The sequence below is a fragment of the Prionailurus bengalensis genome, chromosome A2 (genome assembly GCF_016509475.1).
Source record: "Prionailurus bengalensis isolate Pbe53 chromosome A2, Fcat_Pben_1.1_paternal_pri, whole genome shotgun sequence".
NCBI classification, from domain to species: domain Eukaryota; kingdom Metazoa; phylum Chordata; class Mammalia; order Carnivora; family Felidae; genus Prionailurus; species Prionailurus bengalensis.
Window position 1 is genome coordinate 145964746 of NC_057348.1, and position 71743 is coordinate 146036488.

A 71743-nucleotide genomic window follows, 5' to 3' on the forward strand; every position below is an offset into this window, starting at 1 on the left:
GTCAAATGTTTTTTCTTTCTTTCTTTTTTTTTGCTACCATTCTAAAAAGCAAAATGTATAAGGCAGGATATATACCTATTTATCTCTCATACATAAACTTAGACACATGTAAGTGTATGAGGCAAGGAAAAATCGTGTTTTAGTCTTTACGGAAAAATGAGCTAAAGATTTTATAACACTCCTTTCAAGTTATCTTTCGGGAAACATTTCCATTCAGCCTATGCAGATGAGCTGAAACCCATTTTAATGGCTCAGTTTGGGCCAGTGAAAAGCCGATCGTATTTTTTGCTTAATAAAAATGGATAGGCAAAAAAATGTTAAGTTAGCAAGGGCAGTAAATCTTACAAAATTGGATTACTTAGGCTTCCAGGATAGAATTGCTTAATTTAAGGTTAATCGTGCTTCCTGAGAGCAGGCACCACTTTGGCATTCAATCTCCAAAACCACCAACAATAGTTGACGTACGGATGCCCAATAAATGTTTGTTGAGTGAATGTTCTCTACTTTTACTAATGAGTGAACTTGAGAATTTTATAATCTGTAGAGTGTAGGCTCGTGAGTTATTTTGAATTCCCCGAGTTGTAGTTTAGAAAGTGAGGCTCTGAGCAAGAGTCTTTTTCCTTTTTTTAAATTGTTTTAATGTTTACTATTTATTTATTTTTTTTAATTTTTCTTAACGTTTATTTATTTTTGAGACAGAGAGAGACAGAGCATGAACGGGGGAGGGGCAGAGAGAGAGAGACACGGAATTGGAAGCAGGCTCCAGGCTCTGAGCCATCAGCCCAGAGCCCGACGTGGGGCTCGAGCTCATGGACCGTGAGATCGTGACCTGAGCTGAAGTCGGACCCTTAACTGACTGAGCCACCCAGGTGCCCCTACTATTTATTCTTGAGAGAGAGAGAGCACGAGCGGAGGAGGGGCAGAGAGAGAGAGGGAGACACGGAATCCAAGGCAGGCTCTAGGCTCTGAGCTGGCAGCACAGAGCCCGACACGGGGCTGGAACTCGTGAACCACGAGACATGACCTGAGCCAAAGTCGGACGCTCAACCGACTGAGCTACCCAGGTGCCCCTGAGCAAGAGTCTTAAGAAACCTGGTAAGACAAGGAATGAAGCACCAGAAAATTCCATGAGGGGAGAGACTGCACTGTTTTGTTCAACACGTAATCCCTACTGGTCTGCCAAATACACGGCACAGAGTAGGCACTTAATAAATACTTGTTAAATGGAGACACAGAACTTGTTAATACTTTTTTTTTCTATTTTCAAGTATAGGAAGAGGTTTACATTTTGTTTGCAGATACATAGTTTTACAAATCTGTGGGTAAGAAAAATTTATACATAAAAGCATGAGGCTAAAAGAGAAATAATACTTTTAGAAAATATCGCAGCGTATATGAAAAAGTATTAATATTCTTGAAGGGAAAAGAGTTCTTATAAGTAAAAGAGGTTTAAAAAAAATTTTTTTTAACGTTTATTTATCTTTGAGACAGAGACAGAGCATGAATGGGGGAGGGTCAGAGAGGGAGACACAGAATCTGAAACAGGCTCCAGGCTCTGAGCCATCAGCACAGAGCCCGATGCGGGGCTGGAACTCACGGACTGTGAGATCATGACCTGAGCCGAAGTTGGACGCTTAACCGACTCAGCCCCCCAGGCGCCCCAGTAAAAGGGGTTTTAAATAAAAAAGGACTAAAATTTCCAAAGAAAAATAAGCAATTCCCCAAAGAAGAAACACAAGAGGCCAATAAACGTATGAGAGATACTGATCCTCCGAGTGATTTTTTTGTACATTAAAGAAAGGCAAGTAAATCATTTTTCTTCCATCAGATTGACAAAGAATAAAAAGACTGACAACTCAGTGCTATCAAGGGTATGAAGAAATGGGACCTGTCATGTGCCATTGGTGTGAAGATAGATTTCCACCTTCCTGGGGGGCAGAAGGTGGGGTGCCACAGAAATCAAAATTTCACATGTATTGTTGCCTTAACCCAGAAAGTCCACTTGGAGAAATTTAGTTTATAAAAATATTCAGACAAATTCAAATGCATGTATGTACAAGGCTGTAATAGTAAAAAATGAAATATAAAGGAAAGAGCCTAAACAGATACCAGTCTTGATACCCATGTGACATGCTTAAACGATGGAGTCTCGTGAAGCCATTGCAGCCCGTGTAGACGTGGGGAAATGGGTCACGCAATACTGAAAGAAGCCAGCCACATGATGGAGATGTTCAAAAATAGGATTGTGGTAATGGCTGCACAACTCCGTAAATTTGCTGAACAACACTGAATTGTGTACTTAAAGTGCGTGGATTTTATAGTATATGATTTATACAGTTGCTTAAAGAAAAGTAGTCACAAAGTAGCATGTTGAGTATGAATTTCATTTTTGTTTGAAACACACACACACACACACACAATGCCTGGAAGGATATACTCTCCAATGATAATTGAGGTTGCCTTGGATAGTGGTGATGGTTTTCCTCCTTGTACCTTTTTGGATTTGTTGCAGGAAGCTTTTATAATCAGGAAAAAAAAAAAAAAAAACAAACTAGTTCACACACACCAAATAACCCCGTGGCTAAAGTTATCTAAAATCAACTTAATACCAACATCTAACATCTAAGCGGTCATCTTCATTTGTGCCCAGATTCTTTTTTTTACAATCCGCCTCAACTCATTTCTTCTGCTCTGGCATTCCATTTTACCACCTTGCCCAGAACAATGTATCTTATCACTGGAAAAATTTACACTCCCGATAGAGCTGGAAGCAACCGCGTTTCCACCAAGGGGAGGGTTTTCTCCCGCTCCCAGTTGGGAGCTGTTCCCTAAGCACTCTGCCATAGCTCAGACGAAAATCCCCAAGAGCCCTTTCTGCTCACATTCAGTTCCTGTAGCAATCCGGGGAATTGATTACGCTAATGCCTATTCTCCAGGGCGTTTCAAAAATCTTTATTTTTAAAGGAACTCATTTGACTTTTTTCTGAGACCCTTATATATGGTTCTCCGTGTGGCCTGTGAGCCATCGGAGGTCCGTGAGAATCCTTCGGGTGGTCTCTTGAATTAACCCTCCGATACGCATGTGTAGCTTTCTGGTTTGGGCTTGAGGTTAAAATTGAAATGTCACTGAATACAATCCAGGTATGACCTCACTGGTCCTTCATCCAGTGCATGGCCATTCATCATCTCAGCAAGTGCTTTGCAAGGGCAAGTGGGGCTAGGTGGGTTTGAGGATGCAGAAGGGCTCTCGCTCTAAGGACTCTAAGGACAGAAACATCATTCTGAGAACATACTCGGACCCAGATGCTACTTACAGGAAACTGATATGACCAACCATAACATTCACATTGGCCACACGAAGGAAGAGCTGTGTGAAAAAAGGCACGAGGTGCCCATCAAATCTGAAAAACTGTCAAAGGGTAATGGATTTTCCCCAAAGCTTTCAAGATCTGCATTAATTTGGCAACCCAGATCGCGAGCATCATCTAAGAGCCCCAGAGACCGAGACTGCCAAATGCTTATTGCCAAACGCAAAGAAGAAAATTGAAAGTCTCCTGCTCAACCACGGCAGCGGGTTTCAAAACAGCGCAGTGGAAAACAGCGCTCTGGGAACGGGGGCCGAGGCAGAGGCTTGCGGCTTGCCACGGCTTCCTCCGGGAGGCCCAGGCCTGTGGCCCTGAGCCAATTCACGCACCTTGGGTCCCCGCCTAAATCAGAGACGTCACCGCAAAGCAAAGATCAGACACGAAGTCCTAGCAGTATGGTTTATTAAGTGAACGGTTCAAGTTACGAGAACAAGCCCACTTCTTTTCCAACGGTCTAGGTAAAAGTTTTTAAGTCCCATTCCTTAAGTGAGACCTCATTAGGGTTCACTCAGGAACGAAACCAATCTCAGAAACCCTGGTCATCGGTCATTCGATGCAGACAGTGGATATAGGGAAACACGTATTCCCAGGAGATGTGCCGCCTCTGAATTCCTGTTGCCTTTTGTGCAGACGGGGTGTGTGTGGGGGGGGGGCGGTGGAGGCGGCTTTTGGAGGGGCGGGGGGATCTCTGGTGACGAGGAGGGAAGGGAGGCCGACAGCCAGGGGAAAGTTGCATTTGGGTGCGTAAATTGGAGGCATCGCCGAGGGAGCGCGTGGCCGCACCCACGCAGAGTGAGCACAGAGCCGAGCGGCTGAGCGAGAACTTGATCTGAAGCCCCAATCCTCAGGCTGGCTCCTGGCGTCTCCACCTTTAGCTCAGTGAGTCAGGGCCTCACGATGAGTTGCTTAATTTCCACCTGTTCCTCAGTCTCCTCCCCTGACACCGGGGCACCCATCTCACCGGACCCTCGAGAGAGCTGAGGGGCAGAACGCGTAGGAGGAGTCTGGCCACACTGCCTGACACAGAGGGAGCACTCCACGCGTGTGTGCTGGGGTTATTCTCCCGCGAGCTTCAAGGTGTGAAACAAAAGAGAAAAAGAGCCCACTCTCGGATGGGGACGGTGTGCACCTGTGCGTGATGAATTCTAGAGGCTACTTTGAGCCCGAGGAGACCCTGCAAACAGGCCTGGCAGACTGCAGACGGCCAGGGTAATCACCACACCCCTAACGGCTCCCAGGGTGCCTCCTGCAGTAGGTAATCCAAAAATCTCAGGGTTGTGAACGCCTCTCCTGCAAAAGCAGGATGTATACAGGGAGACAAAAGATAACGAGCTTTCCGGGTTTCCAGAACGGCAGACCAGCACTGAGTGGCAACCACCATGGGCATTGCCTCCCGGATTTCCGTCTTGACAGGTCCGATTGTTCACGGACGCTTACTAAAGGTCACTGTCATATCATTGGCCATTTTCACCCTCTGGGAGCTTATAGTCAAAATAATTTCGGACAGAAGACCTATTTGCATCCTTTAAAAAAAATGCAGTCCATCAGTCAAGAGCACTTAATAAGCGGCCTCTGTCTGTCACACGTTTTTACCAAGTGTCTCAAGATGTTACGCGGGCGGAGAGAATCTGCTTCCGCGTTCACAACAGAGGAGGATCAGCCAGAGGGGGAGACCATAAGGGGATCGCGGCGTGACAAATCTTGCTTTGTAAACACACATAAAACCAGGCACTGAATCCTGTTTTGTCAGAATTCAGTGCGGAAAAATGTCCACCGTTATTTTTTTCATGCTGTAACTGACCTATGGATCAGTTTGAGGGGACCGCGATAACAACTTTATTAAAAATTACTGCCATTTTAGGAGAGTAGAGTATTAATAACCAAATGTATTCTGAATGCTCTGGAAGCACAGTGTGTTTTATTTCCTGGCTTCACAGGAGAAGCGTGTTTGTTAATAAAAAAATTAATTGAACTGCGTATCAGCCTAGCATCATGCCCACGTAATTGAACTGAGGAATTATAATCCATGTTTCTGACATTTCTTGCAAAGAAAGAAAAGTATCATGGGAGTAATACCTTTGAAAGAATTGTGAAGGAAATAAATGCATACGAAAGACACGGGGAACATTTCGCAGGTGGGGAAAGAAAGTTTCTCAGTGATAACCATCAGTCAGGCAAGAAGAATGTTAAACCAGGAGGACAGGAACTCATTACTGCCCCCGCCAAAACGTCGGATAACGTAAAGACGGAATCTATGACCGATATGTAACACGACAGAAATCAAAGCCAACACAAGGAAAATGACCTACATCTTTCTTCCTAGCCTCGGACCCTGATTTCACTGATAGGCCACCAGGGAATTAGGGAAAAGAAGGTTTTTGTTGTGTTCGGTTTTCTTGGTGAGTAGCCTAGAGTCTTAAGAATTTTTGTATAACCTTGGGGCGCCTGGGTGGCGCAGTCGGTGAAGCGTCCGACTTCAGCCAGGTCACGATCTCGCGGTCCGGGAGTTCGAGCCCCGCGTCGGGCTCTGGGCTGATGGCTCGGAGCCCGGAGCCTGTTTCCGATTCTGTGTCTCCCTCCCTCTCCGCCCCTCCCCCGTTCATGCTCTGTCTCTCTCTGTCCCCAAAATAAATAAACGTTGAAAAAAAAAATTAAAAAAAAAAAAAAAAAGAATTTTTGTATAACCTTGATAGCAGCACAGGAAAAATCCCCTCAGCAGCTAACGAACGCTATTTGTTCTCTTAACGATTCTGATTCACACTGAGTCCAATGTGACTGTGCCGATTCCGGTTTTCGACTAAAGGTAAAAAGATGAAATGACTTTTAGGCCATCGGCATCATTCTGTACCTTTCAGTGGATTAGACCCGACATATTTACAGCCCGAGGCGTTCTTTTTGTTTTCAAATGAGTTATATAGCTTTCCTTTTCAATCTTCCCTCCTCCTTTTTTCCTTGCTTCCTCGCTTCTCTCCTTTCTCCTTAAATATACACCCCTATAAAGCACTGAGCGTATCATCTAGACTTTGGCCATCACCGCTGCTGAGGCGAAGCTGAAGTTATACATCAACAAAGCACCCACCATCATGGGGGGGGGGGGTCACAAGTTCCCAGGCCTTGTCACCCTTGACACACTGACAAGGAAGTCCTGCTGTGATGTGTTTAAGGGACAGTCGGCCCCTGCTTGAGCAAGAGCAGAAACCCAGGCCTTCTGTCCAGAGAGCTGCGTTCGGTCCCTTACCCTAATTGGAAGGGCGTCCTGATTTTTTTTACGCGGAGACCGCGTGCCTTCTTGGGAGATGCAGTGAAAAGAGGTATGCTTTCAAATCCCCTCCGTCTCACGTGGCTCCCCCAAATCGTCTCAACAGAGAGTGCGAGAGAAGTGGGCAGATCTCAGCACAGTAATAGCAAACAACAAATTAACAACTATGTACTTTAATCTTCAGCATTCATAATTGCACAGAGTGTCACGGATCACTTAAATAATACATGTCCGTTAATCTAATGAAGAAACCAGTAAAGTAGAACGTTTGGGACGGTCACTTGAGCACGTATAAACTGTCTGCGAGTGACACTTAACACACAACGAGCAGAAACAGAACAGGTCTTTGAGGGGTAGTTATTTAAAATCCTTACCAACAGGCAAAGCACCATGGAGAAACACACATAAATATATTCAACCTGCCAGACGCCTCAGCTAAACGCGCAGCGATTCTAATAGGTTTGGCTACAGCGACTTTCCACATATATACAGTAGGTTCTAAAACACTAGGGGGGTTTGGTGATTGGAATGCAGTGTAGGAACAAAGGGGGCCTAGCGTCACTTTCAGAACAGAATCGAGTGGGGAAATCTAAACTCCTGACCAGTCAACTTTAAAATGGCATAAACAGAACTTTGTTACAGAGAGAGATGGGGTTGTTTTTTTTTTTTTTTCCCTTGAAAATGTATATGTGTCATAAATGGCTGAAAATCTTGTCCATGCTAGGGGAAAGTTGAGGGTGGAAAGTTGGCATTTTTAAAAAATCTATGCTGTAAAGAAAATAAAAAGCCAGAGCATTCTGGCATTAGCAAAAGGCTGAACTAAGTTCTCAGGCAATAAATTTATGGGGAAACATGACAGGCTCCTCATTAAAGCTATGTGTACGTTGGCTGAATTTTATACAAGATTCTTGAATCTTGTGGAAAATTGGGTACGGCTTGACATCTGAACAATGTCCCTGGTTTGTTTGAGTTCTAAAGCATCGGAATATGTTGCACTTTGGAAATCAAGTAGAGAAGAATAAACACACTAAAACAGAACTGGGCTGAATCTTAAAGTTATTTTTCCATATGTCTCCATGAGATATTTATTACCTTTGTTTCTCTTACAAACTACGCACCCCCCCCCCCCCCGCCATGCTAGAAATACTGCGGTGCCTTCTCTTTTTCCAGTTGTTTTTTTTTGTTGTTGTTTTTTTTGGTGGCGAGAAAATAGTCCCGTTAAGGCAAATCTTACCCAGCAGCGGTAACCACCTAAGGATAGGCAATTTTCAGTTGGCTTTTCAGAAGCTGGTTGCCATGACAAAGAGGACAATTTATTCCTTGGTCCCTTATCACAGCTACAGATCACAGACCATAAAAATTAACAAGGCTCTTTCCCTTTTCCTGATGATTTCGGAGTTCCTCATCCTTACCTGAGGTCTTTTGTTCCCCCAATTAAATGGAATGAATGTCAGTCATCTAGCAATTCAATTAATGCTGATTCAAAATTCTGGCCCAAACCAGAATCTATAATCACAACCTCCTAATCACGGCTCAGTCGTGAGAATGAAAAGTAAGCAGGAAATTGCACTAATTACTCAATTAGACTAATACTGTATTTTTAAGCCAGGGCTTAAAGGGGCTGTCGGCTCTGACAAAGGACCTCGGAGTCGTCCTCACCGTGTGTGCCCGCAGTGGCCCGATTGAGGCTGATGTTTTCAAGTGGCCATAATTTCTATCCATCTAAGACGGACGGACCTGAGCTGGGGAATGGAAATTTACAACCGATAAACCAACCATGAATGAGGGGCAGGTCGGGGAGGGCAGGGGGGCTTCACCGGCTCTTAACACAGGCCCGTATAACGGACAGGGCTCTTCTGGAGGAAGCCGGTGGCCCATGTGAAGGTGGCTGAGCACACGTCAGCACAGTGCTGGTTCCAGGAAAACATCTGGTGGGGAGCAGCACTCAGGAAGTGTGAGAGTGGCTCTAGCAAACCTCAAGATTGAGCAATGCTCAAGGTGCCAGCCTCCAAACTCACCACGGAGCCTGCGGCGTGTGCCGGGCAGAGAGCTCCTCAGCCAGTGGGCCCGCCCCTGGGGGTGGCTGAAAGCTGAGAATCATCCACCCCCAGGGACAGCTTCTGGGGCTGCAAAGCCCACCTGGACAACCCCCACGAAGCCAAGAACAGCGAGTGAAAAAGAACTGGCTGGGAAGAACGTACCAGATGTGCCCGAAGAACTTACAAAGCAATGCAGGATATGAACCAATATAAGCTGGACCTAAGTAGAAAGAAAGAAAAAAAAAAGCCCCCAAAATCAGACTCTTTTTTCTTACTCAGGTTCAGAAACTTAAATATTCTGTAAACAATAGGGAAGACACTAGAGCCTGCCATGCCTCTGGTTTTTGTAACACTCCCCCCGAATTGGATGCAGGAAGGGAGGCGGACGCAGAGGAAGGAGGGCCCATCGCACATGGCGTCGTCTTTCCTCTGCAGCAGTTGCTGAAAATGACCAACTTGGGAACTGCTCAGGGGTTCCGAAAGGAGACAAAGTATTTATTTGACTAAGACAGGCAAAGTCTTTACTTCCAGGGTTTGCCTTGCAGGTGGCCACTGCTGAGCGAGCGGGGATTCGGGGGGCCACCAGGGCCCCTGGCGGGCGGGTGCTGACCGCTGCGGGTGCCTGGAACCTTGGAGTCTCTTCCGGAGGCATTAGCTTGGCTCAGCCGGCCTGCAGGAGGCAAGAAAGCAGGGAGCAGAGCTGCAAGAATGACTCCAGGGACGATCTGCCAAGTATACTTTTAAGCTAATGAAGTCGTACGGTATAACCACTTGCAAGCTAATGAAGCCCTATTCAGCATCTACTCTAGGCTAAACCCTACTCTTCATCCTTGGAGGTAGGGAAGGGGCAGGGACGAAAGGAAGCCCAGCGAGCTTTTTTTTTTTCCCCGCCTTCCTCTCCGTTATCCCAACCAACTTAGTCTGGCCTTCATTTCTTCTTGGTAGAGACGGGTCCAGGAGTGATTAGGGGAAAGACAAGAGAAAGTAATGTGCTCAAGGGAAGGCTGGACGTGCTTTCAAGGTGCCCAGAAGCTGCAGAGGGAAACAAAACCTGCGGGAGAGGAAATCTAAGTGCCTCAGCTTAGCCTCTCAACTCAGCCTGAAATACATACCTTATCTGAATGATAAGTCCTTTCTCTCTATTGGCAATGCCTAATTCTCCCCACAACCTGGGATCACCTCCCCTTGCCCCCGCCCCTCCCCGCACGGCACCCGCACACTCCCCATGCCCTGCAAATAACGTAAGAATCTGAATATAAGAGATCAAGCTTTTCATATGACGATATTCCAAGCCGCAAACCTCAAAACGTTCTACACAAAACGTTCTCTACCCAAAACGTTCTCTCTACAGGTCAAAATATCTTACTAGGATGGTCCGTAGGACCCTGCTCCTCTTCCAGGTAATATTCTATCTTTTTCAAGTCTTCTGGGGTAAATCTCCATTTATTCTCAGCTGGTGGAGGCGGCACCTTGGGGCTGGATCGTTTCCGGGCAGAGCCAGAAGGAAGGGGCTGCTGGCAAGATGCTGGCAGGGAACCCGTAATCAGTCCTTCTGGGAATTTCTGAGCTAAGACTTTTAGACCTAGGTGTGGAAGAGCATCAGAAAAAGCGGCATTAACACGGTGAGGCTACGGTGAAACCTGGAAAGCTGGAAAGGAGCCTGCGTGTCTCCTGGTCTTTGGTCTGCTGGCCCAAGCCAACACCAGGACGTGAAATCTTAACTGCTTCGCCATTAAGTAAATTACACGAGAAACATGGTGGTTAGGTGGGATTCTGTGAATTCCCCCAGAAATCCTTCTGCTCCAGTCTTCAGCCTTAAGGCTTGCTTACAGAGCCCTAAAGCAACAGCATTATTTCTGGAATTGAAAACATGTGCCGATGGAGCTAACGGAAGTTTCACATAACTCCTGACCCCTTGCAGCCAGCACGGTTGTCTCTCTTTCCAGAATTCTTAATTCTGCGCGTGGAGAGGAAAAGGGTGACGGGGGAGGGGTTGAAGGACTCTTGAGTCCAACTCTCTGTCTTTTCAGTCCTAAGCAGAATACAGCCCACTCACCTCCGGAAAGCATGAAGAGGTTCTCAAATCCCCGCTCGCACATGGTGGTGGCCGCCTGGCTGGCCAGCCTCTCGTCGTCGTCGTAGAGAATGATGATCTTGCCGTGAGCATTTTTCTAAGAGTCACATGAGTTAAGGTCCCCCCCCACACTGAGCTCAGGCTCCTAGACTCTAAAGAAACCCCCAGGGAACAAAGAACCGTCGAGGCTCCCCTTTCTGAGTTCAGAGAACGTCGGACAACCCCATCACCCCAGCAGTCACTGGATTTTTTTCCTCTCGTGGAAACCACGCAGGCTGGTAGTCTTATCTTTTAGAAACTAGTATTACCACGGTCCAAGACAGCACTAGCTCCCTGCTTGATGCCTTTTGATTCTTGTAGCTTCACAACCTTGAAAAGTTAAGTATTAACAACCTCCATTCCACAGGTGAGGAAACAGAAAAAAACCTGTGTGCCCCACGTGTCTACCGTGGCCGTATTTATAATGGTAAAAAAAAAAAAAAAAAAGGGAACCACCCGAAAGCCCACTAGAGAGGAACAGTTTAGTAAATCATAGTAGAGTATATAAGATCAGATAATGTAGTGCAACCAAAAAGGAGTTGATAAAGAGCATGGGGAAATACACTGTACTACGGCACGAGGAAGAGTCAAAATACTAAATTATATATACAGTATGATTTCTACTCTGGTTTTCAAAAGAATACATAGAGGACAATCTGAAATAAAGTATGCAAAAAACATAATCGGAGTTGTTCAGTGGTGATTATCGGTCTTCCTTTTTCGATCTTCCCGAGTTGAAATTATTTTCTATTTGTGTAATTTTTGTAGGCAAAAAAAAAAAAAAAAGTAAAATTTTAAGAAGGGAAAAACTTAAAACAGAGGGAAAAAAAAATTTCCTTAAGTTTTACTTGGGAAAGCTTTCTGGGGGAAAAAAACAAAAGTCTTAGGACTAACTCTCAATAGATCACAGCCTTTAACCTAATGTGTTTTGGCCCACTGCAGGATGGCTTAGAAACATCTGCCAGGATAGTCAGGATACTCAGCAAGAGCTAAGAACCCAAATTCTAAACTATGCTAAGTAAGCTAATTAATATCAAAGGTCCTTCACAGAGGTTTTTTTCCCTAGGAGCATGATTCATGGCAAGCTCAACTCGTACAGTCCTCAAACCACCCAACTCCATAAAATGCAACAAAGGATACGTATTCAAGAATGTCATTTGAATAAGGGTTCATTGTCCTAGACAGAGTTGCGATGGGGTAACTGTAAGCTGCAGAGAGAAGAAAAAGCTTAGGACGTTTGTTGCTTTCTGTACAATTTTGCCCCAAATTCCTGCCTGGTTTAAACTCTAAGAGTTCAGGGGCGCCTGGGTGGCTCAGTTAGTTAAGCGTCTGACTTCGGCTCAGGCCATGATCTCGCGGTTCGTGGGTTCGAGCCCCGCGTCGGGCTCTGTGCTGCCAGCTCAGAGCCTGGAGCCTGCTTCGGATTCTGTGTCTCCCCCTCTCTCTGCCCCTCCCCTGCTCACGCTCTGTCTCTGTCTCTTTCTCAAAAATAAAGAAACATTTGGGGCGCCTGGGTGGCGCAGTCGGTTAAGCGTCCGACTTCAGCCAGGTCACGATCTCGCGGTCCGTGAGTTCGAGCCCCGCGTCGGGCTCTGGGCTGATGGCTCAGAGCCTGGAGCCTGTTTCTGATTCTGTGTCTCCCTCTCTCTCTGCCCCTCCCCCGTTCATGCTCTGTCTCTCTCTGTCCCAAAATAAATAAATGTTGAAAAAAAAAAATTAAAAAAAAAAAATAAAGAAACATTAAAAAAATTTTTTTTTCAAGTCTAAGAGTTCAAAGAAATACAGTTTCAAAATCAATAAGCCATAAACGTGGACACGTTTCGAGAGAAAAGAAACAGGACACGATGAACAAAACATGAAGCTTCGTGTCATGTCACCGTTTCTGACATTTAGCCCCAGGCCGCGGGGCCATCTGAGAATGTCCCAAGCCTCTCTCAGAGCATCACGGTAGAGCCAACGTACAGGTTCCCATGGTGGATTTGGTTAACACGTCACTTCTGGAATTGCTGACCCTGGGATGTGGCTCAAGCTGGCCTGGACTAAAGAATGGGCTCTGTTCTTGGGACTGAGATGCTAGAACGTCTTACCTCCAACGATGTGGCACTGTTGGTAGGAATCTCTGTCTCGCACATCTAGCAGCAGGAAGGGGCAGTCGGGATAAGGTCGGTCTTTGGTGTTGGGCTCGGCTTTCTTCACCAGCCCTTTGTCTAGATCCAGTTCCCCAACACCACTGATGACACTGCAAGTGAAAAGCAGGTCGTCAGAAACCACTCAGGGGTGAATGGCTTCAAGGTCAAATGCGTTTCTTCAGAATGGCGAGAGTGCTCAATGTCTTTCAGAGGGCGCGTCAAAGAAAAAGGAAAATGCATATGGTGTCTCAGTTCTGTCTCTGAATGCACGACCCTATGGATTCCTATTCTAGGAATCCCCGAGGAAGGGACCCATGTGTCCGTATCACCTTCAGAGAATGCATGTTAGGTCATTAGCATGGCTGAGGGGACAGAGACTGTAGGGCACATGCTGCCTCCAGCAACAAGAGCAGCATTCAGAGAAAAGAAAGAGGCCAACAGTTGATCTGATGGAATGTGAGGAGTGTAAGAAAGCAGAGCGAAAGGGAAAGAATAAGGTTGATAGGACAGGAAACGCGGAGGCCTTCTATGTCCGTCATACGTAATACAAACCAACAGCAACGTTTTAATGCATTCCGTCTACTTATAGGGTGACCTAGCCGATGCGTATTTTGAACCTTAATATCGTCAACAGTTATCTGTACTTATTCCCAGGTTATAGGTCACAGCGTTGAGGTTGAAGAGGCTTCCAGATTTGGTGGCATTCGTACAATGAGACAGAGGAAAAACAAGGATCGAAGTGAGTGAGTTCACCATTTGCCAGTTCTGTTTCTAAGGTCGTAAGATCGGTCGCCGTATTCAGATTGGAGGCGAAATGTAGTAAAAACACGAATCAAAGGAATAAGAGGAGTAGGCGTTATGAGTAAGACGGCAGGTAGTGAAATATCTGTATTGGAATGAAAAGAGGACTCCTTTCCCAGGCAACTGTGAAGGCTTGTGTGCCGGACCACACGCCAGCACGCACTGATGTCCCCTCTCCCGGCACGGCAGATCAAATTCTGCGTCTAAGCCTGCTAAACGCTGTCACTCGATGCCACAGAGCGCATATTTCGTTGAACCAAAGGAGAAGAAAATCTGTCTCCTAGGAAACCGCGTCCTCAACGGAAGTCCCGTTGGTCCATCTCGTAAATGCCATTTTCAAGTTCTTGCGTAAAAGTCGTCACGGAAAAACAACAGCGGTACCGATGATAGCAATTCTTTCTCTGGTAGGCCTGGTTTCTCCACTACAGTTGTTTTCGCCATGGTAGAAGGGATGGTTATGCGCGGAAAATCAGCACCGTCTTATACTCAATGCCTAGTGTTTGTGAGAAAAGGGTTGCATCACAGCAAGAAGGACCCATCACATGCGGTTTGCAAATCGACACCGAGGGCTGCTCCCCTGCTCCTTTGCACCTGTGTAATAGCAGAGTATGGTGTAGGGCACTCTATTTTTCTTCTGATCTCAGACAGGGTAATTATAAGCTGCAGCAGACAGAAAAGGGGGTGGGAGTGGGAATCAAAAGATAGGAGATGTAAAGCTGAGTCCTAATAGCAAACCTGCACACGGGAAGGCTGAGAAGAATGGAATTAAGGAGCGAAAATTAATGCTCTCCTATCAATATATTCTTACCTAAACGCAGCGAGATGCTGTGAAAAGATTCAGGCGATGGCATTTATATCCAGAGAAAATAGAGGGGCTGGGATGAAAATGTGGGACTTGACTACTGCCAGTCTGCTTCTAAGGCGATTATATCACTGCAACTGGTACCCAGGTTAGTATGAAGTAAAATACAGTGAAACCATGAATGTGATTAGCATACCTCTGCAGAGTCGAGCGACTGGAATCCCCGGCTCCCGCGCTGTTTGTGGACTGGACAGGGCTTGGCGACTGCTCCCCGGGGCTCCCCTTCCCGTTGGTCCTGGCACTGACTTCCCCATCGGGCTCCGAAGTCGCAGAATCATTGTCTAAAATTTGCAAATGAACAGGTATATTGGACCTCAGAGTTGATTTCACTTGTCGGGCAGTCCCACTGAAATGAGGTCAAGGCAAGGAAATCCTATCACGGTGATTAAATTGTCCCCTAAGTTCTAACACGTAAGTTCTCAAAACGTAGTCACGGATCCCAGGAGTCCCCAAGACCCTGTCAGGGGGACCTGCGAGGTCTCTTTTACCGGGGTGACATTTGCCCTCAGGGTGCCAAAGAAACAGTGGCTAAAACTGTGAGCGCCTTAGTAACACTCAGGGCAGAGGCACCATCCGGGCTCTGAGCTGTCAGCCCAGAGCCCGACGCGGGGCTCGAACTCACGAGCCGTGAGATCGTGACCTGAGCCGAAGTCGGACGCTTAACCGACTGAGCCACCCAGGCACCCCTATTAAGTCTCATCTTTAAGTATACGCCTTTTTAACCTTCTGTGTAATGACATCGGGGGCCCACATACGGTAAGTCTGCTCCATACCAAGATAACCAAGATACCACTGGGGCCTCGAGGGAAAGTGTTAGTGTGATTATTGCTGCTTTTGCCCTGCACACCATTTTTACCCGGAAGAAAAACTGACAGGAAAATTATAGTTACTTAGACTCGTGCACGTGGCAGACATTCTCTCAAAAATGATCTAAGTGAACTTGTCGTTTCAAGGAAAAAAAACAACAGATGGGCTCTGTTGTAGCGACTAAATCCTACCCCAAAATCAGAGTTTTGGAAACTAGCTGCCCTCAGGAGCTTGGGTGCCTCCCCGTACTTAATGACTTTTCTGATACAACAGGCGATGACGTTAATAAGTGTGATTTTTTTTTTAATTTTTTTAACGTTTATTTATTTTTGAGACAGAGAGAGACAGAGCACGAACGGGGGAGGGGCAGAGAGAGAGGGAGACACAGAATCGGAAGCAGGCTCCAGGCTCTGAGCCATCAGCCCAGAGCCCGACGCGGGGCTCGAACTCACGGACCGTGAGATCGTGACCTGAGCTGAAGTCGGAGGCTTAATCGACTGAGCCACCCAGGCGCCCCAATAAGTGTGAGTTTTTAGATGTTGTGTAATGAACAAAATTTGTCAGTAGTTGGAAGATCTTCCTAACTCGGCGAATCAATATTTTCCAAGTGGCCAAAGAGTGAGGTTATAAAATTATGCGTGGGTAAAAAGCTTCATTCAATGAACTTAAGGTAATGGAATCCAAACCATGCACTGATCCGGTTTCAGATTCCACATTACAACTAACCTTTAAGAAGCTACCGGTTGTCAAGTTTCAGTACAGCCTCAAAGATGTGTACCCATAATTATCTGAAAGAGCTATTAAAAGATTCTCTCTTTTCAACTACAGGTCTGTGTGAGGCCAGATTTCCTTCGTATCCTTCAATCCAAAGAGCATATTGCCACAGAGTGAACGCAGAAGATATGAGAATCGGCTGTCCACTCTTAAGTCAGACGCGGAGGTTTACAAGAAGATGGGAAACAAGGCCATGCTCACTAAACTGTTTGTTTGTTTGTTTTGGAAACACAGCTATTTTGCCTTAAAATGCTAGTTATGCGTGCCATGGGCTCAATATCACTATTTGTAAGTGAAATAGTGAATACATATTTTTAAGCTCTCAGTTAAAAAATTTTAATGCCCTAAATATCGAAAGAGGGGCGCCTGGGTGGCTCTGTCGGTTGAACGTCCGACTTCAGCTCAGGTCACGATCTCGCGGTCCATGGGTTCCAGCCCCGCGTCGGGCTCTGGGCTGATGGCTCAGAGCCTGGAGCCTGCTTCGGATTCTGTGTCTCCCTCTCTCTCTGCCCCTCCCTCGTTCGTGCTCTGTCCCTCTCTGTCTCAAAAATAAATAAACGTCAAAAAAAACTAAAAAAAAATAAATATCAAGAGATATAATGCACCCACACAAAAACTATTTGAGGTCCTCGATAATTCGGAAGCGTGCGGAGGGAGACTGTACCAAAACGTTCGAGAATTTGCTGTTTCCACTGGTATGATGAGTAAAGAAAGAAAGATAAGAGGCCTCGTCATTAAAGAGGACACTAAAATTTATTTTTCATATGATATAATCTACCTAGAAATTTCAGGAGAATCCTCTGAGAATAAGGGAAATAAGCGTGCACGTAGATGAAGAAAAGAAATACTAACAGGCAAACAGTTTTCCCCACATAACAATTAGAAAGGAACATGAAGAGCATCTCATTCCCAGTAACAACAGCAGATATAAGATATGTTCTCCTAGAAAACAGGACTATTAAGAAATGCAAAGGGCCCGTACAAACTTTATAGGTCTTAGACAAATTTTACTTGAGAGACATTACAGAAAACCTGAATGAAGAGAGTGACGTAGCTTCACATTCCTGACTGGGTGACAAAAGTGAAACGATGTTAATCCTTTCCAAATTTCATCTTTAGTCCTAAAACAATCCCAATGGGGTTTTTGAAAAGCTTAAAGGGATTGTACAAATGAGAAGGAAAAAAATACACACACACACACACACACACACACACACACACACACGTACATACGGGTAATTTGGAGACCATGCCTTACCGAATAGTAACATATGTGGCAAAGATAAATGATCAAAACAACGCTGAGCCACAAACCAGAATGACGGGGATATAAGAGAGAACACAGAAACAAATCCCAGGATATACATAAAAGCTACCATATATTAAAGGTAACATCGCAAACGAGTGGGTAAAGGAAGAACACTTGCATAAATGGTGGTGGGATAACGTGTCACCTCTCTAGAAAAATCAAATTTAGATAACCCCCTCACATCATATGCCACAATACGTAACAAGTGGATTGATGTAGGGAGAAAACCCAAACCACCAAGCAAGGTAACAGAAGAAAATATAGGTGAATAATTTATCTTAGCTTGGATTTTACGAGTCTAAGGCAATAAAAGAAAGCACAACGTGAAAGGCTAATAGATTTAATCACATAAAGATGCAGACCTTGTGGATGTCAAAAATGAACACCAAGAAAATTAAAAGGTGAGTAACAAATTGGGAAAAACATCTAGGACATATATGCATTAGAAAAGCTTAATAGGGGCGCCTGGGTGGCGCAGTCGGTTGAGCGTCCGACTTCAGCCAGGTCACGATCTCGCGGTCCGTGAGTTCGAGCCCCGCGTCGGGCTCTGGGCTGATGGCTCGGAGCCTGGAGCCTGTTTCCGATTCTGTGTCTCCCTCTCTCTCTGCCCCTCCCCCGTTCATGCTCTGTCTCTCTCTGTCCCAAAAATAAAAATAAACGTTGAAAAAAAAAATTAAAAAAAAAAAAAAAAAAGAAAAGCTTAATATAGTGAATTTACAGAATTAAAAAAAAAATTAACTAGTGCTTTAATTGGAAAAAGATCATGTGCACCAGGTAAAAATGCAAACAAGATAAATTTGTGAATATGGAAAGGAAGTCCCTTCCCACTCCTGACCTCTAGGCCCTCAGGCCCCCTCTTCCAAGGGAAACCCCTGCACGTATTTATGCCTCCCTCCAGAAATAAAACAACTACGTACTTTTGCACATATTTTATTTCCTCCCCTTTTTACATATCAGGAGAACACTATCCATACTGCTCTACACTTAGGTTCTTGGTTTGGTCGTTGTTCTATTTTTACTTAACGATGGAGATTTGGATTTGCAAACTTCACACCGTCAAGCGAAGCCTTTTCTCGTTTTCAAGGCTGTACTTGTTTCCAATGTTTAACGAGACCCTAATGCACGGAGCTTTTTCAAATCGGTAAAAGATGAGCGTTCCGTGAGAAAAAAAGAATGGGGAAGGACAGGTAATGTTCTCAGAAGAAGAAACGTGTGTGGCCAATAATCGCACACAGCCACAAGGCTCAGTTTCGTGCCCGGAGAGATTCAAAAGAAAATGATCCGATACTACTTTTGACCCATCAAGGTGGCAAGCACGTGCAAAAATGATAATTCTTCGGCCCTGCCTGGGACGGGGAGGAACAGGTCTTCTCATTTAGTTGCTGGGAATGCAAACGGGGAGAACCATTCGGGTTCATTCGGGAATGCAAACGGGGAGACAGTGCGGAATCAGCGCCTGAGCGTCTGAAAACGGTTCCGCCCTTTGACCATCTGCAGCAAAATTTATCTTCGGGGAATAATCAGAACCACACTCATGTTTACGTATTTACACAGCAGCATTATCTTAGAAAAGTGACAAATCAGAAAAGCTGTCACGTCCGGTGGGAGAATAGTTAAATCAGTTATGGTATGTCCAAAGGACAGACATTATATGACGACACAACCTTTACGATCAAGCTTTTGAAGTCTGTTCGATGACACAGGACAGCAGGCATGAGGAAACGCTAATCTGGAACAGCATAATTCAAAAGTATGCACCAAGAATATGGATTCGGGGACGCAGTTAGGGGGAAAAGTAGAGCAAAATGTTAACAGGGATTATTATTTTAATTTTCTTCCTTACGTGTTTTTTGCAATTTTCTAATTTTCTAGAAATATACTTTGAAGTCAGGAAGAAACAGTAAACATCACAAAAAGGAGGTTTTCTTCCTCCTTCAAAAATAGCCAGTATGCGTACAATCTGTTCTACAGGCATTCCTGAGTGAGTTATTATTCTGCGTAGAGCACTGGAAAAACACTAATATTACTCACACATTATGGTGTCCTACTTTACAAGAGCCTATTTTGCTGTGCAAATTTATCTCAGAAGAGAAAATTGCATGTGCCCATATGTTCTGGTGCTGTAATCTCCATGAATTCAAGGACCAAATCCAGGTACTTATATAACCAGGTTAAAATTGGGAGTACTTGTATGAGGAGGCCCAATTATCTCTGTTACAAAGAACCCTTATTTCTCTGCCGTGTGAGAGGCATCTGTCAAAGATAAATTCCTGTCTTTGTCAGATGCTCTTTATCCTCCCTAACAAAAACAAGCCCAGGGAAATGACAGTTTTAAGTTGCACAAAGCCAGTGTTCGAACTTCCTGAGAAACTGGTCTTGAAATCCGAAGTCAAATTCCTGGCCTGCCTCAACCTTAACAAAACATATTCCCCTTCAATAAACAGCCACACGCTGATGGTTGAGGGCCTGGGGATAGAATAGAGACCTTAACTCTGCGTATTCTTTTCACGACAGTGCCACTGAGAGGTTTTATTTTCGACTTGGCATTTAAGAAAGGAAACCTGGAGCTGGAAAGCTATCTTCCCAGCCCGGTCTCCAACCTAGCACCTACGCCTCCCCAGGTCATCGCCAGGCTAGATGACGCGATTCTCCAAACCCGCTCTCCGTGCCTTTGCTCAGGTTGCAAGACTCTCGCCAGTCACTTGCACCTGTTCAGATCCTACCCTCTGTTATGGTCCAGCTCGCAGGCTTTAAGAAAGCCTCCCTGGGTTTTCTAACTGGAAAGTACCCTTCCTTCTTCAGGACTCCCAGAGCGATGGGGCGCCTGGGTGGCTCCGTCGGTTGAGCGTCCGACTTCGGCTCAGGTCACGATCTCACAGTCCGTGAGTTCGAGCCCCGCGTCGGGCTCTGGGCTGATGGCTCAGAGCCTGGAGCCTGCTTCCCATTCTGTGTCTCCCTCTCTCTCTGACCCTCCCCGTTCATGCTCTGTCTCTCTCTGTCTCAAAAATAAATAAACGTTAAAAAAAAAAATTAAAAAAAAAAAAAAAAAAGAACTCCCAGAGCGAAGACCCTGGTTATGAGCGGAGACTCGCAGGTTTGTATCCTACCCCCCTCCCTTACTGGCTGTATCCCCTTGAGCAAGCCGTTTAACCTCTGAGGCTTGGGCTTCTCATCTCTAAGCATTTGTTTCTTCCAGAGTCTCTGGTAAGGTGAAGTAAGAAAGCTGCGTGAAGTGCTTAGCAGTGTATATTTAACGAATGATGACTTCTTTCTAATCCTTCGTTATGAATTTCTGCCACGTTCGCAATCTCGCGCTTCTGTTCTCATTTTCCTCGCCCAACACGCACACATGCGCGGACGTGTGCACACGCGACTACCCACTCCATGTGAGCAGGGTTGTGTCGTCTCTGTAGTCTCCTAGCCCCTAATTCTGTGGCCTGTACGTAGGTAGAAGGCACTAAAAATATCCGTTGAGAAAAAGTAATTGGTATATTAAACACACACAGAACGTTTAAACCTACGAAAACACACCAACCAACCCACCACACAAAAAAACATTAACAACTACAAATGTTAGAGCTGGAAAACCAGATGGCTTTTTAAAAGACAGAAGAATGAACAATTAAAGCACCAGAGAGCATGTCTCGGACGGTAACAATCTAATTACAAATAGATACATCGGAGTCCCGATTCCCTGTGGACACAAGAGCAAAGGCGGACAGGGCGAGAACTTCGGTCGCACGGTCAATCGGTTATTTCCCCCACGTCCTCAATTCTCATTACCTTCTAGCCTTTGAATCTCTTCAGCTGTCACTTCCAGTGTTTGATCAGATAGGGAAGCAACCTGGATGACCTGATAGGAAAAAAGAATGAAATACGTAGATGTGTTTATGTTTGTTAGTCTTTAAACAGAGGCAATTCTGTCTTTAACAAAAGACGAGGAAACATCAAAGGTCTCTTGTTTCAAGAAACTGTCAGGGTCCTCCACTGGAGACTAAATCTCAGGCCTCCTTACTTTTGAGGAGCGGGAATTACACCGCAGATGATCATTCCAGAAACACAGATTCGTTTAAAACATCACACAATAGGGGCGCCTGGGTGGCGCAGCCGGTTAAGCGTCCGACTTCAGCCAGGTCACGATCTCGCGGTCCGTGAGTTCGAGCCCCGCGTCGGGCTCTGGGCTGATGGCTCAGAGCCTGGAGCCTGTTTCCGATTCTGTATCTCCCTCTCTCTCTGCCCCTCCCCCGTTCATGCTCTGTCTCTCTCTATCCCAAAAAATAAATAAACGTTGAAAAAAAAAAATCACACAATAAACTTAAAAGTCCAAAAGGATAATTTAGGACAAGAAACATGCGTAAATGGTCATACACATTCCAGTCCCAACATAACACACAATACTTAACCGTGACAGAATTGAATCAGCAATATGACATTCAATGAAGAAATCAATGTCTTATGAATATATATATATATTTTTTAATGTTTACTTACTTTTGAGAAAGAGAAAGAGAGAGCGGGGGTGAGGGGGGAGGGACAGAGAAGGAGAGGGAGACACAGAATCTGAAGCAGGCTCCAGGCTCCACGCTGTCAGCACAGGGTCCCGATGCGGGGCTCGAACTCACAAACTGCAAGATCATGACCTGAGCCGAAGTCAGACGCCCAACTGACTGAGCCACCCGGGTGCCCCTGAATGTATTTATCACAACACGGTATACCCCCCCCCCCACGGTTTTTAAAGCACTTTTCACAGCTCGGCTCATAAGACCCATGATCCACCACGTCAATGAAACTCTAGAGACCAGAATTCTAGATTCGAAACATGAAATTAAAGCGTGCAAGGAAAAATACAACCTAAACCATAAATGCGACGATTTAAAAGTAGAATGCACATTTTACTTTATCAAATTCTTATCAAAGAAGATAGCTCACACCATCCTTGAATGAGCACACACGGCACACCTCTTAATCCTCCCATGGGTGAAATGTACAGACAGGAGAAACCCTTCTGCAAATATTACCTAGAGTGGAATTTAGAAATACACTCACATAAACCGGCACTCATTAGAGTCTTTACCCCAATGGGAAGATCGCTGAACTTACCAGCTGGGCAAAAGTTGTCACTTTCAGTCTCTTGAAGAGCTCATCTTTTTTGTATCTGTAATCTGAAAAGCAGGACAGGATAAATAATTGTGCAGGTATATTTTTCTTTCTTAGAGGTACTCGTTCTGGCTAGTCGTCGAGTTACATGGTATGATCTTCAAGTTATTTATATGCTTTTACATATATTATCTAATATTTGAGCCTCATGACATCCTCGGAATTAAGTGTGGCAGGTATGACTATCGTCTCTTCATTTTTTTTCCCCTTTTTTCCCCCAGCTGGTAGGAGGCCTAGAGTTGAGTTTATAAGCCACCCTTTTGTGTCTAGTGACTTTACCCCTCATGTCATTTCATCCATTTGCCATTTTCCTTTTATTCGGCTATCTCTCTTTGGACCGTGTTGTCTTGCATGCATGTTGTAAGCCACTTTCAATCCTTTGCAGAACAGAGCAAGGAATAAACGTCTGCAACTTACAGATGAGGACAGAGACCCAGAGAAGCTGAGTTGCCCCAGGTCAAACAGTTGGTGAGACATTTACACCCTACTATTCTAACCCCGCCTCAAAGAGAGAACAATTCTGTTCCTGAGGTTATAAATTACACTGGAGACACTGGAGACGCGGGACAACCTTTTTTTCTCCCCCGGGGTACAATGCTGGGCACAGAGTTCTTATGCCTGGTCCTGATAATCTTCTCTAGCAGTTTCTCTGCATTTCCACCTTCAGTAAAAATCCACACGCTCAGTTGTACGAGATGAAAAAGTTCCCGAGATCTATCATGCAGCTGTGTGAATGTACTTAACACTACTGAGCCGAACACTTAAAAAAGGTGAAGACGGTAAATTTTATGTTGTGTGTGTGTGTGTGTGTGTGTGTGTGTTTTACCTCAGTTAATTAAAAAAAAAAATCATGCTAAAACATCCATATTTATTCTGCGCTATCTTTCTGGTTCTGACTCATAACTCAAAAGGGGGTACTTCTGCACTTGTTAACATTTCTTCATATCACATTTGAACGGTCGTTTTAAAATTTTAGCCAATCTCACTTGAGCTAATACCTGTCCCGTGGAGGCATGCTAAAAGTTAGCTTCCATGCAATTTTCTGAAGATGACTGCCGATTCTAAAGAATTTTTGGCATTGAACTTCCCCCCCACCCCCTACACTCCACTACTCTTCTCCATTTTCATATGGGTGGTCATGACTCCTCAAGTATTGCCACATTATTTCAGAATCATTAAAGGTTAGATGGATAATTACTATGGCCTTCACAGCAAAAAAAAAGTCTCCTAAACCAAGACTCCTAGCAACAAAGGAAAGGATTAGAAGTATTTAAAACGATTTACCTGGTGTCACTAATCATTTCCGTGAATTTTCTAAAAACGAACACACAATGAACACTTTGGAGGATGATGTTAGCTTGGTTTACCAAACACTTTACGAACCACGGTCAGGAAATAACAGTACGTTAAAAACTAGCCTTCTGTAAATATATCAAGACTGACTGTTACAACGAATTAAAGCTTCTCTGTTCTGAGACGCCTCAAAGAGAGCGATGTGGCTCACAACGAACCACTACTTCTAGAAAATTCTCAGGGTAGCTTCCTCCGGACACAACAAGGTAACAAACCTAGACGCAAAGGACCTTCCAAGACTCACCAGGATGCAGCCCCAGCAGGTTGGGCAGAAGCTTGCAAAAAAATCCAACTGAATAGCTACAGCATTCCTCTCAGTCACCACCGATTTGCCCACCAAAAGCCACTCACGTTAAGTCCGAATGGTGATAAGTCCGCCAGGAAAGAGAGGCAACAGCTCTCGAGGGGTTTGCACTGCGGCATTCGTCCACTGATCTTCTTTTGGTAAGGTACAAAGTTTGAAATACTTCCCCAATTCTTCACACGCGCAGTACAAAAGGTACCCGTGCAAATCCCCTTTGACGACGTACAGACGATCTCAAACCCAAACCAGGCTCTACCACATTCTACCCACTGGCATTTCTAGTACCCTCTAGGCACGAGACGCCCCACTGTGCATCTGAGCCTGCACTCTACATACCTGGTTCTTGTTTAGAAGGACAGCCATCACTGGGACTTTCTGACATTATTACTCAGAGATAAAAGATCAAACTAGACGTCTGACAGCAAGTTTTAAATGTTATTAAAAAGGACGACTGGGAACACTCTGTCAGCCCGTCCTCGCAAGGGCGAACAGAGCTTTAAGAATGGAGCCTCTGCTCCCATCGTCGCTCCCCAACTCGGGGATGGAGACAAAAAATCCGAGTTGCAGATCCGTTATCAAGGTCTCCTTCTCCAGTAAGTCTGGAGTCGAAGCCTGACTCTCTCGAGTTACTGGAAGGACAGAGACCTGACTATCTAGGATGCTTCACGCTGGTGTCATCTAACCACCAGAAGCCAAGAATAGGCTTTGTGCGCGGTCAATAGGCACAGGGTGTCTGTTTTCTCGAGAGAGAGTTGAAAGAAGGTTCAGATTACAAAGGAATCCTGCGTTTTCAGGGTTCTGTGAAAACACGTTATTAGCGAAGGGAAGCTGGGCTCACAGGGGAAGACAAATCAAAGGAAGTAACAGAACGAGGTTTGTGATTTCACAGAAAGACACGGCATCTAAGGTAACCCGAGAAAAGCGATGGATCTAGGGTGTCATGAAACAGGGCAATATTCTCCTCCCTTTCGGCCCCAAAGAACATCTACAACAGAAAATGGGAAAAGAGAAGGAAATAGCTTCCAAAACGTAGATCTCAAACCAGAATCTGAAGTAATTCTAGTCGGGGAATCAGCACAAACTGTGTGTGAAACAAGGTGAGAGGGGCCTCCTGTCTTACTAAAAAAGGAAGTCCGAAACTCCTAAAGAGGGAAGCAAACATTTTCAAGGACTCTATTCTAGAGGTATTTGGGGGGCGGGGGTGGGGTGGGGGAAGAGAAGCTCCATTTAAAGTTTAGATATTAAAGAGATCACATTGCGCTTTTAAGAAGTGTTTCCAACAGGGCTTGGCAATCTGGGCGGAACGGGGCGTTTTCAGGGGACAAATTTTGGTGTGGACGTGAGAACTTACGCTAAGCTACGAATGGACAGAGGAGGCAAAAGGGGACCTCAAACCCAAACAGAAGCAGGCCGGCTGAACTTTACCTGCTGTGGATGAATTACGGGCGACGACAACGAAGCATGGGTGAGTAAATGAGACTTTTTTCCTAGTTGAAAACGTGACTGCATACTTAAAATATATACACTTGTGTCATGTATAATGGAACAAAGCGATAGCATCTAATACAAAGGACCCGAGAAGAAAAGGATACTGTGACGTGACACATTAAAAACCAAATGTCTAGAACGTTAGCCCTCATAGCGAGACGTGGCAAATAACAGAGTCGGCGTAAAGCTGTTCCTGAGTCCACACTGATGGCTGCGGTTTCTCGATACCCCAGCAATTCAAAAGAAGCAGAAACATTATCATTTAAATGAAAAGGTCTGCTGTGTAATAACAGAAGTTCTGGTGAATTCTGGATTTGTAGTATTCTCTTCCCAAAAGATGTCTATTACCAGAGGGAAGTCCTGAACTGTTAACCATCAGAGTGCCTCTTTACCACCGTCGGCTAAAGATTCCCCTGTCACTGGGCTCTTCTGCTGAGGATATGAACAAATCCATCTAAGAAAATAGATGTTCCTACTTCTTTAATTCTCGCCTTGATGTGTACACTTTACATCTATTTTGGACACAGAATGAAAAACTATGCTTTTGTGCAAGGGTAATGCACAAAATGACTAGTAGCGTATCTTTGCAGATGAGTAGTTTTTTTTTTTTTTTTTAATTTTTTTTTTTCAACGTTTATTTATTTTTGGGACAGAAGGAGACAAAGCATGAACGGGGGAGGGGCAGAGAGAGAGGGAGACACAGAATCGGAAACAGGCTCCAGGCTCTGAGCCATCAGCCCAGAGCCCGACGCGGGGCTCGAACTCCCGGACCGCGAGATCGTGACCTGGCTGAAGTCGGACGCTTAACCGACTGCGCCACCCAGGCGCCCCTCAGATGAGTAGTTTTTAAGAAGGAACGCATGAAATATGATTTTTAATTAAAGGAAAGCAGAGACTGCAATGAATTTATAAGGCATAGCACCGCTTCAAGCTTTCTCCCTCACTCCTCTGTGTCTTTCATGGATACTGACTAATTTATACACACAAGGGTGTTATAAAATAAGAGATAATATTATTCCCATCTCAGGCATAGAGCAAACTAAGAAAATGGGAAAGATCATGACCTTGGAAAAGGTCGTGGAGACTGCAGTACAATGAAACCAGAAGCTTGGACTCTCGCTGCTTAAGTAGAACTCATCCAACACTAACATCTCCTATGGGATGGAAGTCGGGCAGAACTTGGCCCTCAAGCAACAACCTTAGCAGCTGGCCGGGACGGTACACGGCGCTTCCCACATCCTTCTAGGCACCTGCCAGGCTCACCCGCCTCCCACAGCTCTCTGCGCGTGTCAGCTGTAGGGAAGGGCTAAGGTTGTTAATAACCGACTTCTAGATGGGCTCCATTATCCCAAACCTTCAATAGGGTTACTCACTTTTTTTGATCTCTTCTAGCTTCTCAGTGTATTTAGTCATGCTGTTACCTAAAAAGAGAATAAGATAGGCTTTTTAACGGAAGAAAATGAGTAACTCTGTAAAAACAGAATGGAGAACAAGTGTTCCCGAAGCCTCCCTATCCTGTTCTTACAGAACTACAGTAGGCAAATGGGCCACACATACGTAAGAGTCTTTTGGATTATACAGCATCATTAAGTGATGAGGAATCAAGGAAAAAGTTTTGGCCAAATACACACGAGGCAGTACGGATGATCACTTTATATTTAAAAAATGTTTTAAACACTTATTTTTATTATTATTTTTAATGTTTATATATTTTTGAGAGAGAGAGAGAGAGAGAGAAAGCACAAGCGGGGGAGGGGCAGAGAGAGAGAGGGAGACACAGAATCCGAAGCAGGCTCCAGGCTCTGAGCTGTCGGCACAGAGCCCGCCGTGGGGCTCGAACTCACCAACCTTGAGATCATGACCTGAGCTGAAGTCAGATGCCTAACCGACTGAGCCACCCAGGCGCCCCTGTAATTTTTTTTTTTCAAGTCAAGGCTTTCCTCCTTTTTTTTTTTTTTTTAAATTCCCCCATAACCTTTTCGTGGGGAAGATGTGCAGAAGAGAAGGAAAGAAGCAATGATCTCTGAATGTCTAAAATGTGCCGCTGTGGCTACCCAAGCAATCCCTTGCGTTGCACTTAGTCTTTGTGGTTTCCCTCGCTTTCCTGAACTTGGTCTTCAACTATTCCTGCTGATGTTGCAGCCTGAACTAGACCACACAGTCTGTGCAGTAGTATTCATCACGGATTTGCTCTGCTGAGAAGGAAGAGCAGATTCCCACCACTGCGGAGAGCACCCAGCCTTCGTGTTCTACAGTCTGCTTCTAAAATACCAGGCTCTCGCCAAGGTGGTTTGGAGAGTTTCCACACCCTAAAACTGGGCCAGGATCGTTTTGGTTTCCGAAAGAACGGAGGTCTAGTTCCCAAGCGAGGGGCTATTATTTTTTACTGGGCACGCTTCAGTTTGATTCAGTTCAGCACAGCAAGCTCTGCCTGGCATTTGAAAGGTACAGCAAAAAGGGAAAACCTGTCAAAAAGAATTTCTCATTTCTAAAATCGCGCTCCTAACTTTCAAGCCTTGAGAGGGGCTCGTCAGATTCAGTCCCAACTTCAGATAAAAGAAACGCTTCCAGTTAATGGCGTGGACTGATGTTGTTAAGGACCATCCTGAACTTTTCTGCATGGCTGAGGTCAGAAGTAGAGAAAGAAAATTCTTGCTCTGAAACCCAAAATACCTTTTCAAAAAACAGCTTACATCACGTTAGTATTAAATCTTCACTTATGAATCCATCCGGGAATAAAATTCTGCTGGGTTAAAAAAATTTTTTTTTTTTTTCCCGTCTGAAGACACAACTCTCCGAATCAGGACAGAACAGGACTCGGTGTAGTCCTGGAGTCAGGCTGTTGCGGCCTTCCAAAAGCTCAGAGAGACAGGACGGTAGTCAGGGCCGCGGGAAGGCCTGAGCCTTCTCAAGAGAGGCACTAAAAACGCCTAAGAGGTCCAAACAGCACCACAAACCAAGATTGGCATCAAATATGATCTTTTCTAGGTTCTTCAGACTGGAATGGATCTGAGATGGGACCAGATCTCCGGAGGGAACCAGGAATTCCTCCGGAACCTACTTCCCTCTCCCCCGCAATTTTGACCTGAGGCGGGAACCCCCCCCAGTCAGCAGGGTAAGGGAAGTGAGCTCTTCAGCGACCCGCCATCTTACTCGTCAGCTATTGTACATCATAGCTTTTGGTTCCGCGCTCCCGAGATCCTACATTTGCGTGTTTTTGGCGTGGCAGTTGGTTTCTTTTGGCTGGGGCAGCTTCAGGCAGTCTCCTCACAGGAGGCTGAGGTGCAGGAGAGATGACTGATTTGCTCAGTGACACAGCAAATTAGAAGCTAAGCCAGGATTAATATTCCCCACCTCCTTGTTTGTGACACGGCTCACAAGAACAACACCGCTTCTCTAGTTGTGTTGGTTCAAAAACACGGTTTCACCGTGAGGTCAATACGCAGGGAGTGTTACTTCCCTAACAGGGGCAGGTGGGAACCATTTTATGCTCTGAACTCCCCAAGGCATACCACGCATGGAAAACAACAGCCAGCCTTATTATATGGTCTTTATTATCAAAACATTACATTTCCAATCTACAGTGGAGTCCACGTCTCCATCAATTATCAACATTTTCGGACTCTTCCCTCCCCGCCCCGCTCTTCATCTTGGTAGCAACAGAGCCTCACAACAACCCAGTGAGGTAAGGCTGTCACTCCTCCTGTTTGTTTTCCCCACCGAAGGAGAAGGCAGGGAAAACAGTCTTTTGCAGAGGTGTACAAATACTTGGCACAATTAAGAACAGATCTGAGAGGGCTACCGAGAAGAAGGTCTTTTCATGACATTCATTCATTCTGTCCAAGTAGAGGGGGCAAAAAGAAAATGGAGGATGTCTGCATTGTTTCAGCTGGAGGAAGACCCGGGGATGGCCGACTCATCGAGGCAAAAGGAAAAAGAAAGAAAATCCTTCAAAACGATGGTAGAAAGTACGAGATCTAGTATTCTACCCTCCTTCATACGCTGCTTGTATCTTAACTACACAGCTATCTTACTGGATCTAATTGCATCTGAAAGCAGGTTTCTGACTACCTCTTAAAAAGGCTAGAAGTGAGTCAATTCCATAATTGGCTTATTTATAAAGGCAGCTTTGTTTTATACAAGAGGAGTCTAAAAGACTATCGGCAAACCAGTTCTTTTTTAACTGAAATTACACGTTGCTGCCAGATAAATTTTCCTAGACAAGACTTTGATTAAAAAAAAAAAAAAACAAAAAAAAATGTCAGCGGCTCCCCGCTGCTTCGTGACTGAAGTTTAAACTCCTTGCTCCAGAGCTGAAGGCGCCGACGTCTCACCTGCCTCTTCAATCTTGCCTTAATTACTAAACTTGACAAAGTCTGCGTTGGTCTTCTGTTCTCTAACAGGTCATCTTGTCCATGTAATCATAATAGCTCACCCAGCTGGAAGTGACCTTTCCCTTCTCTGAACTTCTCCAGCACTCAGCTCCCCACTCACAAGGCATTTATCATCGCGCCGCCTTATTTGTGTGCAAGCCTTATCTACCTTCTGATACGGAGAGCCAAATGCTGTTTATGCTCGCGCGCACACGCGCACACACGCACGCACACACACACACACACACACACACACACACACACACAGAATCTCTATCTCTTCCGCTGTCTAGCACGAAGGCACTCGGAGTCACTGGCTAAGTGAAATTTACTATGAAGACGTATTGTCTGAAGAATCCTTATAATAAATTCTTTTACAACACAAATAATCACATCCCAATCTGGCTTGGGTTTTTGTCCACCTTTGCTTTAAGCTCTGCTTTGCTTTAAGCTCTGCTTTGCTCTGATTTGCTTTAAGCTCTGCACGACCTGATCTATTACCACCCATGTATGTACGATCTGTGTGACATCCGCATTGTTTCAAGACTCATGTCGCCTCGAAATGCTTAAGGTGCTATTTAGCTTCTACTTAGCTTATAAACCCAACTCTATCAATAGTGTTACGCAAAGACAGAGTACAATCGATAAACTGGGTGACTCATTCATTAGACTTTTTCCCTTTGTTTCCTTATTATTTAATAACATTATTTGTACTGAGCCAGTACGAAGAGCAAGTGATTTTGAGCAGCAGTAATCTAAAGTGGGCAAGATTTATAAGGCACGAACTCAGTTGCTAAGAGACAACTCCATTGCTTTATTTTTCTTCAATATTTCCCTCCTCTCCGGAGAAGTTCTTTTGGCTCAGAAGGAGCAGAAAGCATGAAAAGAGGCACAGTGGTCCTTTGTTAATCTCAGTAAGTTATATGAGTATAGAAGTGCTTTCTGCTTTGTAAGAGGCTTTCACATACATTTCTGCCTTTGACATAAAAAAAAAAGGACAGAATTAAATACCAAATACAAATGAAGAGTACCTAGTCCGTAATGAGTTTGAGTGCTTAAGACCAAGGCTATTAGCAAATATTCAGGAAAAGTACAGACGAAAGAAGAAAACAGGAAACGACTAGCTTGTGGGGAGAGAACAAGAGTAATGGGAATTTACAAAAAAATTAACAACAAGGCTAGAAAAGACTAAGTGGAGGAAATCTAGAGAATTTTAGGAAACTGAAGACATTTCAAATACGGGACCGCATCTAGACTGAAATGAGGTGATAAACGCAGGCGATAAAAGAGGGTGGGACACTGACAAAGGGAGAGCCCTGTGGTTTGGCAAGTGTCCCTGAATCGGCCTGCAGTGCTGCAGAACGGAAACCCACAGAGGGTGCTTGAGAATACACAAGAGCCCTGCGGTGGAGACTGAACAAAACGCCGTCAGGGATTTCATCGGAAGCGTAATCCATTCATGGCACAGTCTGGCAATGCGGGGGAGCGGGCAAGACACACCCAGGCACCTATGGAACAAAAGAAATAGTTGAAGTTCAAAACAATTCTGCTATTTCCCGCCATGGCTATACATCAGTGTTTGGGTTTAGAGGAGAAGTGGAGTCAGAAGCATAGAAATCAAAAATAATCTTTACCCAGGAGGAAGATAGCAGTCTTTGAAGAACTCAGGAGGTGATGTGGGTGAAGACTGGAGATACCATGCAATTCTTGATTTCTTGTGATTAACTCTGAATTGCTCACTGTTTGGTAAGAAAAGATTAAAGACCCATCTATTTAGCCTAGAAATGAGGAATGTTCACTCATACCTGTGCCTATTTCTACTGCTGTGACTGCGGACCTTAAAAACCTACCACTCGGGCTGTAAGGTTATTCTTGGGCTCCCTTAACCAGGACTCCTCACCCTTCGCACCTCCTGGCACCCATACAAGTGGTAACATTTGAGTAGAATGCTGGCATAGACGCTGGCTGTCCCAGGCCGATGGCTACCCAGAGAGCTAAAGGGACATAGATCGTGGCACGTAATAGGCCACGGCACATCAGGTGGATACTTTTCTCTGAATACACAGGGAGGTGAGTCATAAGAATGCACAGAAAAAAACATGAAAATAAAATCCTCCCCTGAAATTGACTTTAAAATAATTTCTAAATTTGAAACAACAAAAAAATCGAACACTAGAATAAGATTTCTCTCCCACACTGACTTTAAAATACTTTTGAGTTTTAAGCAACGAAGTACACTTTGGCCCTTCCAAAAGCTATTATAAAACTGGTTTGGGAGACTTCTGCCTCCAGGAAGATGAGTAGGTGTACTTTTCTCTACTCCCCCAGCTAAGCACAACAAAAATACTAGACCACTCAGTAGATGGGAGGAAGTATTGGCAAATCATCCTTCTGATAAGGGCCTAGTACCCAGAATACACCAAAGAACTCTTAAAACACAACGGTTAAAAAAAAAAAAAATTAAAAACCGGGCCAGTGATTTGAACAGATAGTCCTCTATGGGAGATACACAAATGCCGGTAAGCACATAAAAAGGTGCTCCACATCATTAGTCATTAGGAAAATGCAAATCAAAACCACAATGCGATACCCCTTCACATCCGCAAAGATGACTATAATCAAAATGACGGACAGTAACAAGCATCGTTGAGGACGTGGAGAAAATAGAGCCCTCCCACAACACTAGTGGGAATGCAAAGTGGTGCAGCTGCTTTGGAAAACGGTTTGGCAGTTCCTCAGAAAATTAAACACAGAGTTGCCACGTACGGTCATCCGTGACTCCTAGGTATAGAACCAAGAGCATTAAAAACATATGTTCACGCAAAAATTTGCACATTAATGTGTATAGCCGCGTTACGGCCAAAAAGTATAAACAATCCACATGTCCCTCAACTGATGACTGGCTAACCAAAACGGGGAAGATCTATCTATACAACAGAATATTATTTGGCGGTAAAAAAGACCGAAGTGTTGATAGATGTTGCAACAGAGACGGACCTCGAAAACATCATGCTGAGTGAAGCCAGACACAAAAGGCCACATATTACAGGATTCCATTTATATGAAATGCTCAGAATAGACAAACTCGTAGCTACAGAAAGTAGGTTAGTGGTCACCAGGGACTGGAAAAAGTCAGGAATGAGAAGCGATTGCTATTGGATATGGGCTTTCTTTTGGGGGTGACAAAAATGTCCTGCAATTAGACAGTGATGATGGTGTCACAACCTTGTGAATGTACTAAAAACCTCTGAATTGCTTAAAAGGTTAAAAGGGTGAATTTTATGGTAGGTAAATTATACCTCAATTTAAGAAAATAACGTATCAGTGCGCCTGGGTGCCTCAGTCGGTTAAGCGTCTGGCTTTTGATTTCAGCTCAGGTCATGATCTCACGGTTGTGAGAGGGAGCCCCGGGTCAGGCTCTGCACTCAGTGTGGAGCCCGCTTAAGATTCTCTCTCTCCCGCTCCCTCTGCCCTTCCCCTGCTCTAAAAAAAAAATTAAAAAAAAAAAAAAAAAAAGAAAAGAACGTATCAATTATAAAAAAGATTGAATAAAAAAAAAAAAAAACCCCAAACCCTGGACATTATGTATAAAATATAAGAGAAGACTGATAGGTTGGAAAGAGAGAGGCAGACTGGCTAGAGACCTCGAGACCCAAGAATGGCATAATGGTTGAGTTACTTAGCTTTTTGTTTTGTCTGTTTGTCTGCTTGCCTCATATATCTTAGACTTAGAGCTAAAGAAGCCAGCAATCCAGAAACACCAATGGACAGACAAGAAAAAAAGAATCCCCATCAAAGCCTGCTGTCCCCGCCCAAAGGACAGGGAAAGGGGCAGCCTAGCAAGCCAGAAAACTGTCAGACAATAACTGCTTTTACTCCAGCCAAACACCACCCTCACCTGGCAGCAAAGGTCAAGTGGGGAGCCTTGATTTCCATCCTTGCTGGGCTACGATGTGGTGCCATCAAAGCGCGGAAAGAGGATCAAGAAGGTGGGGCTGGAAAAGTGCTCAAAGATACAATGGCGGAAGACTCCTCAGATCTGACAAGAGACATAAACCTATAGATGTACCTAGGAGCCAAGTGAATGCCAAACAGGATAACCCAAAGAAACCCACATCACGCTACATCATAATCAAACTTTTGAAAACTAAAGAAAAAAGAATCTTGAAAGCAGCAAGAGAAAAAATGGTATCTTTACCTATATAAGAAAAACAGTTCCAATGACAGCAGATTTCTCATCAGAAATCATGGCAGCCAGAAGGAAGTGGCACAGTATTTTTCAAGGGCTGAACGAAAGGGATTGTCGACCTAGGCTCCCACACCCAGAGAAAATACCCTTCAGGAATGAAAGGAAACCAAGACATTGGGCAGATGAAGCAAAACTAAGAGAGTCTGTCACCGAAAGACTTGCCCTAAAGAATAGCTAAAGAAAGTTCTCTAATCGGAAAGCAAAAGGAGGAACCTGGGAATTTCAGGAAAGAAGAAAGAATACAGAAAGCAAAAGTATGGGTATATACATTTTTTTTCAAGTGCCTATGGGATATACACCAAGATAGACCATATCTTGAGTAATAAAATGGACAACGATGCATTAAAAAAAAAAAATCAAGGGGCGCCTGGGTGGCGCAGTCGGTTAAGCGTCCGACTTCAGCCAGGTCACGATCTCGCGGTCCGGGAGTTCGAGCCCCGCGTCGGGCTCTGGGCTGATGGCTCAGAGCCTGGAGCCTGTTTCCGATTCTGTGTCTCCCTCTCTCTCTGCCCCTCCCCCGTTCATGCTCTGTCTCTCTCTGTCCCAAAAATAAATAAACGTTGAAAAAGAAAAAAAAATCAAAACGTACAGAGCATGTCCTCCAACCACAATGGAATCAAAGTGGAAATCAAAATAACAAGAAAATCTCCAAACACTTGTAAACGAAACAACACACTTCTAAATAATCCATGAATCAAAAAAGGAAGTCTCAAAGGAAATGAAAAGGTACACTGAACTGAATGAAAATAAAAATACAACATATCAAAATTTGCGTGACACGGCTAAAGCAGTGCTGAGAAATTCATCGCACGAACTATGTGTATTAAAAAAAAGAGGGAAAGTCTTAAACCAATAAGTTAAGCTCCCACCTCAAGAATCTAGAAACAGAAGAATCTAGAAACGCAAAGCAGAAGGACAGAATAATAAATATGAGAGCCAAAATCGATGGAATTGGAAACAGAAAAAACAATAGGGAAAACCGATGAAACCAAGAGTTTGTTCTTTGAAAGGATCAGTAAAATGGACAAATGTATAGCAAAGAAAAAAGGGGGCAGATGCAAATTAGCAGTATCAGGAACAAAACGGGGGCTGGCACTTCAAGAATCAGCAGGATAGGGGCGCCTGGGTGGCGCAGTCGCTTAAGCCTCCGACTTCAGCCAGGTCACGATCTCGCGGTCCGTGAGTTCGAGCCCCGCGTCGGGCTCTGGGCTGATGGCTCGGAGCCTGGAGCCTGCTTCCGATTCTGTGTCTCCCTCTCTCTCTGCCCCTCCCCCATTCATGCTCTGTCTCTCTCTGTCCCAAAAATAAATAAACGTTGAAAAAAAAAAATTAAAAAAAAAAAAAAAAAGAATCAGCAGGATAATAAGGGCAGATGACAAACAGTCCTGCTCACGTAAATATGAAAACTCGGATGAAATGTACTAATTTCTCAAAAAACACAAACTAGCACAACTCACTCAATAGGAAACAAATAATTTGAATATTCTCCGTAACTATGAAATAAATTGAATTCAAAATTTAAAAACTGTCAGAAATCTCCTGGTTCAGATGGTTTTACTAGAGAATTCTACCAAATGCTTAAGAAAGGATGAACACCAATTAACCAACTGTAAAAATTAACACCAAGGTTTTGTTTTGTTTTCGATTCAATCTTTTTCCTAGTGGGTATGTTATTTCCTTAAATTGAGGTGCCATGTACATACAATAAAAGGCCACCCTTTTAAAGCGTGTAATTCATAATACACAATCTTTTCCAGAAAACAGAACAAGTGGAAATACTTCCCAACATTTTATGATGCTGATGTTATGCTGATGTTTATGATGCTACTAACACTAGACAAAGACAGGAGAGCTTGGGTGGCTTAGTCCGTTAAGTGTCCAACTTTGGCTCAGGTAATGATTTCACGGTCCAGGAGTTCGAGCCCTGCGTTGGGCTCTGTGATGACAGCTCAGAGCCTAGAGCCTGTTTCTGGATTCTGTGTCTCCCTCTCTCTCTGCCCCTCCCCTTCTTGCACTCTCTCACTCTCTCTCTCTCTTTCTCTCTCAAAAATAAATAAACGTTAAAAAAAATAGAAAAATAAAAAACCAGGCAAAGACAGTCCCCCCCAATAGAATTACAAACTAATGTACCTCATTAATACAGACACAAAAATCTTTAACAAAATAATAAAGAGAACTGAGCAATATGTAACAAGAATTATACACCCTGACTAAGTGAGGTTTAGCCCACAGATGCAGGAATAGTACAATATTTGCAAATCAAGGTAATCCATCCTATTAACAAGCTAAAGACAAAATCATATGATTCTATCAATTGATGCGGTAAAACCATTTGATGAAATTCAAATCATACGTGATGGAAAATTCTCACAAAAATAGGAATAGGAGGAAACTTGCTCAGACAAATATGGCTCACACTGTACCTGATGATGAAGGACTAGAATGCTTTCCCCCTAAGATCAGGAAAAAGACAAGGATGTTCCCTCTTAACATTCTTATCTGCCATAATTCTGGAAGCCCTAGCCAGTGCAATAAAGCAATAAAAGGAAATAAAAGACATGTACAGACTGGCAAGGAGAAATAAAACTATTCTTTTTTGGTAGATGACATCATCATCTACATAGGAAAGCCCAAGGAATCTACCAAAAGACCCCAAACAAACAAACAAAACTCCTTTTGTACCTAATAAGTGAATTTAGCAAAGTCCCAGGATTCAAGAGAAACATACAAAAATTAGCTGTATTTCTGTATGTTAGCAATGAACACAGTAACACCAAAATTAGAAATACAATACCATTTACAACTGCTTAAAAAAAAAAATGAATACTTAGGTGTAAATCTAACAAAACCTGTACAGGACCCTTATGCTGAAAACTACAGTATTGATGAAAGAAACCAAAGAAGATCTAAATAAATGGAGAGACATATAGTAGTCCCCCTTTACCCTCAGGGGATATGTTCCAAGACCCCTCCCCTCAGTGGACACCAGGAACCATACATAGGTACTGAACCCTATATACACACTATGTTTTTCTATACATACATACCTATTATAAAGTTTAATTTATAAATTAGGCACAGTAAGAATTTAACAACAATAACTAATAATAAAAGAGAACGATTATAATACATACTATGATAGAAGTTATGTGAAAGTGGTCTCTCTCTGTTTCTCAAAATAGCTTATATCCTTGGGCGCCTGGGTGGCTCAGTCGGTTACGTGCCTCACTTCGGCTCAGGTCGTGATCTCAAGTTTGTGAGTTTGAGCCCCCCGTCGGGCTCTGCGCTGACAGCTCGGAGCCTGGAGCCTGCTTCAGATTCTGTATCTCCCCATCTCTCTTCCTCTCCCCAACTTGTTCTCTCTCTCTCTCTCTCTCTCTCTCTTTCTCTCTCTCAAAAATAAAATAAAAGAAACAAAAAGAAGTATCTTCTACCCTTCTTCTTGTGACGACGTGAGATAATACAATGCATGATGAGAAGAAGCGAGGTGAATGACACAGGGGCTGCGACGTGGCATGAAACTACTATTGACCTTCTGAGATACATCAGGAAGAGGAACACCTGCTTCCGGACCGCGGGTGACTCTGGGTAACCGAAACGGTGGAAAATGAGATCTCAGAGAAGTGGGGGGACCACTGTCCCCTAGTAATGGGTTGGCAGACTCAACACAGCAAAGGTGTCAATTCATCCTAAATTGATATACAGGTTTAACGCAACTCCTATCAAAGTCAGAGCAATGCTTTTTTGTACATGTAGACAAGATTATTCTAAAATTTACACGGGGAGGCAAAGGAATTAGAATAGCTAAAATAATTTGTAAAGAAAAATAACGTGGGGGTAATCAGTCTAACCAATTTTAAGTATCAAATTTACCATAGGGCTACAGAAATCGAGACTGAGATATTGGCAGAGGGACAGACACATAGGTCAATGGCACAGAATAAAGAACCCCAAAATAGATCCGCGTAAATAGGCCAAACTGGCTTCTGATAAAGGTGAACATACAATTCAATGGAGGAAAGGCAGCCTTTTAACAAATGGTGCTAGAGCACCTGGACATCCATAAGCAAAAAGTTAATCCTTATCTAAGTTGCACATCTTATGCAGAAATTACCTCAAGGTGAACGACGGACTTAACTGTAAAACCTAAAACTATAAAACTTTTAGGAAAAAAGCACGATAGAAACATCTCTGGGATGTGGTCTCGGTAAAGAGTTCTTCGATTTGACAGCAAAAGCAGGATACAAAACAGGAAACATTGATAAACTGGACTTCGCCACAATTACAAACTTCTACCCGTCAGAAGGCCCTGTAAGGAGAATGGAAAGACGAACTACAGACTGGAAGAAAATATTTGCCATGCATCCAACAAAAGGCCTGGTAGCTAGAATACACGAGGAATACTCAACACTCAAGTTAAAAAGCAAACAATCCAATCAGAACACAGGCAAAAGACACGAACAGATATTTCACTGAAGAAGATACACAGATGGCAAATGCAAATCAAAACAGCAATGAGATACCACTGCTCGTCTATCAGAATGGCTAAAATTAAAAATGGCAACACCACCAAATGCTGGTGAGGATGTGGAGAAACTGGAGCATTCAGTCATCGCTGGTAAGAATGTAAACCGGTGTAGCTATTCTGGAAAACGGTTTGGCAGTTTCTTAGAAACCTGCAAACACAACTATCATCCGACCCAGGAGTTGCCCCTGTGGGCATTTATCCCAGAGAAACGAAGACTTAAATTCACCAAAAAAATCAAGACATGAATGTTTATAGCACCCTTATTTGTAACAGTCAAAAAGCTGGAAACAGTCCAGATGTCCCTCAACAGATAAATGGTTAAACTGTGGCACATCCGTACCAGGGAATACTACTCAGTAATAAAAAGGTATAAGCCAATAAATGCAGCGACCTGAATGAATCTCCAGGGAATTATGGTGCGTGCAAAGCCAATTAAACAAAAAAAGTTGCATATTGTACGATTCCATATATATGGCGTTTGTGAAATGACAAAACTATAGAAATGGAGAACAGATCTGTGGCTATCAGGGGTTAAGGAGGGACTGAGGGTAGAAAGTGGGTGGCGATGCCTTTGAAAGGGCAACAAGAGGGACCCTCGTGGTGAAGGAAATGTTCTGTATCTAGACTTGTATGTATCAATGTCATTATCAGGGTTGCGATACTGCAGGATAGTTTCCGTAAGATGTTACTATGGGAAACTGGGTTAAGGGTACATGGAATCTCTCTGTATTATTTCTTAAAATTCCATCTGAATCCATAATCGCTTCAAAATAAAAGGTTTAATTAGCAAACACACTAGTTTAAAAACCCGACGATATAAAAGGACACAGGCAATTACTATGTATTATAAAAAGCAGACTTGGGTCTCTCAGTTTCAAAAAAAACCGAAATTACTATCAGGTACTACTATTAGGTCAAATTTTGGTTATGACTTGGGGAGTTGAAGGGAAAGAAATGGGTTTTCATTTCTGTCAATTTCCAGGAGAAAAAAACCCGAAGATACAGACCAATCTGTGTATCTGAGGTAAACCTCAGGTCTTAACACTTTTAATTTTAAGAAGGGTCCAAAAGAAATGCATTCCTTTATAGCTGTCTTTGAAATATTGTTTGGACTCCTCAGAAAAAATATGGCGTCCTTCACAGAATAGCTTATTCCAGAAGGGTGGGTCACAGCTGCAGTTAAAGGGGAGACAGGAAGACACGGAGGAGTTGAAGGCATTCGTGGTAGAATGAATGAGGCTGGGGGGGTGGGGTAGGGGGAGGTGGGACAGCTGGCCTAAGGGACAGTGGCCAGGACTTCACACCAGATCCCCTGGTGTGCCATCGACTTCCTCACCCTGCATTCCAATCCTAGTCCTGTCTCCTTTACTGAACATCAAGCAAATCACATCATCTCCGTGCCTCAATTTCCTCCTCCTCAAAAATGGAGCTAAAAGTTTCTACCTCCTGTCAAACAGGATATTTGCAAGGGTAAGTATCTGTACAGCCTGGAAATGTTTGAAAGAAAGGTCCCAAGAAATAGTATCTGCAAATGTGGTTCATTCAGAACATTCAACTGAAAGTCTGTTTTATATGGGGAAACCTGCATAATGGAAGGCAGTGATTTTGAAGGAGACTGGTGAAAGGGAAAGACAAAATGAATGAGCTTGAAACCAAGTCGGTAGCTCATCTGTATTTCCTCAGTTGTCCTCAGGTTACTGATGGCAAATTCAGCACTGCCCAAGCCATGTGGGGCCCCAATCCACCAGCAAAACCATCTCACTAGAACGGATTGTCCATAGTAGACGTTAAAGGATTGGAAAACGAAACAATTAAGAAACCAAAATCTCACAAGACTGCAAATCCACTAGGGACCTAAGCAGTGGTCTGCATCGTGCCACTGAAAAACGTTACGAGCATCGAAATAAGCAGCGACGCGACTCTTCATTTCATTTTACCTGAAGCACTAATTGAATTTTGCCCGGTAGTTTAGTGACTCACTCAGGTCTGTCTGCCTGCACTTGAATCTAAGCTCTCTGATTGCAAAAGTCACAAGTCGCACTCATCTTATGTCCCACGGTCCATAACTTTGCGTGTAGTTGGCGCTCAGCGACTACTGAATTGAACACATGCTCACAAATATTATCTACCACTCCTAGCTTGAAGAAATATACTTAAGTTGTTCCAAAGCAGAGGCCGACCCCCTGGTGTTTAGCTTCAGCCTTGTTAACTTATCGAGCAATGTTTTTTATCAGTTTCTCAATTTATCACAAGCTAAGGTCTGTAAGTGGAAATTTTTACTGATGATCTGGCGGGGGGGGGGGGGAAAGGTTTTAAAGAAAAATTCTGAGCCCAGAAGGCCATGGGGCAAGACAATGAGAAACTTTGTGCTTTGACTGATAGCGGGCGTAACAGCCTGCTTCTTATCAATAATTACCGGATTTTTTAAAAAAGTTTTAATTTTCTAGTATTTACTCACCAGTATCCAGTCTTGACTTGATATGCTGATACCTTGGGTTTTGTGGTATTCTTTTGGTTAGATACTAAAAAATAAGAAAATTCACAAAATAATCAGGTTAATGTAAAAATAAGGGTGACAAAGGTGGGAAAGAGTCAGATACTTAAAAAACAGAACAGGTGATAAAATTTCATCAAATTTAATGATTTTTTAAACATTTATTTATTTATTTTGAGAGAGAGAGAGAGAGAGAGAGAGAGAGAGAGAGAGAGAATCCCAAGTAGAGTCCGCACCGTCAGCCCAGAGCCCAATGTGGGGCTCGAACTCATGAACTGTGAGATTGTGATCTAAGCCGAACCAAGAGTCGGATGCTTAACCGACTGAGCCACCCAGGCACCCCAAATTTTATCAAATTTAAAGAAGGAAAGAGCCCTAGAGGTCCAACTGTCCATTCAATCTAGGACTCTTCGCCACAGCATTTCCATAGGTGAGAATGGTTATCTTGTTTCCGTCAAAATATTTTCATTTTTTGTCAAAATAATCTCATGGCACTATATAATTAGGAAGAAAAAAAAAAAAACCTCGTAAAAATTATTTCTGACATTGAGCCCAAACTAGTCTCCCTTTAGTTCCATCCATCCAGTCCACTGTCACAACCCTGAACGAGACACCCTCCACCCCCGCCTCAAGAAATCTGTTCAAATAACTAAAGGCAGCTCTCTGGTCCTTCTTTTTTAGTTTTACTCTTGGTATGATGAGGCCATCTCCTCTGGACACCCTTTAGATTTTCTCCACATCTCCCCTAAAAAGTAGCTTTTGGACCCAGACCTGGGCCCGGCGCCCAGATGCTACTAGGCGGGGACCCTGTTTGGCAGTCCTCCCCTGCTGCTTGCCTGGAGTCTGACACTCCACAGGTGGCATTGCGATGGCATCTGCTCTCGGGGCCACTAAGGCTCATCATGGGCCCAGGGTAAGTTTGTGGTCATCAGAGAATGCCTAGGTCAGGTCTCCCTTGTCCTGTACTCTGGGAGGGACCTCTAAATCCAAGCGCAAGACCTCTACCCATATTAAGTTTCACTGGCATTTGCGAAAGCCATCCAAGTGAGGGAAGGCTAGTGAATTGACATTTCAAGATCTAGATTTCTTGGGACGCCTGGGTGGCTCAGTAGGTAAAGCATCTGACTCTTGGTTTCGCTCAGGTCATGATCTTACAGATTGTGGGTTCGGGCCCCACATCAGGCTCTGTGCTGACAGCATGGAGCCTGCTTGGGATTCTCTCCCTCTCCCTCTCTCTGCACCTCCCCTGCTCGCTTGCTCGCTCTCTCTCAAAATAAATAAATAAACATTAAAAAAAAAAAAGATCTAGCTTTCTCGCTCAGGCTTTTTTCTGGTCTACAAGTATGAAAATCGTATGTTCAGTCACAGGTAGCTGTGGAATACGAAATTAAAACTGGTTAATACTTTTCTGGCTTCGTCTTCTGCCACTCTCACACATGACCCCATGTTAGTGTTGCCCGAGTGCTCCCTTAATTTGCTGCACTCCCTCAGATCCTCAGGCTTAGCAAATGTCTGCCTAGAATGCCTTTCCTCGACTTGTCCTCGGACAAAACCTTACTTCCTCTGTAAGGTGTCCAAGGTGGAATTGGGCATTTCCTCTCCCAGGCTCCCAGAGTACCCTGTACCATTGTTCACACCCCACCCTTCTCTATATGCCCTTGGAGGCAGGGACAAAGACGTACTCATATCTGTGCACACCCAGGACCTAGTACGTGGTAGGCACATTTATTGAGATGCAGTCAACAAATGAATATCTAGAATGCAAAGTATATTACAGTAACTACCTGGTTCCTTGGAAGGGAACACCAAACTTTATTATTATTTCTTGAGATTATCTTTATGTATTTATTTTTTTTTTAAGTAATCTCTACACCCAGTGTGGGGCTTGAACTCACGATCCCAAGATTAGGAGTTGTGCGCTTTACCGACCAAAGGAAAAAAAATCAGGTGGAGAACTAAAATTTAAAACCCCTATCATATGCTCTTGAAAACACAGTTAACTACGGCATGTCCTGTTGGCCAGAGTTTTGAATTTCAGAGACTAGGAAGAATTTCTAAGAACTGGGGGCACCCATAGAGAATTATCAACTTCTAATTTTGCCAAGAATGGTCTTTTATTGTTATTAAAAAAAACTCATGACATTGTCTCTGGTTTTCATTTCACTCTAGGGAAGTAAAACCTTTGTCCTGAATGCTTAGCATTGGGCCTCAGATGTGTGTGTGGAACCCCTAAGCCTTTTCATCCTTAGAGAAAGCCTGGAGAGCCCCCGTTTCCATCTGACCAGTAATCTACTGTCTTTAAGACAAACTGACTCTAACACCAATTCCAACTCCGGAATTCCTAGATGAAGATGGAGAAGATTCTTAAGCGAGAGAAGGGAAATATTTAAAGACTAAAAGGGGGAACTTTAGGGCAAGATATCCCAAAAGAAGACAATATCATAGCAAAACAAAACGAAACATCAAAAAAAAAAAAAAAAACCCACAAAAAAACCCAAAAAATCAGGGAAAACATGTGTCTGGTAAATTGAGTCAAGAAAAGCTAATAGCAGAATTCAGTTATCTTAGGCTAAGGGATTTTTTTTTTTTCATTTTTCTCTGTACTCGGTATTTTTATAATTTCTATATGCTATTTCCTGTTTTTACTTTTGTTTTGTTTTGTTTTCTGCTAGTTTCCTAGCAAAGTGTCTTTTGAAAAACTCCAGGCTAGTCTCTGCTGAACCAAGGGGATTTGTCCATACCTAAGCCAACATAGCTAAGAAGTGAGGGTGTCTCTGGGGACCAGGGGTGGTGGCAGCAGAATGATGGGGGGGATGGGGAGGAGTGTGGACAGCTGCAGTCGCTGGGCCCCTCCCGCCCCCGGTTTTCCCTTACATAGACTAATGAGAAATCCATATGCTGCAGTAGAAAAATGTAGTGTCTCTTTTCCATTTTCCCAATTTGGTCCAACTTCTCGTTCCTGGCTTTCGAGTGCCAACCACAACGTAAAACTCTAAGGAGACCATCACAGATTTTATGGAACCTTCATCCTTTTTTCCTTAAAATTCTTGTTTTGGGGGTGACTGTTTCTTGACCTACTGACCAACTGGCTTTTTTTTTTTTTTTCAATGACATAAACAGGATGGAATGGTGGAAAGTGAAAGAGCTGAGAAAAGTTCTTTCAAGATGGACTATTCGTTCATTCATTCATTCAACAAAGCCTTATTGAGCACCAACCCTTCAGCAGACATTTACTGGGTGTCTACTAGGAGCGAGCGGCCATGCTAAGCACACAGAGCCCTCCAGCTCTCAGTGGTGCTGGGAAGAAAGACAAGTGAACAAAGACCAGTGACTAAAAGAGTCAAGAACTGTGTCCTGAGCCATGACTTCCAGGCTGAAATCTGAGGGCTAAGAAAATGAGTCAAGCTAAAGGAGTGGTAGGTGGAAGGCAGGGTTTCTGGCAACTGGTAGACCTGGAGCATAGGGGGCAACATGGGGTCAGATGAGACTGAAGAAGCAGATGGGGGTGGGGGGGTGGCGTTCATAAAGGGCCTTGTATCCACCCATGCTAAGGAACCTGGATTTTTTTCCCTGTAGATGACTATCCTTAAATGGGCAATTTTGCTGCCCCCTTGCTCCCGGGGACAACAATGTCTGAACACCTTTTAGGTGGGTGGTGGCTGTGGTGGGGCTGCTACTGGTACCCAGTGAGTAGAAGCCAGAGATGCTGCGAAACACCCTACAATGACAGTCCCCCACAGCAAAGAATTAGCTGGCCCAAAATGTCAATAGGGTTAAAGTTGAGAAACCTTAGTGTAGACGATTGGGGAGTTACTGAAGAAAGTAAGAAGACGTGATGGGATTATATTTCCATTTTAGAAAGCTCATTCTGGCAGCATTCTGGAGAGCTAATAGGATCATAGTCAAGGCTGGAGGCACAAAGATCAATTAAGAGGTAGGTGTGCTAAGAAGATCTATGATGCTAAGAAAGTGGCAGAAGAGATGAGGAAGAGGAGACAGCTTCAAGATGTAAAATCAGTAAGATTGAAAACTGACTGGTATAACAGGGTGAGGACAGTGTTACCATTCTCCAAAAAAGGGAATTAAGGAGGAAGCATACATTGAAAAACAGGAGGTTTTTCATGTTGAGGCATGTTCAGTGTGACGTATCTGTGGGCCATCCAAGACGGAAATGGTGAGCTGGCTATTTGGGTCTGGAGATCCGGAGGTCTGGGGTTGCAGCAGGAAGGTTTGGTGATTGTCAGCATAAAGGCAGCAGGGGAAGCCATAGGAATGGACAAAATCACCATCAGGGACCGTTTAAGATGAAATAGCCCAGCACTTAAGGTCTGGTAGAGAAAAGCACCATGTTTGAGACTCACGAGAGGCCAGAAGAAAGTGGGTCATGAAAATTAAAGAAGAGTTTCAGGAAGAAGGGAGTGGTCAACAGTGATCAATGCTGTCAAGTCCAAGAACAAGAGGTCAAACATGAACAAGTGAGCAAGAATGAAGGCCAAGTAAGAGAATAACAAAGTACATTTGGATTGAACAAACCAGAACGTTGTTGACGGCCCTGGTGGAAGAGGTTACAGTAAATTGACAGAAGCAGAAGCAAAACAGCAGGTTGTATGAGATGGGGAGGGAGGAAAACACAGGATAGCAGCCAGATGGCCTTTTTTTTCCCCCTTGAGAGTTGCTAAGGAATAAGTTTTTCTTGTTGATTTGTTTTGTTTTGGAAGAAAGGAGAGATTTGAGGATGTTTAGAGGCTAGATAATAGAAGTTGGAAATGGAGCAAGAAGGTATGGAAATGAGGGAGTGGGAGAGGATGAGGCCCGGAGCCCAGGCAGAAGGCTCAGCTCTGGATACTGGCTATGCATTCAAGATAAAGATACCAGACAGGCGATCACAATGAAGTTCCTCGGGAGGAGGGAGGAAGCTAAGAAAGTTCATGGTTGTGATATGATCAGGGGCTCTTGGAGAGCAATCAAAAATGTGAAAGACTCTTTGAGGGCTTACATCTCTAGAAAGGTCCAAAGATAATGTCCTCCCCGTGTGGCCATGCCTCCCCAGCCACTTCACTTCCACTCTGCTTTCAAGACCCAGCACAGACACGTCTTCCAAGAAGACTCCTCTGAAGGCCCCAGTCAGATGGACATCTATTCCCTACCTGGACTGTCACGGCTCTTTGTACTAATCGTGATTACTCCTTGCTTCCGGCACTTGGGACATGGCTCTACCTTCCAGATCTCTGCACCTGCTGTGAGACCTCACACCAGCAAGAGCAGTCAGGACTGCCTAATGGATGGAGATGGTTCTCACACCTGAGCAACACACAGCATGCGTGTCAGCACCACGCGACGGCCCTGGGAGTCTGAGGCAAAGGGAGCACTCACACACGGCTGGGGGATGTGGGAGACTCTGTGGGAGAAATGGCACTGGAGCTGTGTCTCAAGGGTTGAACTTCTATGGATACGATGAGAGAGGAAACAGGTGGGAAAAGCATTCTGAGTGGAGGCAATTCTAATAGCAAAGCCACTTTAAAGGCAAGTGTAAAGAACAGCATGTTTTCGATTTGCGAAAGAAGGTACAACAACCGTAATGAAGGCAGCCGATGCTAACATTTATTGAACACTAACCATGTTGTCAGGCACTCGACTAAGCATTTCACCTACATTATCTCATTTAATCCTCACAACAGCCTGTGAAGTAGATACCAGCATTATCTTCATCATACATAGTAGGAAAACGGGCACAAAGTAGAGTGACCTCTCGAGGTTACTCAACAGGTGAGAAGGATGGAACCTGGATCGAAACTGGGTCGTCTGGCTCCAGAGCCTCCACTCTTCCACACTCATTCCAGGGTTCTGAAAATCAGATCCTCTGATGGATTTTTGATAGTCCACGAGTCCTGTGAAACTACGCAAAATTTTGTGTGTGTGCATGTTTATGGGGAAGGGGGTCCTTGTTTTCCCCAAATTTGCAAAGAGATTTGTGACCTAAAAAGGGTTAAGAACCAGGGGTATATGAAATCCTGTGCTGTACGGTGGGACATGGATAGGCAGCAGGCTCCAAGTAGAGAACCCTGAATGTAGACGAAGGGCCTGGAGTAGGCCCTGAAGACAATGGAAGGTACCAAAAATACTGAGCTGTGAGCCACATAATTGCAAGAGTATTTTCGCAGATTACTAACACACAATTTACGAATCCATGGATGTTGGAGAGGAAGGGAGAAGTATGAGAATCAACAGTGGGATTTTTCTGAAGGAAAATCACTAGAAAACGAGTGGCATTGTCCGAATCTCAAATCATTCAAACACGAATGAGCTTTTCTGACTTCCCACCTCTCTCAAAATGGAACTCACAAGGTTGGTTGTATTTCAATGGCAACATATGTAATAAGATTTGCCTTTAAAGGATTTTTAAAAATACCATTATACATTTTGTTCAGAATTTCCCTATTTATCTCCTTTGTATAGACAGGAGGTCCATCAAATGAAGGAAATGAATTCAATCTTGAAAAGAGCCTCATTTAAGGCAATCTCACACTTAACATAGGTCTTTTAAAGAGCTTTTTTTTTTAAATGGGAGTTTTGATCTGGCCCAATTCTACTGATCTCAAACACTAACCTTGACCCTGTATGCACATGTAGCAGCCCCTACTTTGCCAGCAGCTACTACCTATGGCTGATTGTATTTCTCAAGATGTTTGCAACAGAAATTTCCCATCTCACTTACACTGTGATGTTGAGACTCCTCCCATGGTGGGGTGGGGCCAAAGTCTCCACCCCCAGCCCCACTGGAATCTGGATGGGCTAGTGAGTGTGATGGAAGTGCTGCCTTATGACTTCTGAGGCTAGATCCTAAAAGGCAATACAGCTTCCACCTACCTGTCCTGGGACATTTGTTCTTGGAATCCAGCTACCATGTTGTGAGAAAGGCCAAGCCACACGGAAAAGGCCATGTGTAGGTAGTATGGCTGACAGCCCCAACTGAGGGCCTAGCCAACAGACTGTATCAATGGCCTTGAAGAAGCCTTCAAGTTAGCTCTAGCTCTAGCTTCTGTCTGCCTGAAAAACCACAAGAGATCCCAAATGAGAAGTGCCTAGTCGCGCCTGGTCAGCCTCCAGGACCATAAGAGATCATAATAAAATGACTATTATTTGAAGCCACTAAACATGGGGTGATTCATGAGGAATCAATCTATAATCGGAACATATATTCCGATATATAATTGGAACACCCTCCCCTCCCCGCTTCCTTTCTAGCTAAGCAACTTGGGTGGGGCGGGGGGGGGGGAACCCTACACTGGGTATCTGCACTTTACTCCTCTATCTATTGCATTGCAACATGGCTACCGTCCCCACTATTCTCCTATGGTTCCTATGGCAGCTGGCCAACATCAGAGATCCCCTAATTGCTGAAAAATGGCTCCTTTTCATTCTTTAACTCACTTGACCTTTCTGTACCATGTGACACTGCTATACAGCCCTACCTTCTTCAGTTTCCACTCCCTTGGCTTCAGTGATACCTCTCTCCCCTGATTCTCCGATGACACGCAGATCATTTCTGTCAGCCATTTAAGCACCATGTTCGCCAGGATTCCATCTTCTCGATCTATAGCTTCTCTGTGGGCCAAACACTTAGGTTGAATTCCATTTGTATGCTTCTGATATCCAAACAGGGAACTGTAGCCTGACTTCTCCTCCCAGCTCAGCCATATAGTCATGTACTCATTCAACAAATGTTTATTTGCATGCCAGGCAGTGCGACAATGCATACAAGTTTATGCTCTTGTAAGTATGCCAGAAATAAACAAATAAATAATTACAGATTACAAATAAAATAATTACAGATCACGAGCTACTGGATGAAGATAGCATATTGAACACAGGCCTTTAATTTCACTTCCTTCCAAAACCTCAATTTTGTCTTCTATTTTAAGGACATGAAGCTCAGAAAACCAGAGAGAGTGGGAGAAGGTACAGCAATAGATTTTTGAAGTCTAGAAAGCAGATCGACAAAGGAAAATGACTTGACTGATTCAAGAAAATCAAAGGGAAGGCCAAGAACAATTCTTAAAAGGCTCAGGAAGTGACAGCTCCAGGCACCTCCAGAAGTGGGGAGTAAAAGAAGGGGCTGAAATAAGGAAAATTATTTGAAGGCTGATTGAAAAACGACTGGATCTCCAAATCCCTGTCCCCTGTGTGCCCCTGAGTGACCTCCCCTCCTCCACCATGGCAGATCTCTATAGATTTATTCCCTGAAAAGAGTTTCTGGACTGGGAGGTATCCAGACAGAGAAAGGCAGAGATATCATTACTGAAAATAGGGGCATTAAGTGAATGATGCATACTAATGTTGAAATTTAGCTCCTAGCTCTAATTCCTCCAGGAATTCAGTTAGGCTTTTATTTTCAGGAGACTGGAGGAATTCTCTGAGCAAAATCACCAGCCTAAGAGGAAAGGGCTGAACCTACAGATTTGGGAGGATAGTTCCCCCAAATCATGGCCCAGTGAGATCTTCCTGTAGTTAGGCTCAGCATCAGCAAGTCCCTCTCAAATATACAGATTCAAATCACCTGTTTAAGTTTCCTTCTCAAAACATAAATTAATAACTTAGGATTATTTATTAAATTATGTATTAAATTAAAGAAGCCTGAGAACATTGCTATGAAGTGAATCGTGTCTCCCCCCACCCCACACCCCCAAATTCATCACAATGTTCGCAGGTTTCTTTTAATTCTAAATTATTAATTTATGTTTGGGGGTTATATTGAAGCCCTAATCCCCAATGTAACTGTATTTGGAGACGGGGCCTTTTGGAGGTAATTAAGGTTAAATGAGGTCATAAGGGTGGGGCACAAGTGTAATAGGATTAGTGTCCTTATAAACAAAGACACCAAAAGTGTCCTTATAAACAAAGCTCTCTCCCCTCTGCACAGGGCACACAGAAAGAAATCTAGTGAACACAGTGAGAAGGCAGTCATCTACAAGGCAGCAGAGACCTCTCACCAGAAACTAAACTGGCCAGCACCTTGATCCTGAACTTCCCAGCACTCCAAAACTGCCAGAAATAAATTGCTGTTGTTTAAGCAACCCAGTCTATGACATTTTGTTATGGTGGCCTGAGTTGACTAGTACAAACATCTCCAACAAACCAAAAAGAAAAATTGCAATAGGGAGGAAATACACTATGCAGGGAAAAAAGTAGTTCAAAAAACTATCATTAGAGAAATGAAAACATATATCCACACAAAAACTTGTACATGAATATTCATAGTAACATCATTCGTAATAGCTCCAAAAGTAAAAACAACCCAAGTGTCTATCAAAAAGAATAAAAGAAGTATGTCTACGCAAAGACTATTATCCAGTAATAAAAAGGAATGAAGTACTAATACGTGATATAACATGGATGAACCTTTAAAACATTATGCTAAGTGAAAGAAACCAGTCACAAAAGGCATTTTGCATGACTCCATTTATATGAAATGTAGACAATAGGCAGATCTACACGGAGAAGATTAGTGATTGTCAAGACTGGATGGGGAAGACAATGGGAAAATTGGGGAGTGATAGTTAAAGGTTACAGGATTTCTTTTTGGTGAAATGAAAATGTTCTGATCAATGATGATTGCACAACTCTGTGAATATATTAAAACCACTGAATTGTATACTTTAAATAGGTGAATTAGATCTCGTAATGCTGTTACTAAAAAATGAAAACTTGACAACTTAAAAAAATTTTAAAAACTTTAGCTCTACAACCATACCAAGTACTCATGTAAGCGTTAAAAGAAAATAATTAAGTTGGGCTGTATTTGTCTGACATGGAAAGATCCCCAAGACTTATTGTTAAGCGCAAAAAGCAAGTCAAAAAGCCATATATCAAACGTTATAACATCTGGGTAAAACAAAACCACAAAATAAAATTCTCTCTCTTTACACACACAAGTGTGTGCTCACACACACAGACACAAATGCAGAGCAAGAGTTTTGGCAAAGATAACTGGAAAAAAATTATAAATAGCGATGTAGGAAAATTTTTCTACATATTTACAAAACCTTATAAATAGTACAGAATAAAATAAAGGCAGATAGAAACTCCAGGAAAAACAAAAAGTGGTAAGAAAGAAAATGTAACCATAATGATTACTGCTTTGGCAATAATCAACATTTACACAGTAACTTAAAAAACAAACACACAAACAAAACAACAGTAAAAAAAAAAAATCCAATTAGAAATCAGGCAAAAGACAAAAACAGATATTTTGTTGAAGAAGATATATAAATGGGAAATAAGCACGTGAGAAAAATGTAAGATGTTCAGCCTCAGTATCCATTGGGGAAATGCAAATTGAGACCACTATGAGATGTCACAGTGCACCCATTAAAACCACTAAAATAAAAAATATCGACAATACCAGATGTTGCCAAGAATGTGCAAAAACTGAATCTCTCATACACTGGTGAGGAGAATGTAAAATGGTACAGTCACTCTGGAAAATAGTTTCTAAAAAACTCATATATGCTCACATACGACCCAGCAACTACACTCCCAGGCCTCTATCCCGGAGAAATGAAAATGAACATCCATACAAACAGCTGTACCCAAAAGGTCGTCTCTTTATTTATAATAGCCTCAAACGGAAAACAAGCAAAATATCCTATAATAAGTGAATGGGTAAACAAACCGTTATACATCCATGCCCCAGAATCCTAACCAGCAACAAAAAGGAACAAACTATTGCCGTAAGCCACAACTTGGATGTGTCTCAAGGACATTAGTCTGAGTGAAAAAAAGCCAATCTCAAAAGGTCACATAGCGTGTGATCCCACTTATGTAACATTCTCAAATAACAAAATTACAGAAATGGAGAACACATTGGTGATTGCCAGCGGTTAGGATGAGGAGGAGGAAAGTGGATGGGACCAGGAAGGGATAGAACGAGGGAGATACCTGTGGTGATAGAATAGTTCTGTATTTTGATTACAAATATAAACCTGTGCAAATCTGGATTAAATCTACACAAGTGAAGAAACAGCCTAGCCTAGAACTATACATGTATTATATAACCGTCAATTGTATGGCTTTGATAGTATACTATACTTACATAAAATATAATCAGTGGGGCAAAGTGGGTAAAAGTACATGGGACTGTACTGTTTTTGCAACTTCCTGTGAACCTATAGTTATTTCAAAATAAAAAGGTTTTTTTTTTCAGATTTTATTAATTTTTTTTTTTTAGTGTTTATTTTATTTTATTTAAAAAAAAATTTTTTTTTCAACGTTTATTTACTTTTGGGACAGAGAGAGACAGAGCATGAACGGGGGAGGGGCAGAGAGAGAGGGAGACACCGAATCGGAAACAGGCTCCAGGCTCTGAGCCATCAGCCCAGAGCCCGACGCGGGGCTCGAACTCCCGGACCGCGAGATCGTGACCTGGCTGAAGTCGGACGCTTAACCGACTGCACCACCCAGGCGCCCCTAGTGTTTATTTTTGAGAGTGAGAGAGAGAGAGCACACGGCACATGCATGAACGACCAGGGAGCAGGGGAGGGACAGAGAGATAGGGAGACAGAGGATCTAAAGCAGGCTCTGCACTGACAGCGAAGAGTCCAACACGGGGCTTGAACCCACAAACCGTGAGATCGTGACCTGAGCCAAAATCAAGAGTCGGATGCTAAACCAACTGAGCCACCCAGGCACCCCACAATAAAGTCTTTTATAAGGACACATCAGGGTCCAAAACAGAGCTCTTAAGAATTAAAAACATGATGGTAGAAATTAAACAGAAGGATTACAAGATAAAGTTAAATAAACAATCTCCAAAAGAGGAAAAAGACCAAGATGTGGAAAACAGGAAATAAAACTTGAGCAAATTAGAGAATCAGTCTTACAGAAGCAACATGAGAATAATGAATTCAAGCAAGAGAGAATGGACAAAGTGGGAAGGAGAAGTCAACAACAAAATGATTCAACAAAATTTTACAGAATAGACATGAATTTCTGGTTCCCACCACAATGAGTGAAAACAGACCCACAGCAAGGCATATCTTTGTGAGACACAACACTGGAAACACAGAGAAGATTCTACAAGCTTCCAGAAAGGAAAAAAATCAAGTCACCTACAAAGGAACACGTGGCTTTGGACTTCTCCACAGCCAACACTGGATGCTAGAAGACCACAATGGAATGTTTTCAAAACGCTGATGGTCTCCCACCAAGAATTCTATACTCAACCAAACTTGCAGGCAGGTACATGTGAAGGCAGAATAACAACATTTTCAGACATGCGTAACATTTTGGACAGAAATAAAAAATATTGGGGCGCCTGGGTGGCGCAGTCGGTGAAGCGTCCGACTTCAGCCAGGTCACGATCTCGAGGTCCGTGAGTTCGAGCCCCGCGTCGGGCTCTGGGCTGATGGCTCAGAGCCTGGAGCCTGTTTCCGATTCGGTGTCTCCCTCTCTCTCTGCCCCTCCCCCGTTCAAGCTCTGTCTCTCTCTGTCCCAAAAATAAATAAACGTTGAAAAAAAAAATTAAAAAAAAATATATTTATTCCGCATGCACTCTTTTTCAAGAAACTACTGGAAATTGTGCTCCACTAAAACAAGGAAATTGGACATCTTCCTCCAGGACACAAATGTATGACCACACAGAGCATCCGTGCTTCTCTCCCCTACACTCCTCTAATCTCATCAAGGGTGTCAGCACCGATGGGTAGCCCCGGCTGGGAAACTAAGTCATCCATTCCACTCTCATTTCTCAAAGCTAAGCATGAAGTCTTAACGACTTAATTCCCTAAATATTTTTCATTTCTGTCCCTAGTTCGATGGCCTTACTGTATCATAAATACCACCTACCTAATCTGCCTATCTCCAGTCCTGGCGTCCTCAAATCCTTTCTCCACAAAGCAGCTATAGCCATCGGCCTAAAATGCAAATCTGACCACATCACCCAGTTACTTACAACTTCTCAAAGGTTTCTCAAATTCAGACCAGCAAGCAAGATAAGGATGTGGCAAACTGCCAGTCTCCACACCTCCCTCCCTCGCCTCCGTGGTAGAGATTATATTCGATCCTGGCATTCTCCGGCAGAGCCCAAACTCAGCCTCACACCTTTCTCAACCTAGCTCACAGATATCCACCGCGCAATGAAATGAATCGCGACTCCTGTTCCGTATAAAGGCCAAGGACTTTAACGAGGCACAGGGGGGGCCCTTCCAGAATTTACTCCTGCTTCTCTACAGGGAACTGTCCGCTCCCCCCCGTTTCACACCTCATCTTTGCTTTTGCCATTCTATCTGGGACGCTCCCTCACCTGGCTCATCACCTTGCCATTTCATACCACCTCCAGGACCTTCTCTCACTTCCTTGAGTCCAATCTTTCCTCTGCGCTCTTTTAACTTGTTCCCAAACCACACCGTACTCAAATTCTGTGTACAAGTCTCCCTCGCTAGGCTGCACTTACTAAAGGGCAAATGCCTTGTCTTACTCTCTGTATTTCTAGCACCTACGGCAGTGTACGAGTCCCATAAACATTTGTTGAAATTAAATGCGCACAAATGCAGCAGGGCACCAGGGGTGAAACAGACAAGAAAGTAAAAGGTCCCATCGGGAAGAGGGTACACTAACGTCACAGTTTGCTTCCTGTACACATGGCTTGATCTGCTTGTTCCTGCTCATCCTGTATCCCCAGAATCAGAAACGATGGCTCCTTTTGACTTTGCTCCTTTTAGGGTCCAGGGCGTTCATCTGCATGTTCGTTATATTGTGGAACTGCCACACCTAGACTGTAAGCCCTTTGAGGGAAGGGGCTGTGTCTTCGGGCACTTCGCTTCTCTGGGCGACAAATGGCGGGGTACAGCGAACGTTCGGGAGGGTGGTCTCTCACCACCTGACGCCGGACTTGGCTCGCAATCCCCCAGGCCCGCCCCGCCTCCCTCCGCTCTCCAGACCCCTCCTCACGGCGGCCGCCTCCCGCCTTCCGGCCGACGGAAGTCGCTAGCTGCTCTTCCCGGCCCACGTGGAGCCTTTTCCGGTGCGCCCGCCCCCTCCGGCTCTCCGATCGAGACCTGACCCTCACCTCGGGATTCCCAATGTGCCTCCGGACAGACATATCGGCTCCAACCGACCACGCCGGGATTCTAGCCTCGCCGGTAGCCTCTAACCCTAACTTCCTACCCCCGACCACCTCTCTCGGCCGCCTCCTTACAACCTCTACTCCGATTGGCTTCCCTGCCCCGGCTAGCCAATGGAGGCTCTGTTTACTCTCTCTTTCCAGGGTCAAGGGGGAAGCGAGACGCCGCTCAATGGTTGCCAGGGGCAACGGGGGGACGCCGGCTGCGGAGGCCTTTTGTGCTCTGGGCAAGGCCCGGCAGGCTGCTGCCTGAGAGCGGGAAGAGGGGCGTGGGGGGAGGGGCAGGCTGGCGCCTGCGCGTGAGCGGCTATGCGGAGCCCGGGGGAGGGGGGGGGAGGGGAGGGGCCCCAGAGCAGGAATTGGTTAAGGGGGCTTTGGGGGGAAACGAGCTAATGTGCAAGCGCATACATGGCACGGCCACTCTCCCCTCCTAAGGCCATCTTAAGCAAGCATCTGGGCTTCTTCTACAATAGGGAAAAGATATGAGACAGGGCTGTGCCTCAGGAATTGGAGAACCTGTAGTTTCTTATTTTCAGGTTAGGTTAATATGCAAATCATGCGAAATATCATGCGTCAATACAGTAATTATTGTTGCCTTAAAAGCGCTTCAGCTAGCTAGAGAATGGCAGCTTTAATTGCAAAGCGCACACACCATTCTGTGATTCATCATTCGCTTAACAAATATTTAATAAGCACCTTATGAGAAAAGCTCCAGTAGGTTGTGTGGAGGATGGGAGGATGACTAAGAACCAATCCCGTTGTCATGGAAACCATTGTGACTCCTGCCATCAGCTGCCACCTGTTCTCATTCCAGATCTGAAAATTAAGTCCCAGCCACCTTTACAAAACAATCACACACACAGTTTGACTTTGGCTCCAAAATGTCCCACCAAATCCATCAAAATTACTATTTACTTTTACATGGGAGAACAACACAGTAACCCTTTGTCCTTTGCTGGAAGTTGTTTTTCCAGGAATGGAGAAAGGTTACTCTGAACTGCTCATGTTCACCGGCTGTCCCTGCTTGTGCATAATAGCATGCAGCTGAGCTCCTTCAGGGTCTGTGCAGATGACCCATTCGGCCACCGTGCCCTTGGCCTCTCAGACACTTGAGCGTTGCACCCTTAAGGCCGCACCTTAAATCGTGTAGTCACTTATGGCTGCTTGACCTCCAGGATCTTAAGCTGGCCACAGCTGTCTCTTGCCCATTCCTGCCTACTGAGTGTGTCTGAACTTCCCTAGTGTTCTCCAGTCTTTTAACCCCTCTAAAATCCCCAGTTTCTCACTTCTCCACTAGAATAAGGAAGAGTTTAGAGGCTGCCAAAAAAAAAAAAAAATGGGAAGGGGACAGTGGGGAGGATATCTTAGTATGCAGAGGCTCCTGGACGCGTTGCTACTTAGAATGAATGTTTGCCAGTGCCCTGTGGGGGTGAGGTGATGATGGGGATTATGGGTGGGATAAAGAGAAGAAAGAGAAGAGAGTGATGATAAGGGACGAAACTAAAAGGTGGTAAGAAAGACAGGAAAAGAGTTTTAAAGGCCTTTGTGGGTCAAACGAACGGCTATTATATATATGGGAAGTAGTGAGCGCAAAGGATGGGAAGGCATCAAGGGTGGCTATAATTTTTCCAACTCGGGGGCTGAACAGATGAGTGATAATGCATTAATCAAGTCAAAGAGCAGTGGAGGTCAGTAAATCAAAAGAACAGAACAGCCTTTTTGGAGTTGGAAGCCCCCCTTCCGTTCTTCGGTGTTTGGGCTCACTTTTCTGGTCATCTTCCTTTTTTTCCCAGAGGGTATGGGAATATCAGGTTTATTTGCCTCGGGACTCATTTTGGTTGTCCAATTGGGGCTGCCTTATTCAGCCTGCAGAGAGAGTGTAGAAGGTGGGGTCTTGGGTCCAGCCATCAGAGATGCCGGTGTTTAGGGTGAGGGTTTAGGATTTTGTAGCTAAAAAAGAATTTTTTTTAATGTTCTTCATTTTTTTTTTTTTCAACGTTTATTTATTTTTGGGACAGAGAGAGACAGAGCATGAACGGGGGAGGGGCAGAGAGAGAGGGAGACACAGAATCAGAAACAGGCTCCAGGCTCTGAGCCATCAGCCCAGAGCCCGACGCGGGGCTCGAACTCCCGGACCGCGAGATCGTGACCTGGCTGAAGTCGGACGCTTAACCGACTGCGGCACCCAGGCGCCCCAGATGTTCTTCATTTTTTAAAGAGAGGTGAGAAAATGCAAGCCGGGGAGGAGCAGAGAGAGGGAGACAGAGTCTGAAGCAGGCCGCAGGCTCCGTTCTGGCAGCACAGAGCCCAGCGCAGGGCTCAAGTTCGTGAACTGCAAGATCATGACCTGAGCTGAAGTTGGACGCTTAACCAAGCAAGCCTCCCAGGCGCCCCTAGGATTTTGTCATTTAATACATGCTTCCCCACTCCTACTCCTTGATTCTGGTGCAGAGTCCATGGGCCATACCATGAGAGGCTCCGCCGTGGAGGAACTTCTCATTTTGTCTCAGTGGAATCCTTAGAAAGCTTACAACTATAAATCAAAAAGCGTTTAACACCATCAGTTTCCTTTTAGGATGCCTTTTGGACACAGAGCAAAACTGCATCATAATTAAACAAGGTGCTTACTGCTAATATGAAAAATAGGTAAATGTCAAAACAAGAGAATTCATAGAAGAAAAGCAGTTAATAAATATATGAAGAAATATCCAACTGATAATGAAAGAAATACAAAACTGTGCAGCTAGACGTCATTTTTCAAGTAACAAATGGACAAAAGTGTTTGTTTTCTCTCTTTTGTAAACAATAATGCCCAGTGCTGGCTAATGTTTCATGAAACAAGCATGCTCATACATTGTGAGTGTGACTATAAGGAAGGGTGACCAGGGGCGCCTGGGTGGCTCAGTCGGTGGAGCGTCCGACTTCGGCTCAGGTCATGATCTCGCGGTTTGTGGGTTCGAGCCCCGCCTCGGGTGCTGTGCTGACAGCTCGGAGCCCAGAGCCTGCTTCGGATTCTGTGTCTCCCTCTCTCTCTGCTCCTCCCCCACTCATACTCTGTCTCTCAAAGATAAATAAACGTTAAAAAAAAAAAAAAAAAAAGAAGTGTGGCCGTGTTGAAAAGTAACTTGAGAGTGGGTATCATGAAGCCCTCAGATCTTCATAGTCTAAGAATTTCTTCTAAGAAAAGAATCAGATACACAAAGATTATACCCACGGATATTTACTGGAATCTTACATAACATGATGAAAATGGAAACAACTGATCGTCAGCTAAAAAATGATCAAAGTAAGTGATGCCATATCCCTGAAAAGTAATATTATGGAACCATTAAAAAGGATGTTTCAAGGAATAATTAAGGCAATGGAGAACTGTTCCCGATATAGTAACAAAGAAGAGCTGGAAACAGTTTTTTTGTTGTTGTTGTTGTTTTGTTTTTTGTTTTTTAAATTTTTTTCAACGTTTATTTATTTTTGGGACAGAGAGAGACAGAGCCTGAATGGGGGAGGGGCAGAGAGAGAGGGAGACATAGAATCGGAAACAGGCTCCAGGCTCCGAGCCATCAGCCCAGAGCCTGACGCAGGGCTCGAACTCCCGGACCGCGAGATGGTGACCTGGCTGAAGTCGGACGCTTAACCGACTGCGCCACCCAGGCGCCCCTGGAAACAGTTTTTTACTTAACAGAATCCTGATTCGTGTGGAGAATCATACAGGTATCCACAGAAAAAAAACTGAAAAAAAATCTTTTTTTAATTTGTTTGAACGTTTTTATTCATTTTTTAGAGACAGAGCATGAGCGGGGAAGGGGCAGAGAGAGGGAGACACAGAATCTGAAGACAGACTCCAGGCTCCAAGCTGTCAGCACAGAGCCAGACGCGGGCTCGAACGCACGAACCGCGAGATCATGACCTGAGCCGAAGTCGGACGCTCCACCGACTGAGCCACCCAGGCACCCCGGAAAACATTTTTTAATGTAAGCAATCTCTGGGTTATGAAACGTGGATTTAAAAAATTCTTTACACTTCTGTGTATTTTGCAGATTTTCTTCCAATGACTATGAATTACCTTTATACTTTAATAAAAGCCTTTTCCTTCTAAGAAACAAAAAGCCTGATTCTGACTTCAGCCAGAAAATGGTCTATGGCCTTTGTCTGGGCCGACTTAGACCCGAGCTGAATTCTGCGTAATTCTGCTTTCTGAAATGCTGCTGCTCTGTCGTTCTTGGCAGTAAAAGACCCTCCAGGCACTTGAGCAAGAGCCTTGCAATCAGAGTCGTGATTGCTGAGAGGTTCAAGCTTTGTTTGCAAGAGAAGAAGTTCTGATTCTTTTCTTTAAAAGTTCCTACTCGCACTGATTAATCTTATTTTTCATGAAGTTAGAAGTGCTCTTGTGAACTTCCAGTTGTGTGATGTCTTCTTTTTTAACCCCGTAGGTGTTCCAGAAAGCTTTCAGTCTCTACAGAGTTGGTGGGAGCCCCAGACAGGTTAAGGGTGGCTGTTGAGGAGTAGTTCACGTTCTAGGTGCTGCTGTGCTTGCTCCAAGCACTCTTCCCCTCAGCCTCCCTTCCTGGGGAACTACCTGGGCATCTGGGTGTTGTGGTCTGATGCTCTCCTGAGCCTAAAACCCTTTGGACCCATCTTCAGCCTGAATCCGTGGAGCCTGAATCCAGCCTCGGGCCACCCAACTCTCCATCTCCCTCTCCCTCAGTCTCAGCCTTGTTTGCCGGTCAGAGCCCAGCAGGCTCCCCTCAGACATGTCCCATGACCTTGCTTCTCAGGTAGGGGCCTTAGCTCCCTTCCTCGGCCTCCTTCCTCTTTATTCCCTAAATATAGGACTTCTAGGTGCTTAAGGACATGGTTCTGCCCAATCCAGCCCAGTCCTGGGCTGCTTTCTCTCTCCTCCAGAAATGGATCTGCAATCCGCGGCAGTGAACCCACAGATCCACAGGCCCCAGCCTATGGTAAAGTCCTTGAAGTTCCGGTAACAATGGAGTGTCACTCTGCCTGGTGGTAGAATGTCCCCAAGAGAGTAGCACACCGGCCTCTGAGCGGAGGGCTGACCCTTGCCCGTGTTCAGCTTAGGCCAGACTTCAAGTGCTTGGCCCCGGGCCCAGAGGCACGAGCCATCCCTGCAGCCCCTCCCCCGGGGGAGTAATACCTACCTCCCCGGATTTCTTTGGGACCACCACGGGCTACACTGTCTTCTGGTGAAACAAAATCTTGGCATCCTGGTTCCTTACATAATGGGGCTGGCATTCCCACATACGCAATTCCGTAGCCACTTCTGAGAGGCTCATAGGACGCCTCGCTGTGATAGAAAGGATATATTGACGTCCCTTCCTGGGGAGATCCAAGACCTCCTTTACCCATCGTGATCCCACCCCAGGGCGTTCACATGCCATGTTCTGCTTCTGTCCTGGGGTTTACACAGAACGATGCTCTGCCATAGATCCAGTTCCAAGAGGACTCAGAGATGCCAACCTAAATCTCAGAATGGTCTGCCGCTGGTGAAGGAGTCACTGCTGAGAGGTACCTGTGTCAGGCTGGGCACAAGGGACAGCTAGAGACCCTGCGCCCTGCGGAAAGGTCAGTAAACGTGGATCAAGGGTGTCACATAGTCACATTTTTTCAGATTGATCTAGAAACCTAGGTTTTCATGTGAAATCTGTCGGCCACCAGCAGGCAGCCCCTGTGCGAGACTGCAAATGTAATTCCTATCCTTCGTGGCTTTTAAATAATCGGGATCTTGGGGCGCCTGGGTGGCGCAGTCGGTTGAGCGTCCGACTTCAGCTAGGTCACGATCTCGCGGTCTGTGAGTTCGAGCCCCGCGTCGGGCTCTGGGCTGATGGCTCGGAGCCTGGAGCCTGTTTCCGATTCTGTGTCTCCCTCTCTCTCTGCCCCCCCGCCCCCGTTCATGCTCTGCCTCTCTCTGTCCCAAAAATAAATAAACTTTGAAAAAAAAAATTATAAATAATCGGGATCATACCCACGGTAAGGACAAACAATTATTGGGAGTTCTGCTTCTATTTAAGCCGTAGAAAGCTGCTAGGGACATCACTTCTTTCCTATCAATAAGAGGGAATGAATAATCTACAAAATCATACGTTTTCTTGAACGTATGAGCTGAGATCACAAGGCGGCCACATAACCAAATGCCAAAAAGTGGCAAGCCCTACTGAGGCGAAAGGGGACACACAAACCGTTTCTCGTTTGGCAGGGCCCTGGAGAAAAGGTGACTACCTAGATGTGAATATAAAGAAATCAAGCTAAAATTTTCACTAATTCCTAAAGGCTGAGTTCAGGCTATTGGATCAGTTTAGAATAAGTGGGAGCCGGTGATGATTAATTTTATGTGTTAACTTGGCTAGGCACGGTACGCAGATGTTTGGTCAAGCACTCTTCTACGTGTTTCTATGGGTATTTTTTAGATGAGGTTAACATTTAAATCAATAGACTTTGAATAAAGCAGTTTACTCTCTAATCATGTGGTGGGCCTTACCTAATCAGCTGAGGACGTTAAAGAAAAAGACTGAATTTCTCGGAGGTAGAGGGAATTCTGCCAGCAGATTGCCTTCAGACTGTCGCTGCAGTCTTCCCCAGCCTGCTGGCCTACTCTGAAGATTTTGCACTTGCCAGCCTCCAGTATTGCACGAACCAATTCCTTAAAATAAATCTGTTGTCTCTTTTCCTCTCTCTTCGATAGATGTTAGTGTACACATATATCTATATATCTCTCTCTATTTTTATGTTGGTTCTGTTTCTCTGGAGAACCCTGACTAACACAGAGTCACAGACACAAGGAAGGCTTATGTTCACTTGCAAGGTCTTCTTCATGGGTGTCCCCTGGGTGCTCAAACGGAAGACGTGAGGGAAGACAGGAGACCAGAGAGCACCTCCCCCCACCCCCATGGTGGTGCAGATTTGCAGGAGCTGACTGCCTGTTGCAGGCGACAGGCACAAATCACCCACATCTTATGGCCTTTCTTTTATTAAAGCCAAAAAGTCTTAAGCCACTCGGGTAGGGAAAGTAGACCCTCCTGTCCCCAGGGCCACCAGGGGAGAGTACAAAATCTGTCTCTATCTGGGGGAGGGTAGGAAACCATCCATACGACTCTCAGGGACCCAGAAGATGTCTATTACTTCAGGAGAAAGGGTAGAAACAAAAGCTGTTTGCTTTGCAGTAGAGGTGGGGCAGAGGGGTAGGGAGAGTGAACGTGAAAACCTCTTGGGTCCAAGAACCTGCACTGATATAAAGCAGAGGTAGACTACTCCTGGGAGAGAAACAGGTACCTCTCTCCTGCCCAAGGCCCACCGAAGACACAAGACAGAGTTTGGTTACCATGGGGGAGGTGAGGGGATGTGGGGAGTAACACTGAAAAGGTTCCGCTCCCCAGGCCCAGGGGCACAGGACTTGCCTGAGACTGAGGCTGGACCAGGAGAGTCAAGGACCTCAACCTGCCGCCCATCACAGCCTAGCAACAAGCAGCAAGCAGTCTGTTGTTGAGGAGACAAGACGGTGGAGAGAAACTCCACTCGATGGTGTGAGTACGTAGGTACGGCTGAAAGCCAGTGGTAGAGTATTAAGAAAAACCCTCCAGCAGCCCATTCCCCACACGAAGCACAAGGCAATGGCACTCGTTGGAACACCGAGGGTAAGGATGCCAGTAACTGAACTCAAACCAGCTCAATTACTGGCTAGATCAACGCACCCCCTGTCCCCCTGATAATAGCCTCACGGAAGAGGCAAGCCCGCTTCCAGGCATCAGTACTGTTTACTTCAGTCTTCACTGGCTTCTACATATAATGTCCAGCATTCCATAACAAACCATGACAATGCAAAAAGAAAAATGAGAGGGAGACAGACAGGCGGACAGACTTACCATCAAGCGAGAAAACAAACAGAACCAGAGCTCAGCAATACAGATCTATCAAACGGGAACTTCTAAATAACTATGACTGATCTATGAAAGATCTAGTGTAAAAAGCAGAAAACATGTATGGACATATGGGGAATTGGGGCAGAAAAATGGAAACTATGAAAAGGAAATGTGAGAGAGAGAAAAAGACAATCTCAAAGATGAAGGATTCTTGCACTGTGCTCACCAGCAGACTAGATACTTCTGATGGAAGTGTCCATAAACTTAAAGGCACGACATTAGAAATCATCCAAAATGAAACACAAAGAGAAAAAGGTGGGGGGAGAGGGTACAGAAGATAGAATTAAAAAAAAAAAATTTATTTTTTATTTATTTAAAAAAATTTTTTTTTCAATGTTTATTTATTTTTGGGACAGAGAGAGAGACAGAGCATGAACAGGGGAGGGGCAGAGAGAGAGGGAGACACAGAATCGGAAACAGGCTCCAGGCTCTGAGCCATCAGCCCAGAGCCCGACGCGGGGCTCGAACTCCCGGACCGCGAGATCGTGACCTGGCTGAAGTCAGACGCTTAACCGACTGCGCCCCCCAGGCGCCCCCCAATTTTTTTTTTAATGTTTATTTATTTTTGAGACAGAGAGAGACAGAGCATGAATGGGGGAGGGGCAGAGAGAGAGGGAGACACAGAGTCAGAAGCAGGCTCCAGGCTCTGAGTCACCAGCCCAGAGCCCGACGCGGGGCTCGAACTCACGAACCGTGAGATCGTGACCTGAGCCGAAGTCGGACGCTCAACCGACTGAGCCACCCAGGCGCCCCGAGAATTTTAAAACTGTGGGACACTATCAAAAAGATAGACAATAGGGAAGAAGTATTTTAACATAAAATGGCCAATAATTTCTGCAAAATTAGTGAAGGACAGCACTACTGCTCCAAGAAGCTCAGAGAATCTCAAGCAACATAAATACAACCAAACCAAATCAAAATCAGTATAAAATTCCACTTATAGATGTATCCCAAACTTACAGGCGTATCCCAAAGATTTTTCCTCTTTTGAGAGAAAATCTCAAAGGCAGCCAGAGGAAAAAAGGAATATTGCATACAGAAGAAGAAAAATAAGATTACGGCCAACTTCTTGTCAGTAACTATTCAAAGCAAAAAGATAATAGAGAGACATTTTTTAAGTGGCGAAAGGGAAAAAGATGTCATGTTTTTCTGGAATTCTATACTCTGCGCAAACGTCTTTTAAAAATGAAGGTGATATTGACTTTTTCACACAAACAAAAACTGAAGGAATTTATTGCCAATAAACCTTATTACAACCTCTTTGGCAGAAAGAGTACAGGACTCTTCTGAAAGAGCACAAATTTGGACATACGCTAATGAAGAGCAATGAAATGATCACGTGACCATATTATCAAAGAGATTTTCCTCTTTATTTTTGTTCTCTTTAAAAGAGAAATTACTGGGGCGCCTGGGTGGCGCAGTCGGTTTAGCGTCCGACTTCAGCCAGGTCACGATCTCGCGGTCCGGGAGTTCGAGCCCCGCGTCAGGCTCTGGGCTGATGGCTCGGAGCCTGGAGCCTGTTTCCGATTCTGTGTCTCCCTCTCTCTCTGCCCCTCCCCCGTTCATGCTCTGTCTCTCTCTCTCTGTCCCAAAAATAAATAAAACGTTGAAAAAAAAATTAAAAAAAAATGTATCACGATAGCACAAAGGCTGAGAACAGAAGTTGAGGTTCTTAAACTGCTAAGGTTCTTAAACTGTCCGTGAAGGGGTTCATTATTTCAAGGTAGACTAATAAAGTTAAGGTGTATATTGTAAACTCTAGAGCAACCACTGAAAAAAAAGAATCATAACGAAATAGTAGATAGTGGAGGTAAAATAGATAGTAAAAATACTCAGTTATTCCAAAGAAAGAAGAAGAAAAAAAGAACAAAGACTAAATGGGACAAGTAGGAAATGCATAGCAAGATGTTAGGTTTAAATCCAACCGTATCGGTACGTTAAATATAAATGGTCTGAACCAGGGGCTCAATAAACTGTGATCCTTAGCTCAAATCCAGCCTGCTGCCTGCTTTTGTAAAATATGCTTTATGGAAACACAGTCTTATCCACTAATTTATATCTTGTCTCTGGCTTCTTTCTGTCTACCATGGCAGAGTCAAGCAGCTGCAACGAGACTGGGTGACTTGCAAAGCCTAAAAAATTTATTAACTGGCCCTTTAAAGAAAAAGTTTACTGGGGCGTCTGGGGGGCGCAGTCGGTTAAGCGTCCGACTTCCGCCAGGTCACGATCTCGCGGTCCGTGGGTTCGAGGCCCGCGTCGGGCTCTGGGCTGATGGCTCAGAGCCTGGAGCCTGTTTCCGATTCTGTGTCTCCCTCTCTCTCTGCCCCTCCCCCGTTCATGCTCTGTCTCTCTCTGTCTCCCCCCCCCCCAAAAAAAAACCAAACAACAAAAACGTTGAAAAAAAAGAAAAAGTTTACTAAGCCCTGGTATGAACGCCCCAGTGAGAAGGCAAACGTTGTAAGATTAGATAAAGAAAACCAACTATTTATTATCTATAAGAAATGCACTTTAAATATAAAAATACCCATAGTTGAAAGAAAGTGGATAGAAAGAACTCTACCATGCAAACACTAATGAAAACAAAGCTGGACGAAGGGAAAGAAAGTTTGTTCACTGAATGGTGCTGTGAAAACTCGATATCCACATACCAAAAGAATGACGGTGAACCTTACACCATATACAAAAATGGACTCAAAATGAATCAATGACCTAAGTGTAAGGGCCAAAGCTATAAAACTCTTAGAGGAAAACATGGCGGGGGGTGGGGGGGTGGCGGCAATATCTTCATGACATTGGAATTGGCAGTGATTTCTTAAACATGCCACCAAAAGCTCAGACAGCAAAGTTAAAAATGGTGGCTTTGGGGCTCTTGGGTGGCTCAGTCAGTTGAGCATCTGACTCTTGATTTCAATCCAGGTCAGGATCCCAGAGTCATGGGATCAAGCCCCATGCTGGGCTGCGTGCTGGGCATGGAGCCTGCTTGGGATTCTCTCTCTCCCTCTCCCTCTCCCTCTGCCCCTACCCCACTCACATGTGCATTCATGCACTCGCTCGCTCTCTCTCTCTCTTAAAAAAAAAATGGTAAGTTGGACTGCAAAATTAAAAATGTTTGTGCCTTGAAGGACACTATTGAGAGAGTGAAATGATAACCTGCAGAATGGGAGGAAATACTTGCAAACCATACATCTCATAAGGGAGTAATATCCAGAATGTATAAAGAACTAAAACTCAACAACAAAACAAACCACTCAATTAAAAAGGGGGCAAAGACTTGAAAGGACGCTTCCCCAAAGAAGATCTACAAATGGCCAATAAGCACATGAAAAGATGCTCGAATCCTGAGTCGTTACAGAAATGCAAATCGAAACTACGATGAGAGGGGCGCCTGGGTGGCACAGTTGGTTAAGCGTCCGACTTCAGCCAGGTCACGATCTCGCGGTCCGTGAGTTCGAGCCCCGCGTCGGGCTCTGGGCTGATGGCTCGGAGCCTGGAGCCTGTTTCCGATTCTGTGTCTCCCTCTCTCTCTGCCCCTCCCCCGTTCATGCTCTGTCTCTCTCTGTCCCAAAAATAAATAAACGTTGAAAAAAAAAAATTAAAAAAAAAAAAAAAAGAAACTACGATGAGTTACCACTTCGCGCCGAGTAGAATGGCTACCAATGAAAAGAAAAAGACAAAGAAAAGAAAGCATCCCGGTGAGGATGTGGAGAAACTGGAATGTAAACTGCCACCATTGCTGTGGAAAACGGATTGGTGGTTCCTCAAAAACGTAAGCATAGAGGTCCATATCACACAGCAATTCCACTCCTAGATATGTGCCCCAAAGAGTTGAAAACAGGGACTCACACAGAGACTTGTTCACCCGTGTTCACAGCAGCATTATTCACACTAGCCAAAAGGTGGAAACAACCTAAGTGTCCCTCAGTGAATGAATGGATAGACAAAATATGGTATATACATACTTAAAAATGTTTAAAATGGTAAGTGTCCTCTTATGTGTATTTTATCACAGTAAGAACAGAACAAAGCAAAAGCTGGACTGGCTGTGTTAATTTTAGACTAAGCAGACTTTAGAGCCCTTCAGTGAGTCTCCATAGTTTTATGGTTGAAGTCCCTATTCTTTTTTTTTTTTTTTTTAAATTTTCTTTAATGTTTATTTATTTTGGAGACAGAGAGAGACAGAGCATGAACGGGGGAGGGGCAGAGAGAGAGAGGGAGACACAGAATCCGAAACAGGCTCCGGGCTCTGAGCCGTCAGCGCAGAGCCCGACGCGGGGCTCGAACTCACGGACCGTGAGATCGTGACCTGAGCCGAGGTCGGACGCTTCACCAACTGAGCCACCCAGGCGCCCCTCAAAGTCCACGCAGACTTTGGGAGGTGCTCTTTCTAAATGCCTCCGTGGCACCCTGTGTCAATCACACTGCTGTGCTGGGTGAGCTCCTTGCCTGCCTCCTTCACTACCTTGTCAGCTCCTTGAAGGCAGGGCTACTGTATCCTGTTCTTTAAATTCCTCGTGCCTGTTATGGCGCCTAGTATATGGTAGGCACAAGATAAGTATTTGTCAAATGAACCAAATTCTGTGACACTGCTCATGGAGCCACATGGGACACCAGAAGGAGGGAAGTCTCCTTTATCACACTGGTCGTTTTAACCTTTTTTTCTGCTGTCTAGTGTATCAGTATATCGGAAACAATTGTGCAATATCCCCCAAACTGATAATAAATATTATTCTGCGATTGCTCAGCTAGTGAAATCCACGCACGATGGATGCGAATAAATGTCTGCAAATGTCATCCTAAGAAACAGGATGTAGCAGCGCCTGGAAATTTAATCAAGGCATGACGGAATGTGGAGGAAAGCTGTAACATAATCAATGGCCTTAACAGCTGAAGAAAGAATATGTGAGCAGAAGGGGGGTGGTCTGTAGGGAGTGCTGAAAAGCAGAGCCAAGGAACAAACATTTGTCATTATGTCTCCAGCCCTGTCAAGGGAAAGAGTTGTTTTTTGACCATTAGACACAAATATGCAATCCACCCTCTATCCCTGTGGATGCCACAGAGCTCGTCCAATTCCCCTCGCTTTGTTCTGATTTCATGCTCGCAGACAACCTCTGGATTATAATTTGGCTTTCTATGTAGATTTTCCAACAGGAGAGAATGCGCTGACCAGTCACCACGAACATCTGGTCCATTTGGCAAGGACTGTCCTCTTTGTATATGATTGCGTTGGTGTTCTGGTTTATACATCAGTCAGTTCATATACCCCAGGGGCCGCAGGGGTGCTCATTCTCCCAGCTCTCGCTGGGGCTGCCAGTGAGGTCCTGTTCTCCTTTCTTTGCACCTTCACTCAGCACAGGCTGAGGACAAAGTATTGCACATCAGCCACAGCTCCTCCGGATTTGAGCCTATCTTGCTTCAGGCTTATGTGTTCCTCAGAGGAAGAAAAAGGGGGGGAGCTTTGGACCCACAATCCATGCTGGTGTCCAGGGTCTTTCTTCAGGATTATCTCTCTTCTTGAGGAATCTGGCCCCTGATAATGATACACTTATCATCTTCCCATACCACAGTTCCTAGCCCGTGCGTTTATTTACCTTCATAATCACTTCCAAAGGCTGAGGATTAGGAGAAATACTTCCAGAGAACATGGTTGGAGTTCAGATGAGTCTAGCCAGGGCTTACCCTGACCAGGGCTCAGGAAAACGAGAATGGAAGACAGATAAGGAGACCAGCCTCTACCTGGTCGAATTAGTCTTGCTGAAGAGCGCGGCTGCACAATTTCTGTAAACCCCAGGGCCTCAACTAATGATTCTGATTGTCCTGTGGGTGTTCTGTGGGGTGCTTTGTCTCAATGAGCTGATTCGAGCTCTAGGGAAAGTTAGGGGCTCAGTGAATGGGATTGCTGAAGGAAATGCCAAATGGATCCGTGCTGGCCTGGAGAGAGGCCTTGAATACATTTTCAGGCTGAAAGGAAGATCCACAGAAAGTAGCCGGAAGAAAATGGGATTGGTGAGCCCTACTTTAAGGGGGAAAAAACCCCTGAAAATTTATATTTAAATGGAATGAATTAAATAGAATGAATCTATCCTTGCCCTCTGGTAGGATCTGTACCCGTTAACCCTAGCTGATGAGGAAAAGCCATACCAGAAGGACGCCAGCAAATAAATGCAGAAGAATTTTACAATAAGGAAAATAATATTTTGGAAACTCTAATGAAAATATGGATGCATGCAAGGTGCTTCAATTGGTGTTAAAAAAAAACTGGTGAGGGGCGCCTGGGTGGCTCAGTCGGTTAGGCGGCCGACTTCGGCTCAGGTCATGATCTCACGGTCCGTGAGTTCGAGCCCCGCGTCGGGCTCTGTGCTGACAGCTCAGAGCCTGGAGCCTGTTTCAGATTCTGTGTCTCCCTCTCTCATGAACCCCCGTTCATGCTCTGTCTCTCTCTGTCTCAAAAATAAATAAACATTTAAAAAAATTTAAAAAAAGAGAAAAAAGAAACTGGTGAACAGTTATTTGGGGAGCTGAGACATGTGTAGTGCAGAAGCAATATATCACGGAGAGCTTTCCAGTGGCAAGGCGAAGAAAAAAAGCGTTGCAGTGAAAGAGTCTGGCTGTCATCACCCTCCTATCCTGGGATCGATCTTAGTGTTACTAATAGACAGTCAACCAGATATTATGTGTCCTCTGATGTGACTCAATATGGAGTATACGATATAACCTATGATACGCTCTAGCCAAATGTCATTAACTTGGATATATAGTTTAGATATAACTTTTATTTTATATGAAACACAGGAGATGGAAAAAAACCTGAACAATGCCATGAGGAAGCAGTCAGACAAATCCAGAGAAGGAGGGTATTGTGCAAGACCACTGACCTGGCCTCTTCAACAGCCAGTGCCATGGAAAAGGGACTGTCCCTTGTTCAAAGAAACTTAAGGGACATCATAACAAGATGTAATGTATGGTCTCGGACTGGATACTGATTTGGGCAAACCAGCTGTAAAAGTACATTTTTTTGCAACAAGTGGAGAAATTTTATTTATTTATTTATTTATTTATTTATTTATTTATTTCTCTATCTATGTACTTATTTAATTTATTTGAATTCAAGTTAGTAAACCTAACAAATGGGGAAATTTTAATAGGGATTGAGTATTACATGAAATGAAACTTTTAGAAACAGCAAGGTGACTGAAAAGAAGGTTTCCGAGAATAGTAATAACAGTAATAATAATAGTAGTAATAATAATAGTAATAATCATTTTGGCTTAAATATTACACACTACACACAAGCACAGAGAAAGATCCGAAAAGATATTAATGTGGGTATTGAAGTTTAAGACTTTTCTCCTGAGATACTGTTTTATTGCGATATAATTTACCTGCCATAAAATTCGTCCGCTCAGAGTACATAGTTCAGAGGATTTTACCGTTTTCACAGGGTTGTGCCACTATCATCGCTGTGTAATTCCAAAACATCTTTATCGTCCCCCAAAGAAGCCCCATACCCATTAGTAATCACCCCCCCCCCCACCCTGCTTTCCCCACCCGGGCAAGCAACCATCCACTTTCTGTCTCTAGGGACTTGCCCATTATGAATATTACATATACACGGAATCATACAATATGTGGCCTTTTTGTGTTTGGCTTCATTCCCTTAGCATAATGTTTTCCAAGTCCATCCATCCCGTAGTGGGGGTTAGTACTTCATTCCTTTTCATGGCAGTTTTGACATTTTTTTTCTATTTTTATTTCCGTTACGTGGATCTACCACATTTTATGTATCTATTCATCAGTGGATGGATGTTTGGATTGCGTTAACATTTTGGCTATCATGAATAATGCTGCTACGAACACGTATACAAATTTTTCATGGGAACGTACGTTTTCAATTCTTTTGGCTATATACCTAGGAGTAGAATTGTTGGTCACACAGCTTGCATTGGGAGGAAATGCCAAACTGTTTCTCAAGGGGCTGCGCCATTTTATATTCCCAGAAGCACTGTAGGAAGGTTCCAATGTCTCCACATCCCGGCCAACACCAGTGCCCATCTTTTCTATCAGAGCCACCATAATGGGCTTGGAGCGGTATCTCGTGCTTTTGCTGCTCAGTGCCCCGATAGCTAACGACGAGCAGCTTTCCGTGTGCTTATCTGCAATTTCTATATCTTTGTAGAAGCGTCTATTTAAGTTCTTAGCCGATTTGCAAATTAGGTTATTTGTCTCTTTATTGTTGAGCCGTAAGAGCTCTTTTATACATTCTGGACACTAGACTCCTATCATTTGATT

At 44.3% G+C, this 71743-nt stretch overlaps 1 protein-coding gene and 1 long non-coding RNA gene across 4 annotated transcripts; both read right to left on the bottom strand.

Moving 5' to 3' along the window:
* Positions 1-2309: 2309 nt before the first annotated feature.
* LOC122488742 lies at positions 2310-6620 on the bottom strand. Its single transcript, XR_006298676.1, has 2 exons — positions 6051-6620; positions 2310-5800 (listed from the first exon to the last, which is right to left on the bottom strand). It is a non-coding gene; the product is annotated as an uncharacterized LOC122488742 (long non-coding RNA).
* A 163-nt stretch (positions 6621-6783) lies between these two features.
* On the bottom strand, positions 6784-55717 carry CEP41 (centrosomal protein 41). 3 transcript variants are annotated; one of them, XM_043590463.1, is made up of 12 exons: positions 55470-55717; positions 54430-54512; positions 41369-41432; positions 27134-27181; positions 22559-22620; positions 21242-21311; positions 14705-14849; positions 12864-13015; positions 11917-11984; positions 10720-10834; positions 10030-10245; positions 6784-9333 (listed from the first exon to the last, which is right to left on the bottom strand). In XM_043590463.1, the coding sequence occupies exons 2-12, from the start codon at positions 54469-54471 to the stop codon at positions 9185-9187; spliced, it is 1131 nt and encodes a 376-aa protein (XP_043446398.1). In that variant the 5' UTR covers positions 54472-54512; positions 55470-55717; the 3' UTR covers positions 6784-9184. The 3 variants fall into 3 exon arrangements, with proteins under 3 accessions (XP_043446398.1, XP_043446399.1, XP_043446397.1); XM_043590464.1 differs by lacking the exon at positions 54430-54512 and having other exon boundaries at positions 55470-55710; XM_043590462.1 differs by lacking the exons at positions 54430-54512; positions 55470-55717 and adding an exon at positions 55019-55297.
* Positions 55718-71743: the final 16026 nt, after the last annotated feature.

Bases quoted from the DNA above. Each gene is read 5' to 3' on its own strand.
- CEP41 (XM_043590462.1), bottom strand. From the start codon at position 55,069: ATGAGCAGGAACAAGCAGATCAAGCCATGTGTACAGGAAGCAAACTGT. The intron at 41,433-55,018 runs GTTAGTGTACCC...CTTATTTTTTAG, and splicing joins TACAGGAAGCAAACTGTGAC to TATCTAACCAAAAGAATACC. The intron at 10,835-11,916 runs GTATCCTTTGTT...TGTGACTCTTAG, and splicing joins CAAATGACATTCTTGAATAC to AAAAATGCTCACGGCAAGAT.